The sequence below is a fragment of the Thamnophis sirtalis genome, unplaced genomic scaffold (genome assembly GCF_051295495.1).
Source record: "Thamnophis sirtalis isolate CommonGarterSnake01/CBP01778 unplaced genomic scaffold, rThaSir2_p1.2 scaffold_13, whole genome shotgun sequence".
Classification (NCBI taxonomy): Eukaryota; Metazoa; Chordata; class Lepidosauria; order Squamata; family Natricidae; genus Thamnophis; species Thamnophis sirtalis.
The window spans coordinates 29,491,351-29,545,185 of record NW_028261393.1 but is presented as its reverse complement, the minus strand read 5'-3'; the positions used below and the strand labels follow the sequence as shown (position 1 = coordinate 29,545,185).

The 53,835-nt window shown below is 46.6% G+C and overlaps 1 protein-coding gene across 1 annotated transcript; it reads left to right on the top strand.

Moving 5' to 3' along the window:
* The first annotated feature begins 1,139 nt into the window (after positions 1-1,139).
* DCDC2B (doublecortin domain containing 2B) lies at positions 1,140-38,461 on the top strand. The gene is made up of 11 exons (XM_014057662.2): positions 1,140-2,459; positions 4,654-4,711; positions 5,965-6,041; positions 6,840-6,971; positions 8,568-8,714; positions 22,251-22,290; positions 23,311-23,364; positions 25,034-25,211; positions 27,074-27,177; positions 37,297-37,361; positions 38,277-38,461. Exons 1-11 carry the CDS (start codon positions 2,182-2,184, stop codon positions 38,287-38,289), a joined length of 1,146 nt encoding a protein of 381 aa, XP_013913137.2. The 5' UTR covers positions 1,140-2,181; the 3' UTR covers positions 38,290-38,461.
* The last annotated feature ends 15,374 nt before the right edge of the window (positions 38,462-53,835 follow it).

Here is a 53,835-nt window from a genome sequence, read left to right as displayed (position 1 = left end):
AAAGTAATCCGATCTAGCTAATTTTAAATTTTTTTGTCAGCCTGTGTCCCTCCAGCCACAAGGTTTCCTCCGTCCAGTAGCCATTCGTTGAATAGATTTACCAAATGTTTCCATAAGCAAGTCCAAACAAAAATATTTCGGCACCTTTGGATTCTGAATGTCAGTGATGAAGTAATAAAGTTGTTCTTGGTTTATAAATCTTCCCAATTTAACTTTAATTCTCAAGGGTGGATTCTTCATTCCTTCTGCACACTGTCTCTTTAAATGAGACGTCTTTATGGCTTCCCCCTTCTTCTCTTCCTCTGAGATAGACCAGACACCATTTCTCACATTTTCCGTTTGTGTTTCAGGGACATTTAAGCATTCAACGTTCTCAGTTTTAGCTTCATATTTTAGAATAAATTGATCCAGTTTTCGTTCCAATCTTTGATAAGAATGAAAAAGTTCTCTACACGCAGAGAAAAGAGTCTGAAATGAAGTCTTGGGGGTATCTTGGGACGCCATGATGTGTCGTAGTTAAAATAAAAAATTCTCTTTTTTTCCCCAGAGGCTTCGAAGCACTCTTTTTTTTTTTTATATAGTCTCTTACCGGCTGTCAATCTTATCTGATTGTAAACAGAGCTGGATAGTAAAGTAATAAAAATGTCGAATCGTGACGGGCTAGTTAGTAGGAATTAAGTTTTACGATCCACTTAAGGAGATTCAGAGGGGGGAGGATATCGCGGAGTTTCTTGAAGCATTTAAGAAGTAAAGTAACCACCAGTCATAAAACCATTAGAAAAGCTAATTCGCCGCTGATCTTCTTATTGTTTGGTTTCCAATTAGCTTAATTTTTAACAGGAACAATCTCTCTTGGATAATAAAATCAGCTTACCAGATGGTATCACTTCTTCCATTCTTAGGGGCACCTGCAGTTTCAGTTAGCACACAGCTAATCCAAAAGGAATTGGCACGGGGAGTTAATACCCTCCCCCAGAGATTTGCGATTACCTCTGGGGTCCTGGGTCCCTCCCCACCTCCACTGTCGTCTTCGGGACAGCTGGGGTTCAAGGAACCCGTCCAAAAAGTCCTTTGGTATAGAGGAATTTCAGGAGTAGCCTAAAACTCCATCTTCTCACTGCTAAGCCCCGCCTTCTTCCTGGAGTCCAGATGTCTTAAAGATGCTGAAGTTGAGAAACATTGCTCTAAATTAAACAAGACAGTAGCAATACTGTAGTGTGATTTTAAGCCAAAGATCCTCAGGGTGGATTACATTAGTTCAACAAAAGACAGCCCCATCCCTGCAAGCTTGAACATTAAAAGAGAGAAAGCAAAAGAAGGCATTTAAAGAGAGAAGCTCTCCAAATGGAACTAGCAACAGAGTCAGGAGTAATAACGTCTCTGGTCAGTCTCATAATCTTTAGTTTTTTAAGGGGATTTGGGAAACTGCAGGATCTGCAATGAATATGTTGAACAGTTGGGGCCAAGAACGGAGAAGGGACCCCGACATACTGGGCACTGTTGCTTTGTTATGGTTTTAATGTCCTTCCAAATCCACTTGTGGGTTTTACAGTATCTGCAAAACAGATTTGCATTTTACGTGAGCTGCTCACCACAACCTCAGAGTCATTTAGTAGCGCTTGCATTTCCACCCTAGTGGCAGCCCAAGGCTGCTCATCGTGCCTGGGTGGGATGTGAAATGCCCACTGACTGGAAAGTGCTTCACTCTGCATTGTGGGATTTATTATGATTTATTCCCAAGGAGTCTCCTTTGATTGGGGCAACCCTGGCTTAATTCCCAGCATGTGCCCTGGATCGAGCCAAGGCAGAAGAGTAGAGAGGAGCATGTTATTGTCTTTGTAGTCCCACCTTCATTATGGCACGACCTCTGATCTCATGGACAGCGGAGCTGACATCTCTGCTTCCAGGACTGAGGGGATATCTTTCTAGAAACTGGCTCCTCATACCTCCACAAAAGAGGAGTTTCTGCCACAGACACACCCGAATCTTTCACCAAGTGGAGGGCACTCCCTCTCTCTTTCCTTGTTGAACCGGTACTATGGAAACGGCATAGTTCTCCTCTCAGAAGGCAACTTGGCACACTCAGAAGAGCGCTGCTGTTTGGCTGCAGAAGCCCCCAAGGTGCCCCTCTGTCAGGGAGCTTTCTCAGACAAGCAGCCTGGGGTCTGCAGTCCAGGAGAGATGGTCTCAGGTACGGTGGCAGTGGCACCCCTTGCCAAGAATGTGGTGGTCTTTCGCAATGGGGACCCCTTTTTCCTGGGCCGGAAATTTGTTGTGAGCCAACGCCGGTTCCTGACTTTTGACGCCTTTTTGAATGAGGTGACCAGCACTATCCAAGCCCCCGTGGCCATTAGGAGCATCTACACACCTCGAGAGGGTCATCGCATTGCGGAGCTGAGTGAGCTGCAGAACGGGTGCCGATACGTGGCTGCAGGTTTTGAGCGGTTCAAAAGACTTGAGTAAGTAACCTCATCCAATCCATTTTTATTACAGTCATACAAACTTAAAAGTATATATAAGTCATCAGGGGCAAGATGAAAATCTAAAAAAAAGGCCTAGGAGTTTAACATAGAAATGAAAATGTAAAAGTAAAATAAATGAAAATGTACTAGATTACAGGTACCTAAATGTGGTAAGCTCACTTTGGTTCATAATGATGGTTATGTTAAAGCACAATAATCATTTGACGAAGTTTGACCCTGATAGTGCTGAATGATGTAGCAGGGTGAATATCCCAGAGCAGCAGAGGTGTACAATTGTTCTGGGTGTCCTTGTAGAGAGTAGCTCAAATGCCTCTGCAGGGTGAGCACCAGAGGAACCTACCCTCTTTCTCTGCATCCAGAGCTGCAGAGGCCTTGCCACTTAAAGCCAGAGGTGCCTTCCTCAACGACTCTGCGGTCAGAATGGAGGCCCTTCTATGCTAGCAACTGCCAATGCAGGGGATGTGGGGGTGGGTGGGGAGGCAGAAGACCAATTCACTGGCAGGAAAGTTCAAGGTAAAGTTGTGGATTCCTTAGAGGTTTTTGCAGAATGTGAGCCTGTGGGTGGGGCAGGGAGAGACCCTTCCAAGGCCCAGAGTTCCAGGGGAAGCCGAGCCAAGCCAAGAGCCAATCTGACCCTGGCAGGGGAACCAAAGCACATTCTCAGCAATTTACTTCCCTTTCCCCTTGCAGTCAAAGACCTGAGTCAAAGCAGAAGAGGCAGCCTGAGCATCTCTTGAAGCTCTGGGCCCTTCTCTAGAGCTGGGCCTTCAAGGGAGGACGAGGGCCCTTGAATTATGACAACAGCAACCACCTGATGTCAGTCCTCAAGCAGCCCTTGTCCTTGTGGGAGGAGTATCAGAGGGCTCTTCTCGGCACCCAGCACTCAAGCCAATGTGTAAATTGCGACGATACCTGGTAGCTTCTCCAGCACAAGATTCAAATGGGCTTTGTTTAAAGAAGAAAGTCACAGCTCTGTAGAATGCCTGGAATAGTGCAGAGAAGGACTCCCCGTGGCGGAATCCTTCATAGATCTTGGGACTTCAAGTCTGGAATTTGGAGTTTAGAGAATTCATAGCCCCCATACTGTACGTCTGGAAACCTAGGCTGGGAAAAGCTGCAGTAGAAAGGTTCTATTTTTGTGGGGTTTTCTGGCATTTGACTTGAGGTTTTGAGGACAACACCTCCCATTAAATCTCATTTGGTTCTCCTGTCTCAAGACGACTGCCCTGAGTCTCTTCACTGGTTGCACCAGGAGCCTCTGGCTTTGTTTTAAAAAAAATGAGAAAAGTTTGAACTTCTGCCCCTTGGACATCTTTCTCTAACCAGCCTCCGGAGGGCCATTTTTGGGCTTGCCAGCCGGCACAAACCAACTCCTGCAGCGGGTGCCTAATTGACGAAAGTTAAGGAATATCGGCTTCACAACCATCTCTTAGCTACAGTGTGGGATTAGTTACTGTCTTACTGTGCAGAATTTTGGGGTTGGCTGCCTTTGGCTGGTCAATTGTTTGAACTGTCAGAAACATTATTAAAATTATAAGTTTGGGGATAGCGGGTGGTGGAACTCTGCTTCTTACTTCAAGGATGCATCACATGTACAACTCATCTTATTTCTAGAGAAGGCACTTTTATTGGGGCAGATGAATTAAAGATAAATTCAAACTCTTCTTTGAATTAAAGATGAGTTGAAGGGCCACCACACTTTGTCTTCTCTGGTTGACCCAACTCAGTGTTTCCCAATCTTGGCAGCTTGAAGTATGTGGACTTCAACTCCCAGCATGGCTGGTTGGGAAATTCTGGGAGTTGAAGTCCACACAACTTTCCTCTTTTCTTCTCTAAAAGGCATCTGGAGCATATCTAATGACACGGGAGGTGATGGAAGTTGCACTCTAACCCATATCCATGGCAAAGAATATCTTGGTAGTTTGACTAGGAAACACCTCTTAAGAGGTACTTTGCCACACTCTTTGGCCATTTCCAGAGATGTGAATGTGTCAGCCTGTTGTAACAAACAGGGATTATGGAATTTGAAGTCTGCAGCATTCATGGAAGAAATAGTTGGCTGTAGAAGTGGGGGAGTCTGCTCTGAACTGAGACTTGAACCCAAAACTCCCCAGCACAGTCCCTTGAATCGGCTCAGTGGCTCATTTTCTTCCCAAATCATTTTTGACAGCTATGCAAATCCTGGAATGAAGCAACTGAACAAGCACCAGGAAAAAAATGGAGCCCAGGTGAGTCAGTGGTCATGGGTGGGCCAAAACTGATTTCACAATGGAAGAGTCCAGTTCTGTTTTAGAAAGTTCCTAGGATGAGCGGATTTTATGGAGTACTGGCCATTAGGCAATTAAAAGTTCGCTTTGGCTTACAACCATAATTGGGATTAGAATTTCTGTTGCTAAATAAGATGCTTGTTAAGTGTCCCACCCCCTTTACGACCTTTTTTCCACAGTTGTTATGCAAATCATTGCAATCGCTAAGTGAATCACATGGTCATTAAACAAATCAGCTGCCCCCACTGAGTTTGCTTGTGGGAAGCCATCTGGGAAGATTGTAAATGGCAACCATGTGGCCAGTTGCCAAACACCCAAATGTTGATCACATGACCATGGAGATACTGTGGTGATTGTAAGTTTAAGTACCCTTGTAAGGCATTTTTTTCAGTGCTGTTGTAACTTTCAGCAGACACTAAAGGAATGGTTGTAACTAAAAGTTCTTTGTATAACCATAATGAATGTTTGCTTGCAGAATGTTGTGTGTAATAATTGTCTCACCTCCCTCCAAGGTGCTAAATGCTTTGCTACCCAAACTTAGAACAAAGAGGCAGCCATGTCACATTCTGGGGTGGAATGGGACAACTTGCTGTGGCCGACTCACCGCAGCCATCTCTCTGCGCGCAACTCATCATAGGACAACTTGCCCTGGGACAATTCAACGTGGGATAACTCGAGAGAGGGACCAGTAGAATTGTAGCTCACCCCATCCTCAAGGACTTCTAGCCTGAGGAGGTTCACAGCTAAGGCAAGACAAGGCCCACTGCAATTCACTGGTCCCTCTCTTGAGTCATCCCCCATTGAAATTCCCAGTGGCCTCCCACAGTGATTTGGCCATGGTGAGTTGTCCTAGACCCTTCTGAGGGCACTTCAAAGAAATACTTGCAAATGCAGAGGGCTCAACTACCAGGAGAAGCTTTTGATCCAGAGGCCTTCTGTCTACTGTCAAAACTTTGTATTATGTACCAATGTATTAAAAGCAGCCTAAAAGAGGGTATTCTGCCTAAGGAGACAGGGGCAAGCGAGGCTTTTCTAAGCCTCAAGCAAATTGGGCTTGGACTTTGGAGCTGGCTGGGGAATTCTGGGAGTTGAAGTCCATGCATCTTAAAGGCGCTAAGGTTAAGAAACATAGTGCTAGAACCTACAAAGGACAGATAATGATGTGTTATTGTTGCTGCTATTGCTGATGATTATGATGATGTTTTGGCATTCAGAATTATCCAGGTATTCCTCTGAAGATGATGGCTACTGTAAGATGGAAGCGGCAAACAAACCTTCCTTGTGTTATCTAGTAAGTGACTTTCCTGTCCTTGGAAATCCCTCTCGGATTAGGGAAGGAAGAAATGGGGAAGCTCAGGGAAAGAGCTTTGGTCCAGAGGTTAAGATAGCAGGCTGGAAACCAAAGACAGTGAGTTCTACTCTTGCCTTAACCATGAAAGCTGGCTAGGTGACTTTGGGCTCTCCACTTTCTCTCAGCCTGACCCATAGAGGAGTTGTGGAGAAAAAGAGTAGGAGGAAGTAGTATTAGGTATCTTAGCTGCCTTGAATTACTTTAAAATAATAAAGGTGGGATAAAAATCTAATAAAGAAATAAACAACTAACTAAAGATAGAATTGGCACTGTTCTTTGTCTCTGAAGTTTGTTCAATTTATATCCCCAGGACCTCCATCCTTAGTGTCTCCAACAGCCCTGGAAGGAGGCAGTGCTGAAGGAGGGGAATGTTCTCAGCAGAGGGCCTTCCCAGTCTTAATATGGCCCTTAATGCCAGTAAAGCTTTTCCTGATAAGAAAAAAGATGGGCAAAGTGATTGGAAAATACAGGCAGGGTTGTGAACATGGGGCCAAACCCTTGTCCCCTCCTTCAGTTATCTGGCAGAAATAGAATCTGGCAGAAATAGAGATAAAGACTCACAGACTTGAAATTCTCTCTGCTCTTGAGTCCAGATGTTCATCTGTGCTCCATTTATATAATTTTATGAAGTCCAGATCCTCCCACAGCTGAATGAGAGGGAAAGAGGAATAGTTGGGAGTCTTCCCTTAGGAAGCTCCGCAGGGAAGGAAGCTGGGATTTCTGCTTCTGCCATTCTAGCGTTTTCCGCAACGGAGACCTGCTGACCCCCCCCTTCCGAATGGTCCTGGCCAGGAGCGCCCTGCAGGAATGGGGCATCATCCTCGGCCACTTGTCAGAAAAGGCAAACCTGCGCACTGGAGCAGTGAAGAAGTAAGTGCTGTCCGCAGTTTTTAAATTATCGTTGGCTATTTCTTTTTTTTTGGGGGGGGGGGAATCAAAGGCTCTGCTGCCCCCTTGGTAGCCTAGAACTAGGCTTGTCCAGCCCCCAAGTTCTCTGGCTTAAAGTCTGGAGGGGGCTGCCTCCTGGGGGTCTCTCTGCACAGGGATCCTGGCAATGAGCCAGCTGGGTATGATTTGGGGGAATTGTGAGCTTTCTATGCCAAAAATCAGCTCAGCTTGCTTTATACCTTTTTATCTGGGATTTACTATTTTTACAAATAACTCAAGGCAGTGAACGTATCCAGCACACCTGCCTCCTCCTATTTTCCCCACCACAACAACCCTGTTAGGTGGGCTGGGCTGAGAGAGAGGGACTGGCCCAAAGCCACCCAGCCGGATTTCATTGCTGAGAAAGGACTTGAACCACTAGATCAAACTGCCTCAATTGTCCCAGCTTCAAATTAAATAAGTCCAGGCTTTTGGCAAAAGGACTGACAGTCTGAAAAAGGAATCTCAATTTCAGGGAAGGGAAAATCCTGAAAACGACATTTTTTCTAAGGCAGATGCAATTCTTTTGATCTTTTTTGCCTACATACCATTCATGTATGGGACAGTATAACTTATTGTGAAAGCAGGCAGATCAGCTGAGGTGTCTGGGGCAAATTGTTGGGGACCTCTCCTGCTCCCCACAAAGCCCATTGCCAGAGCAGAAGCTCCTTGGATCAGCTGGGCTTTAGCAACACAACTTCCTCCCATAAAAGCCAGAGCCAAAAGGAAAAAAAAAATAGACGGCTTCATGTTATATCAGAAGTGGCTGAAGAGGAAACAAGCTCATTGGCAGAAACAGCCATCAGGGGTTCGGTTAACTAGGTTTTTGCATAATGGTGGCTGTGGGAGCCAAGTCCACCTGCAAAACACAAAACAGAGGGATCAGTGGGTTTAGTTTACACTTTTTTGGTTTCCTCTTTGGTCTTTAAACAGGAGGAAATTTGTAGAAGATGCCACATCCTTTACAATTCTCTGGCTATGTTTTCGCAGAGGTTTTACTTGGTCAAATAAATCTCCAGCAGGTGCCTTTACCCATGTGATGAACTTGTCTAGTGTCCATCTTGGTTGGTTTGTGATTCAGGTCTTGGGAAACCCAGCGTACAACTTAATATAGTGCTCCATTTCAGTAATGGGCAAATTCAATAACCAGGTTATTCACATATTTGTATTCACATAGAACTGTTTTGTATGTAACATGTATGTATAATTGTGCTGCAAAATTCATCTTGAAGTTTGAATGTCCAATTAAGCTCTACATTTTAGGCAGCACTGTGTAGGGTCTAAAAGCTGGTAAACATTGTGCTTCATATTTAAGTTCAGAATGACAGAAAATAGAGAAATTTATCTGCAAGCTTTTACATATTTTCATGGAAACTCATCCCATGTACTTCAAAGAAGCTTTCTTAAAGGCTGCTTCTCAATCATGACAACTTTAAGATGGGTGGGCTTCAACTCCCAGAATTCCCCAGCCAACCTTGCTCCTTCCTCAGATTCTTCCCACTTTTCATGAACTTGTTTCTGCTGTGCTTTTCCTGTCAGGCTCTGCAAGCTGAACGGCGATCTCATCTCCCGGGGGGAGGAACTGATGAATGGCGAATATTATGTGGCTGTGGGTCTGGAGAAGTACAAAGATTTGCCTTACTTTGAATTACTGGTGCCTCCCAAAATCCCTCATCATCCCTTTCGGTAGGCAATTAAGGTGCTTTTGCTCAGCTCAGCTTTTTTAGTTGGGTGCCAGGTGGTAAAAGATGGATTTAAACAGCAGCCAATCTGGCACACGTCCAGATGACTGAATCGACTTGACTAAAATGCAGCAGCAGGCTCCTTTGTGCAGAATACAATCTCTTAGAACAGAAAAAATTGGAATTGATATAGAGCCAAAAGGAATTAGACAAACTGCTGTTAGGTACAGAATTAATATCGAGGATATACAACTATTTACTAAATTTTGATATGGCAGAGGAAATAGTAAAAGGAACAATGATAGCCTGGGCTAAAAATGTTGGTCATAATATTCAGCTGGAGGATTGGGAAAGAATTTGGATAAAAATTACACAATGACAAAATCCGTTGTGTACAAAGAAAACCAATACAAAATGTTTTATCAGTGGCATTTAGCCCCCATGAGATTGGCAAAAATGTATCCGAATTTAAATCCAAACTGTTGGAAGTGTAGAAAGGCGCAGGGTACCTTCTTCCATGCATGGTGGTTATGCCCGAAAGCTAAAAAATATTGGGGCCAAAATACAGGAATTACAAACACCCAAATAGAGCTGAAAGCAGAATTGTTCCTTCTGGGGATTATTAAGGGAAAGTATACGAAAGGGATAAAATATTTAATCTTGCACATAATTGCAGCAGAAAGAATAGTGCTCGCACAATGTTGAAAAAGTGATACCATGCTGACAGACTGTTTGATAATCCAAAAGATTTTTGATTGCGCAGAGATGGATAAACTCACCTTGGCATTAAGGGACAAGGAAGACTCAGAGTATTGTAGTTTGCGAAAACTGATATCAATGGATAAATAATAGGAACATGAATTCATTTCATTTCATTTAATTTATTATATTTGTATGCTGCCCTATCCCGAGGGACTCAGGGCGGCTAACAAGCGGGGGGGGGGGGGGAGGGGAATACAAACAAGAGACAAACAAGCAAGTTAAAAACAACGCAACAGTCATATCAGATTAAGTGGGGCCGGGAACTCATCAGCCCCAGGCCTGCCGGAACAGCCAGTTCTCCTGTGTGCTGCTTGGGGAATCCAATCATGGGTTAACTTTGTCCATTAGCCTAGAGACTGAGTATGCAAATCTTGACCATGCCTCCTCTGACTGGACCGGATCAGTTTTTTTACTCAGTTCAGCCTAATGAGACGCATTTCAATTTTCTCTTTAGACTAATCGACAAATTTCATCTTTAATTGGATTCTGCAGTCACACATTGCGAATTAATCTCGAATATTTCTTCAGAGGTGGAGGCGGCAGTTCGCTGCAAGCCCAGATCCTCCCTACCAGCGGGTTACTTGCCTGAGATCGGGGGCTGCGAGGTCCATAGGCTCTTCAGCCGGGACATAGCAGCAACGCTTGCAGGGTGGAGTTGGAGCAACCCCCCGCTTGAGTTCTGTGCGCGTCCTGGGCCGGTGCACCGCCCTGTGCTATATTACGCTGGGAGCAACCCTCCGCTGAGGCGCGGTTCAGCCCAGGTGCCTTTTCCTTGCTGCGCTGTGCTGTTTTGATGAGATCTGGGGCTTTTTCGCCACGGGCTTGTGGCTGCCAGGCTTTCCAGCGGCCGTTCATGGCTGTGCGGTTTGAATCTCCGTACTCTCGGAGACGGCCGCCATTTTGGTTTGGGCCTCTGCGCATGCGCAGGAATCGGCCGGAGAGGGCGGAGCGTGTGATTTCGCGCCCTGGCGTCAGCGCCATTCCAACGGACCTCTTTCTCACTTGCGGCTTGCTGAGTCAGTGAGGAGGTCGTCTCAGCCAGTTACTGTTGCATGTGGCGCTTTGTGCGGTGGAGCCTTTATTCATTTTACGAGGTTGAGCCTTTCCAAATCTCTTCCCTCTCGTTACAATGGCAGACCAGTCTGGGTCCAAAGGTATTGGGGAGCCAGTTTGTGAGCCCCGTTCCCCTGGCGAGAGGGGGGAGATAGCCCTAGGCCCGGCAGGGCCGCTACTCGGGCCTCCAGCCATAGGCCTCAGGCCTCATCCGCCATTAAGGACAAATCCCATAAGCGCAGGGATAAGTCTAAGGCCCCATCTAAGGCCTCTGAAGCACCTCATGACTCGCCCCCGGTACTAATCCTGCAGTGTGCCTCTCCTGCACGCCCTACAGAGCAGGGTTGGCCGCCTGATATTCAATTACCCTGGGCTCCCGTTTCTGCAGAAGGGGGTTTGGGGCCCCAATTCCCTCTGTCTCTCTCGGAGCTAGGTGGGACTTCGGCCCATTTGCCTCCATGTGCAGGGCCTTCTGCTACATTTACCCCTACTGCTGCAGGCCTCAGGCCTATGGAAGGCCAGGATTTGGGTCTTCATCCTGATTTATACCAAATGATATCTGCAGCTATTTCTAGGGGGGTGGATGCGGAGCTGCTTCGTAGAGCCCAGCCTCCTAGAGCCACTGTGGCCCACGCTGGGCCTGATCCCCAGCCAGTGCAGGGAGATTCCTCTGTTCTCCAGACTGACCCACCCTTGCCTCTTACCCTCTGTTTATAGCGAGGAGTCAGCATTAGTGGAGGAAGGCAAGGTTATTGACAGGGAATTTTCTGATGATGAGGGCTTGCCCCTGGACCAGCCTACTGCCCCTGGTTTATTTCGACATTCTCTCTTTAAATTATTACTGTATAAGGCCAAAACCACCACCCACATGGGGGAGGCAGCCTCTAAGGACAGCACGGCTGTAGGATTAGATGCTACTGAGCGACTCTTCGCTGAGCAAGTGGCTTTGCAGGATGTTATTCCCTCAAGTTATTTCTTGATCTGATTCAAAAGCAGTGGGATCAATCGACTGCGGTTAACCCACCTAGCAATGGGGATAGGAAAGTCTACACCTCTACTCCTGAGTTGGAAGCTCTTCTCCAGTTTCCCACAGTTGATGCTCCTATTGCTGCCCTCGCCATTCCAGCATTGATTCCATCTGAAATTTCGGAGGGCCTGAAGGCAGAGGACCATAAGGCCAAGACAGTTATTCGCAAGACTCATCAGGCTACAGCCTGAACCTTACAGCAGCGTCCATTTTTAATAGGACTTCCTTGGTCTGGCTTAAACAATTGCAGAGTAGGCTTGCGCTGGAGGAAGTGCGCCTTCACCAGGATATTACCAAATTACAGGCAGCCTTAGAGTTTTCTGCAGATGCCACCCTTAGTGCAGTGAAGTTCGCCTCTCGAGCCGTAGTCTCTAATGTGGCATCCCGGCGCTTGCTGTGGCTCCGCCATTGGCAGGCTGATGTCAAGTCCAAGTGGCGCCTTGCATCCACGCCCTTCAAGGGCGGTGTCTTGTTTGGGTCTGTGCTGGATCCCATCCTCATTGAGACCAGGGATAAGTGTAAGGTTCTTCCTTCCACCGGGGGCCGGGCCCATAGACGACAAGAGCCTTACAATAGGCGACAGCCCTTTCGGGCTGGGGATTCTGGATTTGCCCCTGCTCCCTATGTTCCCCACTACAACAGGGGTTTCTCCCAGTCACAGGATCGCGGCCAGGATCGTGCGGCCGCCAGGGATAGGGGTCGCCAGCAGAATCAGGCGCAGCCCCAGACTAGGAGGCAGTTTCGTGGAGCCGGAAACCGGTCCTTTCGGAGGTACCGGTGACTCGCAGGGGGAGGAAGCCATAGGGGGGCATCTCCTGCCCTTCACCCATCAGTGGGCGGAGATCACGTCCGACGCCTGGGCCCTGCAGGTCGTGAGGCTGGGCCTCACTCTAGAATTTCTCTCCATTCCCCCGAGACGGTTCATCAAGTGCCCCGTACCCAGGTGCCCAACAAAACGGCGACTCATGGATGCCGAAATACATCACCTTCTCACAATCAGGGCAGTGGAACAGGTGCCAAGGGGTCAGGAAGGCCTAGGATTCTATTCCATCTTGTTCCTGGTGCCCAAGAACTCGGGGGGATGGCGGGCCATCCTAGATTTGAAAAGGCTCAATCGGTACATCAAATACCAAAAATTAGATTAGGAATAATGTAAACTGCTTAAAGTTTGTGTAACGGCAAGAAGCTGAGTTCAACGCAGAGATTTTACTGACTTTTTTTTTCCTTTTCTCTTTCTTTTTTTTAATTTCCTTGGTTTTAATATATTTTAGACTGTGTTTGATAAAAAGCTATACCGTGTACGGGCTCTGGGAAGTCGGGAGGGGGGAAGGGAGGTGGGGTCATAGGGGGGAGGGGGGAGGGGGGAAATATAGTATGTGCTAGATTTTAAAGTAACATGATTGCACTTGTATACTGTTGCTTTTTTAATTCTAGTGTAAAAATAGGAAGCTGAATATATTGATAGATAGTAGAAATACACCGAAGGGAGGAGCAGAGGGAAAGAAGAAAGAGGGGTAGAGAGGGTGGGAGAGAGGATCGGAGGGAGGGTGAGATGGAAGGGAGGGAGTGTATTGGGAGAGAGGAGTGATAGAGGGCGAGGGGAAGTAGGGTAGAGGGGAATGTTGGAGGGGAGAAAGGAAACTTGGAGGGGGGGTGAAAGAAAGGGTGTATGGAGGGTTGAAGTGGTATATTGGGTTTGTATTTTGGGAAGTATTCTTGACAAGGATGGCTGTGTTTATTGCTCAATGTTATATGGCCCCGGTTATGCACAGTATATGTGACTATGAAATGAAAATGAAAATAAAACATATTTGAAATGAGAAATACCAAAAATTCAAAATGCAATCTCTCAAAAGCATACTGGCCTCCATCCGCCAGGGCGACATGATAACATCAGTCGATATCAAGGAGGCGTACCTCCACGTGCCCATACATCCGGCACATCGGCGTTTCCTACGCTTCCAGTTCAATGGCCGTCACTTTCAATACCGGGCCTTACCCTTTGGCCTCTCATCGGCCCTGCACACGTTCACGAAACTCCTGGCAGTTGTAGCGGCATCACTGCGCTCGGTCCCAATACGAGTGAATTGTTATTTGGACGACATCTTGGTCCTGTCCTCGTCCTGGAACCAGGCCCTACGAGATCTGCAAATCACGATGGACTCGCTGCGCAGTCACGGGTTCGTTCTCAACCTTCCCAAGAGCCACCTGCAGCCGACCACGTCGCTGCTCCACCTGGGAACCATCATCGACTCAGTGTCTTGCAAGGTCTCTCTCTCTCCAGAGAGGCGACAAAGCATCCAGCACCTGGCCACTCAAGTTATGTCCCAAAGACTCTTGCCGTTGGCGACGCTGTCCAAATTGCTGGGAAAAATGTCTTGCATCAACGTGGTTCCCTGGGCCAGATTTCATGCGCGCCCACTGCAGTGGTTCCTGCTCCCCTTCCAGAGGGCACAGACCAGCCATTCCCAATCCAAGGTTCGGCTCCCACACAAGCCTCTCATGTCCCTTCGTTGGTGGACGTCCTCCAAACTCCTGCAGGGGTGTCCCTTCAAGGAACCGGACCGCATCCAGATTACAACGGATGCCAGCCTGTTTGGATGGGGGGGTCCACGCCCTGGACTGTGTAGCTCAGGGGCGCTGGTCGAATCAGGAACTGTCAAACAGCATAAATTGGCTAGAACTATGTGCCATCCGCCTAGCCCTCCTGGAGTTTCAGGACATTGTCTCACACAACCATGTGTTGGTCTTAACCGACAACGTTGCCTCCAAGGCCCATGTCAACCGCCAAGGGGGCACCCACTCCAAGGCCCTGATGCTGGAGGCGGAGAAGTTACATCGCTGGGCGGAGACCAAGCTCTTGTCAATCCGGCCGGAGCACATCTCAGGTGTGGCCAACACACAGGCAGACTGGCTGAGCAGAGCCACGGTGGATCAAGCGGAGTGGCAACTCCACCCCGACCTCTTCCGGGAACTCTCTTGCCGGTTCGGCTGTCCCGAGGTAGATCTGTTTGCGCAACGGCACAACACACAACTTCCGAGGTTTTACGCCAGGTACCATGTCCCCGGAGCAGAGACGGTGGATGCTCTACGCAGTCCTTGGCCGGCCGGCCTCCTTTATGCTTTTCCCCCTCTCCCGATTCTTCCGTCGGTCATCCAGAAGATTCTGACAGAACAGGCGGAGGTGCTGTTGGTTGCGCCGATGTGGTCCAGACCAATGTTCCCTCTAATTTTTTTTCAGTGTGTGCGGAAAAGTATAGTGTTTGAGCGACACATTTTCATTCCTGAGCACCTGAATTTTTTTCACAGATTTCACCCAAGACAACAACGAAATCAGTGTTATTTGAAACTCAAAGTTATGTTTATTCAAGGTACTCGCTTAATTAAAAGTGTTATATAATATATAACTATATAATATATATAGTAAATTGAGGACTACTTGTATTCAAGTTCAATGGATGACTCTCTATGGGGAAAGGATCAAAACTTCCCTCTATCCACATTTTCCATACTATGAATTACTTTATATGCTTTGTACTTCCCCCACTTACTATCCAATAGTCTGCAGTGATATTAGCAAGTTATGAATAAATTACCCATTGATGTAGATTAGCAATTGGGGTACATAAACCTATTATTTATTGAGTTGCACGTATACAACATTTATATATTGGATGGCTGTAAACTATATTTAACCATTTGTTTTTATATGATGATCCAAGAACTGGAACCATTTGCTGTATCAATGCTATGGATGGTAACACCTAGCTGACCATGGCTGATCCCCCAAAAACTAGTAGACTCTTTACTGCTGCCAAAACAATCTACATGGAGGTTAGGCCAATTTGAACTTGCTAAAGAAATCTGATCAGTCACCTTTGAGAGGATGAACCAACAGAAAATAAAGTTGGCTTTCAATATATTAAATGGCTCATTTAATATACAGCCCTTTCATATGCAAATAGTATAATAATGCATGGAGTTTGTGATGATTTGTAAGTACTAATTTTCAGATGTAAAAATGCAAAGATGCATAAAAGATGCGAGCCAATACCGTAGCTTAGTTTTCTATTTCCTGAAAATTATCCCTTTCTTCTCTTGTGCCATTGGTAAAAAAACAGAAGACTAATTCAAAGCATTTAAAAAGAAAATACATAATGACAGCATGCAAGTGTCAGCAAAAGCCTCCCCCTGACAGATAAGGGAAAGAGGTATATGACCCTACACTTTCAGAATCAACCAGAAAGGAATCCCCTCCCAGACTAAACGTGTGTGTGTGTTGGCCCTGATCCAAGCTCTTTCTCCAGGTCCTTGGCGAGAACAGGGGAGCGTGGCGCTTCCCCTTCCCCAACATTGGCTGTTGCGCTTCCGCTTCCATTAGCAACATGGTTGTTAAGTGAATTGCTGCAGTTTTTAAATTAGTAATGCAGTTGTTAAGTGAATCACTGCCGTTTTTAAATTAGTAACATGGTTGTTAAGTGAATCTCTGCAGTTTTTAAATTAGTAACACGGTTGTTAAGTGTATCGCTGCAGTTTTTAAATTATTAACACGGTTGTTAAGTGAATTACTGCAGTTTTTAAATTAGGATCACGGTTGTTAAATGAATGGCTGCAGTTTTTAAATTAGTAACACGGTTGTTAAGTGAATCACTAGTTCTTAAATTAGTAACATGGTTGTTAACTGAATTGCTGCAGTTTTTAAATTAATGCTGTTGTTAAGTGAATCATTGAAGTTTTAAAATTAGTAACATGGTTGTTAAGTGAATCATTGCAGTTTTTAAATTAATAACACGCTTGTTAAGTGAATCACTAATTTATAAATTAGTAACACGGTTGTTAAGTGAATCACTAGTTTTTAAATTAGTAACAGGGTTGTTAAGTGAATCACTGCAGTTTTTAAATTAATAATGCAGTTGTTAAAGTGAATCATTAATTTATAAATTAACACGGTTCTTAAGTGAATCACTAGTTTTTAAATTAGTAACAGGGTTGTTAAGTGAATCACTAGTTTTTAAATTAGTAACACAGTTAAGTGAATCACTGCAGTTTTTAAATTAGTAATGCAGTTGTTAAGTGAATCACAAGTTTTTAAATTGGTAACAGGGTTGTTAAGTGAATCACCGCAGTTTTTAAATTAGTAACGGTTGTTAAGTGAATTGCTGCAGTTTTCAAATTAGTAATGTGGTTGTTAAGTGAATCGCGGCAGTTTCTAAATTAGTAACACAGTTGTTAAGTGAATCAGAGTTGGAAGAGACATCTAGTCCAACCCCTACCCCCCCCCCCCAAGCCGGAGAGCCTACAGTGTAGGCGGGGCCAGGGCTGCAGGCGGCGGCGAACAGGAAGGGAAGCGAATGGCAGCCAGCATCCCTGCCTTCTTCCTCCGAGAGCCGCTTCTTTGCCAGCCTCTCAGCTGATCGGTGGCAGGCAGCCCCCGTGACAAGCGGACCCTTTGCTGCCGCGCGGGGCGAGCGCTGCCGGGGGGGGGGGAGATCCGGGGGAGAGGAGGGAAAAGGCGTCCCGAGCAGAAGTTTCCCTTCTCCTCCCCCCCCCACTGACCTCCCCAGCAGCGCTCGTCTCCAGCCGCAGCAACCCTGGCGGCCCCCAGGGAGACTGAAAGGGGCGCAGCGCTCTCCCAACTGCCGAGGAAGGCAGAGGAGCCGGCCCTGGGCTGTTGGGAGAAGCGCCCTAACCCTCCCTTCCCTTTGGCAGCCGCCTGGCAGAACGGGGAGATTGCTGACATTTTGCAACTGGAACCAGCCCAGCGCCCTGCGCACATCGGCCGCCCGGGAGCCCCGAGTCTCACCACCACCGTCTCCGGAAGCACCAACGGCCTCCCGGAGAAGCCGGACGTGGCTTCAGGGAAGCCCCCGGGGGCTGCAGAGGGCAAGAAACGCCCCCAAAGGGCCAACTACAAGTTCGGACACGATCTGTCTCTGACTTCCAGGGGGCATCTAGGAGGGCGGGGAGGCCATTTCTGCCCCCCCCCCAGGCTTCAGGAAAGTCTTTGGGGAGAGGAAGTCCATGCGTTTTCTCTCTCTCGCTCTGTGTGTGTGTGTGTGTGTGTGTGTGTGTCGCATGTGCAGTTGGGTAGGGAATGGAGTGGACACGTGGGGGAGGAATTCTCCCTTCTGCAGCATCATCGGTCTCCGGGCAGAGTTTTCCTTGATTTCACCAATCAGAAATCAGAGTTCAGAAAGGAGGGAAGGGGGATATTTCCAGTCACATTTAAAGATATTAAAAAACACTGCGCTGCACTTTGAAACTTGTGCGCGGTGTTTCTTTGTTACCTGCGCGGCCGCTCACGCACGCAGCTTAGAAGGAATGCTGGTCCAGACGTCCCTGGTACGCAGACCTCATGCACCTGTCGGTCTCGCGGCCGTGGAGGATTCCGGACGACCAGATCCAGCTCAACCAGGGGGCTCTCATCCATCCGAACAGCTCCTGCAGTTAGCTGTGTGGCACGTGAGCGGGCTATTCTGACTGGCCTTCACTATTCGAGTCAAGTGATTAATACTATCCAGGCGGCCCGATGTCCATCCACTACTCGTATTTACGAGGCCACCTGGCAGGCCTTCTGTAGGTGGTGCCGTCGTACCGGGGCTGACCCTATCATGGCTTCGGTGCCACAGGTCTTGGACTTCTTACAATCAGGACTTAATAAAGGCCTCGCACCTAACACGCTCCGTCGGTAAGTCACAGCATTATCCATGGTGGTGGGAGGCGGCCAGGGCCGTTCCTTGTCCCAGCATTCACGGGTCAAGGCTTTCCTGAAGGGTGCGACAAACTTGAGACCTCCGACAGTCCACCGTTATCCTACCTGGGACTTGACCTTGGTGCTCAGGGCTCTCACGTCTGCCCCGTTCGAGCCTATCCGATCCATCAGCCTTCGGCTGCTGACACTTAAGACTGTGTTCCTGGTGGCCATTACATCGGCCAGGAGGGTTTCGGAGTTGGCGGCGCTGTCTGTGTGTGCGGATCTCTGCATATTCCATCCTAACAGAGTAGTCCTCCGTTTGGACCCTTCCTTCCTTCCGAAGGTCAATACGTTGTTCCACAGGGCTCAGGAGCTCGTCCTTCCAGACTTTTGCCCGCACCCTTCCCATCCCCAAGAGCGCCAGTGGCATCATTTGGATGTTCGTAGGACCCTCCGATGTTATGTAAAGCGCATGGCTTCGTTCAGAAGATTGGAGGCGCTCTTTGTTTCCTTCCAGCCATCGTCCATGGGACAGAAGGTGTCCTCCCACACTATCGGCCGATGGTTGAAGGCGTGCATCGCTTTGGCGTACGACAGTCAATCCCAACCGGTTCCCAGACGTATTACGCCTCATTCTACCAGAAGTGCGGCTACCACGGTGGCCTGGGCTACGCAAGCCTTGGTGGAGGAGATCTGCAGGGCAGCTACTTGGGCGTCGCCCTCGCCATTTATTAGACACTACAAAGTTGACGTATACGCCTCGGCTGAGGCCTCCTTTGGGCAGAGAGTGTTACAAAGGGTTCTTTCGTCTGCGGAGGATCCTGACCAGCCTAGCTCCCGCCCTGGGACTTAATTGCTTTGGCATGTCCCATGATTGGATTCCCCAAGCAGCACACAGGAGAACGACCATTGACTTACCTGAACGGTCCTTCTATGTGTGCTGCGAGGGGAATCCAAACCCGCCCGCAGTTTCGGCTGGCCAGGGCTTCTCCTTGACTTTGACTTATGACTAACCTTGACTTTCGCCTGACTGGACTTTCTCTGGACGTGACTTAATACCTGCGTGGCTGTGGCCATGAGTGACATTGGCATGCATCTTTCAACGGCTGACTTCGTGCAAAACTGATCCGGTCCAGTCAGAGGAGGCGTGGTCAAGATTTGCATACTCAGTCTCTAGGCTAATGGACAAAGTTAACCCATGATTGGATTCCCCTCGCAGCACACATAGAAGGACTGTTCAGGTAAGTCAACGGTCAGTCTTAGTGGCTTTGCGGAAAGCTGGAAGGGTAGTGAGGGTCCGGATCTCCACGGGGAGATCGTTCCAGAGGGCCGGAGCAGCCACAGAGAAGGCCCTCCCACGAGGGGTCGACAGTCGACATTGGCTAGCAGATGGAATTCAGAGGAGGCCTAATCTGTGGGATCTAATTGGTCGTAGGGACGTGATCGGCAGGAGTCGGTCTCTCAAGTACCCAGGTCCAATGCCATGTAGGACTTTAAAAGTAATGACTAGCACCTTGAAGCGAGTCCGGAGACCAACAGGCAGCCAGTGCAGCTCGTAGAGGATAGGTGTGACGTGGGTGTACCGAGGTGCACCCACAATCGCTTGCGCGGCTGCATGCTGGACAAGCTGAAGTCTCCGAATGCTCTTCAAGGGCAGCCCCATGTAGAGCGTGTTACAGTAGTCCAGTCTTGAGGTCACAAGGGCGTGAATGACTGTTCTAAGAGCCTCCCGGTTCAGGTAGGGTCGCAATTGGTGAACCAGGCGAACCTGGGCAAATGCCCCCCCCTGGTCACAGCCGACAAGTGGTGTTCTAAAATCAGCTGTGGGTTCAGGACTCCCAAATTGCGAACCCTGTCTGAGGGGCGTAAAGTTTGACTCCCCCAGCCTGAGAGATGGAATACAAGGCCAATCTTTGGGAAGGAACAGCAACAGCCACTCGGTCTTGTCAGGATTGAGCGCAAGCTTGTTCAACCCCATCCAGATCCTGACAGCCTCCAGGCACTGACACATCACTTCAACCGCTTCACTGAGTTGACACGGGGCGGACAGATACAACTGTGTATCGTCCACATATTGATGGTATTTTATCCCGTGCCGGCGAATGATCTCACCTAGCGGCTTCATGTAGATATTAAACAGGAGGGGGGACAGGACCGAACCCTGTGGCACCCCGTAATTAAGGGGCCTAGGGGTCGATCTCTGCCCTCCGACCAACACCGACTGCGACCTGTCCGAGAGGTAGGAGGAGAACCACCAAAGAACGGTGCCTCCCACTCCTACCTCCCGTAACTGCTGCAGAAGGATACCATGGTCGATGGTATCGAAGGCCGCTGAGAGGTCAAGGAGCACTAGGATGGAGGCATGGCCCCCATCCCTGGCTCTCCAGAGATCATCGATCAGCGCAGCCAAAGCAGTTTCCGTGCTGTAGCCAGGCCTGAAACCGGACTGAAAGGAATCCAGATAATCAGTTTCATCCAAGGACCGCCGGAGCTGAAAGGCCACCACTTTCTCAACAACCTTCCCAACAAAGGGGAGGTTGGAAACTGGATGATAGTTACCCAAGATGGCTGGATCCAAAGATGGCTTCTTCAGGAGGGGTCTCACCACCGCCGCCTTTAGGAGGGGCAGGAAGCATCCCTCCCAGAGAGAGGTGTTGACTATTGCCTGGATCCAGCCACGTGTCACCTTCCTGCTGTTTGCGACCAGCCAGGAGGGGCAGCTTAGAAACAGATGTATAGATATAGGAATGTATAAAAATGTATTTGAATAACAAATGGGACTGTCAAAAAAGGATTGTAACTTATACAAAACTATTTTAAAGGTATTTGTATTTTAAAGTTTAATTTTCAATAAAGGTTTAAAAATTAAAAAAAAAAAACTTGCATGAGAAAAAAAAAAAACAGAAAAAAAGCAGTGTTGTCCAAACCTCTTCTCCCAATACCTCTGTGCTTCCAGTCTTCTCTTCCTTGTTTGAGGGAAACAAAATGAGATGTTGGGGAAATTTGGGAGAGGTCATAATTTGTGTTCTCTGAAGGGGAAACAGGGTCTACTGTGGAATCCTGAGTGCTCTCTGACCTTGGTGGTTTTCTTGCAGACACTTCGTTACTCAACTAAGTAACATCATCAGTGCTACAAGGGAGTGGTGTCTTTTGCTGTCTTTTATACACCAGTGCCTTGCCCTGTCAGAATCCATCAAAAGAAAAGAAAAGAAAAGAAAAAGGCCCAAACACATCCTTGCCAGCAATCAATATCCAGATAAACAGATTAATACCAAGATTAATACTAGACCAACAATCAAGAAGCAAACAATACCCCAATGAGGAATTGCCAAACAAGCTAACAGTAAGCAACAGTGTCCCAAAGGTGCTTTTCCAAAAAGCAACTGAACTTTCTTGTTTTTTTCCTTGAAAACATTTCGCTTCTTATCAAAGAAGCTTCTCCAGTTTCAGTTCTTCAGTTTCTTGGATGAGAAGCAAAATGTTTTCAAAGAAACAAACCAAGAAGGTCCAGTTATTTTTTTGGAAAAGCATCTTTGGGACAAGCATGCCTTGGATGATTGAGAATCTCCATAGACAAAAAACCGACTATCTAACCAAGAAGAGAGCTGTACTCTCAGAGAAAGCCACTAGGACATAAAAAGAGCCAACCCCAGCTGAGAGGCAGGGTGTGCTGGGCCTACAGACTCTGAATGTCAAGGTAGTCCAGGCTAAGAAACTAACGCCATGGAGCGGTCAACAGTTTTTACTGTAAGAGCCATAGTAACAGGATCTTGCAAGTGTGAATATGCTCCCTTGCCCCTTCCTTTTCTCTTCAGAAGAACTAGAGTGATGGTTGTCTGAGACGCTTTCTCAGCCACGCTCAGATTTTTCTTATCTGTTGTCTGGGGAGCAGCTCTCCTTCCTGTTCCTCAAAGTGATTCCTTCTGCCCATTACCCTGTAAGGTATCTCAGTAAGGTAGGAAAAACATGCTGTGGATAAGAATGTGCTGCTTTTCTGCCCATAGGAACTTTCCTTCTAACAGAAGTAGGAGCTACAATCGGGGGGTAAGTAGCCACGATGGCGGATTTCCTAAGGCAGCCCCTGTCTGAAAAGGAGCAAGGATGCTTTGCCTCTGGAGAAGATGTGTAACCTTTAAATGTTCCTGTTAGATTTTTTTAAAAATAAAATGGCTCCTGCTGTGTTTGGGGTTAACAGATGGGTCAGATATGGCCATGCCTCCTAGTGAGGGGAAATTCTTGTGGCTTGAGCTGAGCAGATCCTGAAAATTGTGGAGGAATTCTGCTCAAGTAGCTTCCCCCCTCTCCTAGGAGACCACAGAGCAGACATTCCACTTCTTGGACAAATCCCAGAAAAGAGGGTCCTTTTTCTCCCCTTATTACTTCCCATGGATGTGGTATTCATTAATAGGGACCAAATTAAAATGCTTTAATTGTTCTCTTAGAAGGCAAAAGCCTATTACTGGTCTAAATGTTTTTATTAAGTCTGGGGAGAAGTAGCATCCTGCAATGCAAAGTGCCATCCTCAGTCAGTGCAAGGGCCCCAAATATAAGCTAGAGTAGCCTCTGGCTCTATGTGCCCTTGCCCAGAAAAAGGGTAAAGTGAGGAGGGGGTGGTAGCATGGAGCCTTCGGCAGAAGGAAGGAGGCAGGACACAGTGAGCATCCGTTACTTTTCCTGTGTAGTGGTAGATAGGTTTTGCATGCATGGTATCCATTTGGCGAGAATGTCCTCAGCCTGTCCCAAAATCCCCCATAGCTGTGCTGAAAGAAGAACATTCACTTACCCGGGTCATTTGTCGGAGGGAGGGAAAAAATAAAGTGGCCAAACATTTACTTTTTATCACTTGGAAGCCTTTCGGAGGTTGTGGGCTGATAATGCTTCTTGATGTGTAGTGATCAGATTTTTTCTTTAAATAAATAAAATGTGCACAACATCACATTTAACTGGTATTTCTCTAATGTCTTACCAGTTTTTGTTCTTGCATTAGTTAAGATCAGAAACAGCAACATCTCACAATGTCATTTACCTGTTTTAGTTATTTCTGTTCAATTCTATTCTCGCCAGATGGTCTGTGAAGACGGAGCCAGTGACTCGGCACTCCTCAAGCCAGCGCAACAGGTAAAGCGAATTGGGAAGGTTTAGCCTACCAAGCTTAAATCAAAAAGTTCAGGATTTTAATGTTTCATGTTGGTTGAAAGTGGGATTCTATATTCTCAAATACCTCTAAATTACATTATACATACATAAAACACTGAAGTTTCTGCATTAAAAACCTCATTCTGAGGAATATTGATTTTTCCTCTACGATAAAAGGCTCGGTGTGCTAATTTCATGAATATTGTGGCCCACTTGTGTGTACCGGAAAGCCCAAGCAAAGTTTGGCAAGATGGCCTGCCTGCATCTTAGACCTCCAGCTGATTGGTAGGAAATAACACTATTTCCTGAGACTTCGGAAGCAGGCTCTCTTATCAACCCAGCCTAAAACCTTACACTCACCCAGGGGTGGGTTGCAGGCAGTACACCCCGGTACAGGAGCCAGCCCGGAGCACCAGATACCGCTCCGGTACGGTGCTCCAGAATGCCCACCTGCCCGCCCGAGCTCCTTACCTGTGTTTTAAAGTTGCTGCACATGCGCATGGCGCATATAGCGCTTGCGCGATGCTCTGCGGAGTAGCTGGAGCGTTGCCAATTGGAATGGGATTGAAACCCACCACTGCACCCACCCTCCTGTGCTGATTTGGGTTCAACTCTTAATCCACAGGGGCATCTGCAGGAATTTGTGGGTGTCCAAAAAGTCAAGATAGCAGCTGCAATGGCCTCATCCAAGTTCCACCCTTTTAAAAAATACAAAGCACATGGAAGGGTTTGGATTCTGTAGCCACAGCTGCCCTTTTGACTTTTCCAAATGTCCTGCCTTTTTCTTCTAATAAGTTTTATGAAAAGAAGATTTTACATTGTTAAGTGGGTCATCATGGGGCCAGCCTGATTTTAGGATTTTTTTGGGCAGTTGTTAAGAGAATCGTGGTTTTTAAGTCAATTTCTGGTTGTTAAGTAGACTCATTGTTCACAATGGCCACTTTTTGCTGGAAACATCAGTTTGTGGCCAAAAAGTCAATTGTGGTTATGAGACTGCAATACAGGATGCTGCAAATGGTTGTAAATGCACTTTGGTTGCTGAGCATTCGAAACACAATTGTGTGACTGTAGGGGGGGGTGTCAGTCATTTTAACTCCAACTCTCGGTCCCAACTACCTGTTTTGCGGCCCATCATAATTTCAAATGGTTGCTAAGTGCTTGGACATAAGTTGACCTGTATTATTATTATACCTGTAATAATAATTTAGCCTTTTGCAAACTCTGGAGTCTTGTGAAAGTCAGACACACTTCTTTGGGCCTTGTGGATTCAGGGCCTTAAAATCCCAAAGTGCCGGGCCAGAGCCTGTCCTGGGAAGTCTCTCTAGAGCAAGTGTGGGGAAGTGGCTTCCCATCAAACAAGGCTTGGATTTCTTGCCGTCCTTCCTGGTCTGGATGGAGCTGGGGCGAGTTGAAATCTTGCAGCGCTGGGGGTGTGCCAGAGACTCCTTGCTTTCCCAATGGCTACAGATCCAAAAGCAGGGGTGCTGTGGCACCTTTTCTGCAGGAAATGATTTTTTTTTTGCATGAAAAGAGATGGAGGGTGGGGGGACTTTGAGAGAATGGAAATAGATGCTGGGGATGTTTGGAGAAGATTTGAACAGGCCAGGACTAACATCTGAAAGACCCTGATGAACATTCCTTGAACTTCCAGCTGAAACTTTGGCGGGTGCATTCCACAGGGATTGTGCCTGCGAGAGACCCTCCAAGTCCCTCTGAGCCCAAGCCAGCCAAGAAATATCCTCACCAAGACAAAGGGACATCTGTCTTCCACGCCAAGCCAAGCCAGGTTGGACAAGTGAACCAGGACCCTGGCAACTATTCTACCCAAGGTAAAGGAATAAAGGGAAAAGGAGAAGCAGGCGTGTCTAGGCCTGAGAGACGGAGGGTGGACTACAACTGGTGAGGGTGCTATGGTGATGTGGGCTTTGGCCATGCTCCTTGTGAATCTAGCTCCTGGAGGGCATCAGGCTGCTCAACTGTGGACCAATGGGAGCATCCAAGGAAATTGGGAAGGATGGGCTGAAGCAACAGACCTCTGATTCTTCAGTCCAGGGTCCCTGGGGAGTTTCAAGGCCCATCATGCTGCGCCAGTCGGTCAGAAACATTTTTCAGAGGAAGCTGCCAAATGAATTTGTTAAGTAGGCAAATTACACATGGGATAATCTTTAATTATTGTTAAACATCTGACCGGCTAAATTTGCACACAATGATATGCTAGGTGCTTGGCTCCTGCATGGCTTGTGAGGAGCAGATGGTGGCCTCAGGTGTTCTTGGAGAAGACAAGGGAAGGTTGGGCTGGGTTTGTTTGAAGAACACAGGGAAATCCAGGGCTTCCCAAATTCAGAAGACCAGAAAATTCTGGGAGAAGCCAGAGGCAAAACCCTTCTGTTTTGCTATCAAAAACCCATCAGTTGTCTGCAGAATCGCTAGGGCTGTGTTTCTCAATCTTTAAGAAACCCATGTGGGGACTTCCAACTCCCAGAATTCCTCAGCCAGCCATGCCCTGGCCACCGCACATGGAGCATGCTTAATAGGAGGAAGACTTTTAAACTCAGGCTGCTTTGTGATGGCCTTGGATGACTTCAGTAAAATGCCAGTCAGGAGGAGTCTGGAGGCCTTTTGCCGATGACCCCATTTTGCTAACAGGCAGCAGCTTTCATGAGCCACATTTGCTTCAGGGAGTGACTGAACTGCTGATCCCATAAATAGGAATTTATATAGAATAATACAGAATAATAGGGTTGGAAGGGACCTTGGAGGTTATCTAGTCCAACACCCTGTTCATGCAGGAGACCCTATACCGTTTTGGACAAATGGCTGTCTAATCTTTTCTTAAATACCTCCAGTGATGAAGCATCCACAACTTCTGGAGGGAAGCCATTCACTGGTTAATTGTTCTCACAGAGAGGATTTTTTCCCTTTAGTTCTAGGTTGGTTCTCTCCTTGACAAGCTTCCATCCATTGCTTCTTGTCCTGCCTTCAGATGCTTTGGAGAATAGGTACACCCCTTCTTTGTGGCAGCCCCTGAGATATTGGAATACTGCTATCATGCCACCCCTAGTTCTTCTTTTCTTTAGACTAACCATACCCAATTCCTGCAACCATTCTTCATATATTTTAGTCTTCAGGTCCTTAATCATCATGAAAACCTCCACATTCAGATCGCTGCAAGGACCCCATACAGGATATGCCCTGCGTCAAAAGGGGAAAGTTCCTCCCACCCTTAAGGAGAAAGGAGAAGTCATGGCAAACTTTGTCAATGGGGACATGACATAATGCCCCATCCGTATCTCTCTGTTCAGAGAGCTTGAGAGGGTGGGCTGCATGGGTTGACTAGTAGATTCTACTTCAGTCTAGTTCAGTGTTTCTCGATCTTGGCCAGTTCAAGGTGAGTGGACTTCAAATCCCAGAACTCCCCAGCCAGCTAGAGAATTCTGGCTGTCGAAGTCCTCCCATCTTGAACTGGCCAAGATCAAGAAACACCGGACCAGAGGCTCCAGGCCTGTGATGATGTCCGGAGCAGCTCATGAAAGCAAATGCTGGAAAAGGGCTAGCATAGACTCCACAGGACTCCTCCTCCAACGTCTTGCAATGCAAACCATGGCTTTGTTGTTCATGGGCTGGTTTGCAAGGGGGGAAGTTCATGTTTTTCACAAGGGATCTCATGTTGCCCTGTTTTTTTTTCTTCCAGAAGATGAAAGTATTTATAAAAGGAGAGGGGCAAGGCAGGAGATGATGGATGCGCAGGAAATTGGAGAAGATGAAGACACACAGGTGGAATTGCCTGTAGATCAGGTAGGAGGGTCTCTCGGTGCATGTATTCTAGTCTCCTGGCATGCACAAACAATCCTTATACAGAATACAGAATAACAGAGTTGGAAGGGACCTGGGAGGTTATCTAGTCCAACTCCCTGCTCAAGCAGCAGACACTCTATAATTTCTGACAAATGGCAGTCCAATCAATCTCTTCTTGAAAACCTCTTTCATGAAGCTCCCTCTTCTTTTTAAAAAATATTTTTACTTTTTTAAATAATAATACACACCATGCATTTTTTGTGGGCTGTATTGGCTGGGTCAAATCTTTTTTAAGCAATGCTAATAGTAATGATGCAAATAAGTATGCATAATCCTGATCTTCCACCTTCAACAGTGCTATTCTGTCTTTATAATTCTTTATCATTTTTCCCATTAATTCATTTAAACATAAATAACATTTCTTTGTGTCATGTGTCTGTTATCCCCTACTAAGTTACTAATATTTAATATTTTGAAAATTACTCATTATTCTACCATAATTTCAATATCCCAAAGGTGTAGGACTACTAATAACACCACATATTAATAAAATTTAATCAATCCCGGGAATATATCTCAAAATCCCCACAATTTCTAATCCTTAGAAGTTTAAGTTCACAATATACTTTAACACACTATTAATATTAATAATGCAATTAGATTACCTAATGATAAACTTCCATCTACTAAGATTGGTTTATTTTAATTATAATAGATTCTTTTATCTGTTAATATGTATGGTACTATTTTCTCTATTTGTATTTTCTTTTTTTTCCTTTTTATTAATACATTTTATCATCATCCATCAGCAACCTTTTTGGAGTTCCATTATTTATTGACTTTTTAATCATCTTTTTATTTTTCTCTCTTAGAGTCTTACAACTCTTTTTTATATTTTTATACCTAATGTTTCAATGCTCTGTCCACGTACCACTCCAGCACAAATCTTATGGTCCCAGCTTGTGATTGCCAAAAATGGCCGTCATCCCTGCTGCCATTCAGGAGAGCTTGCTTTGGACCTAACGAGGAAATTGTGAGTTCCTCGTGGTCCATGAAGCGCCTCTCCTTTCTTTGCCACCCCTAAAAGGTGGCTTTGACCCCATAGGGCCAAATGGTAACGGCTGGATTTTGCAGGGTTCCAGGGGAGCCCACTATTTTCCAAGCTGTTCTCACTGAGATATCAACCGGAAGTCAGTCAGAAGCTCCCATAACTTCTGAAGACAAGCTGTTCCATTGTTTGATTGTTCTCACTGTCGGAACATTTCTGTCAGGTGTGCCTCCCTCAGTAACCAAGAAAGAAACCTCTGAACTCCATTGTTTGTGGAATTAAAAGTACTTTTACTAGTTATGAATAGATAGTAGTGAAGTAAAGCAAGGTCAGAAGAAGTCAGAAAAGAGCGAAATAGGTTAGGTTAGGTTTATTGGTTTTGTAGGCCGCCCACTCCCGAAGGACTCACAATAAACAAGGGAGGGAATAAATAAGACAATACAAACAATTTAAAAATCCACAACAGTCACAATTAAGACAGGGCTGGGTGCTTTAACAGCCCCCAGCCTGCCAGAACAGCCAGGACTTAGTAGCTTTACGGAAGGCTGGGAGGGTAGTAAGGGTCTGGATCTCCATGGGGAGCTCGTTCCAGAGGGCCGGAGCAGCAACAGAGAAGACTCTCCCCCGGGGGGTCGCCAGCCGGCATTGGCTGGCAGATGGAACCCGGAGAAGGCCAAGCCTGTGCAATCGAATTGGTCTTTGGGAGGTAATTGGCAGAAGGCGGTCTCTCAGGTACCCAGGTCCGATGCCATGTAGGGCTTTATAAGTAACAACTAGCACCTTGAAGCGAGTCCGGAGACCAATGGGCAGTCAGTGCAGCTCGCGGAGGATAGGTGTAACGTGGGTGTACCGAGGTGCACCCACAATCGCTTGCGCGGCTGCATTCTGGACTAGCTGAAGTTTTCGAACACTTTTCAAGGGCAGCCCATGTAAAGCTTATTACAGTAGTCCAGTCTTGAGGTCATGAGGGCGTGAGTGACTATCTGAAGTGCCTCACGGTCCAAATAGGGTCGCAATTGGTGCACCAGGCGAATCTGGGCAAAGACCCCCCTGGTCACAGCCGATAATCTAAAGTCAGCTGTAGATCCAGGAGAACTCCCAAACTGCGAACCCTCTCTGAGTGGCGTATAATTTCACCCCCCACACTGAGAGATGGAATAATTAGCCAATTTTTGGAAGGAACATCAATAGCCATTCGGTCTTGTCGGGATTGAGCGCAAGCTTGTTCGTTCCCATCCAGACCCTGACAGCCTCCAGGCACTGGACCATCACTTCTACTGCTTCACTGAGTTGGCACGGGACGGACAGATACAATTGTGTATCGTCCGCGTATTGGTGGTATTTAATCCCGTGCCGCAGTATGATCTCACCCAGCGGCTTCATGTAGATGTTAAATAGGAGGGGGGACAGGACCGAGCCCTGCGGCTCCCCATAATTGATGGGCCTCGGGGTTGACCTCTGTCCTCCGACCAACACCTACTGCGACCTGTCCGAGAGGTAGGAGGAGAACCACTGAAGAACGGTGCCTCCCACTCCACCTCTCGTAACCGCTGCAGAAGGATACCATGGTCGATGGTATCGAAGGACGCTGAGAGGTCAAGGAGCACTAGGATGGAGGCATGGCCCCTATCCCTGGCTCTCCAGAGATCATCGATCAGTGTGACCAAAGCAGTTTCCGTGCTGTAGCCAGGCCTGAAACTGGACTGAAAGGGATCCAGATAATCGGTTTCATCCAAGGACCGTCGGAGTTGAGAGGCCACCACTTTTTCAACAACCTTCCCTACAAAGGGGAGGTTGGAGACCGGACGATAGTTGCTCAAAATGGCTGGGTCCAGAGACGGTTTCTTCAGGAGGGGTCTCACCACCGCATCCTTTAAGAGGAGCGGGAAGGATCCCACCCAGAGAGAGGTGTTAATTATCGTCTGGATCCAGCCACGTGTTACCTCCCTGCTGGTCGAGACCAGCCAGGAAGGGCATGGGTCCAGTATACAAGTGGAGGCGCTCACCGCTCCCATGGCCTTGTCCACTTCCTCAGGCATGATAAGTTGAAACTCAATCCATAAACTCCGCTCAAGACCTTCCCCCGGTACCTCGGCTGGTACCGTGCAATTGGAGTCCAGGTCTGTCCGAATCCGAGTGACTTTATCCGTTAAATACTGAACAAATTCCTCAGCTCTACCTTGCAAAGGTTCATCCGTGTCAGGAGGGAGCGGGTTATCCTAAACAAGGCGGCTGGGCGCGATTCAGTGGACGCAATAAGAGCGGCAAAATGCGAACATTTCGCCGCCCGTATTGCCACGAGATAGGCTCTGATATAGGCTTTCATCAGTGCTCGGTCTGACTCAGACTTACTGGCCCTCCAGCGGCGCTCTAGATGTCTCTTTTGGCGCTTCATCTCCCCGAGTTCCTCAGTAAACCAAGGAGCTCTCCTGGATCCGCTACCTTGGAGAGGCCGCAAAGGCGCAATCTGGTTTAGAGCCCCCGTCGCCGCTTAATTCCAGGCAGTGACTAAGGACTCGACCGGACTGTGGACAAGAGTGTCAGGTATCACTCCGAGCGCCGTCTGAAATCCCATAGGGTCCATCAGGCATCTGGGGCGGAACCACCTAATCAGTTCCTCCTCCCTACAGTGGGGGATTGGTTTCCGAAAGTCAAGCCTCAGTAGGAAGTGATCAGACCATGACAAGGGCAGGATCTTAATACCCCTCAATTCTAGATCACGCCTCCACTGCTCCGAGAGGAATACGAGGTCAAGTGTGTGACCCACTGAATGAGTCGAACCCCGGATTACTTGGGTCAAGTCCATGGCTGTCATGGAAGCCATGAACTCCTGCACCCCATCAGAGCATTCACCAAGCGTAGGCAGGTTGAAGTCCCCCAGCACCATAAGCCTGGGGAACTCTACCGCCAGCTCGGCTACTGACTCGAGGAGCGAGGGGAGGGCTGTTGCAACGCTGTTGGGAGGTAGGTACGTTAATAGCAAGCCCACTTGACCCACAAGGTCCAACTTCAACAACAAGGACTCATACTCAACAAGCTCTGGAGCAGGGATCCTACGAGGAACTAATGACCTTCGGACGATGACGGCCACTCCCCCACCCCTTTCCTGGGGTCGCGGCTGGTGGAGCACCTGAAATCCCTCTGGGCACATTTCAGTGAGGGGGACCCCTCCCTCCGGGCCCAGCCAGGTTTCAGTAATACATGCCAGGTCTGCCCCCTCATCTACTATTAGGTCCCGGACGAGGGGAGCTTTTTACCCAGCCCCCTCCCTCCAACAACCCCCACCCCATTGCCCAATCTGCAACTCCCTTAGGTGTCATGTGGGTTGAATCTCCAAGAAGCATCATCAGGTTGGTATGCAGGACGGTTGGCCTTGACCAGGTTCTAACATCGGCCATCAGCATGCGCAGAAGATGTTGAGAACAAAACTCCCTTTTTGACTATCACTCCTGTACCATTTATTCCCATCCCAAATACCATGCCCCCACGTTGCCATGGCAGCCGAAAGCAAGTAAGCGAAGCAGAGGCTGACATCCGGCCCTCCTTCAGAAAGAGATATCATCCCTGCAGAAAAAGAGAGAGGAAAAAACAATACAAAATAACAATATAGTATATACATCTATCTTAATATCAAGGCTTATCAAGATAATTGGTGTAGAACTTCTGCAAAAGTCTGGGAGCCCTAACATGAGATTCGTTGACCCATTCAGCGTGGGAAGGGGGAAAATGTTTCCAAGAGACCAAATGCTGTATGCGACCCCTATGTTTTCTGGAGTCTAAGATGTCTTTAACTTCAAAATGTTGCTCTCCCTCAATAAGAAGAGGGATCGGAGGTGAAGGTTGAGTCAGACAAAAGGGAGAAGTGTGCTCTGGTTTCAACAGGTTCATATGAAATACAGGATAAATCCTTCTAAGGTTCTTTGGCAGGTCCAACTTCACCGATACAGGATTTATGATTTTTTTTACAATGGGGAATAGACCTACATACTTCGGCCCCAGCTTCTTCGATTTTGGGGTGTTTGCAGAAACTTGGTGGACAAAAACACCCTTGGTACTTTTTTGGCTTAGTCCTTTTCTTATCTGCCTGTTTTTTCTGAGCCTGGTGGGCCGCATCTAATGCTTTGTGGGTCATGGGCCAAAATTGCCGAAGTTAATCACTCCACTCAGACAAGGATAAAATTTGCGGTTTCTCTTGAGGCAATTCAGAAATTGACACAAAGTCCTGACCAAACACAACTTTAAAAGGGGTCATGCCAGTACTGCTGTATATAGAATTATTGTATGCCACCTCTGCATATGATAACCCAATTATCCTGTTCCATAATTGATGAAACATCGGAGGTACTGCTCCAAAACCGAGTTAGTCCGTTCACAAGCCCCATTAGTCTGAGGATAGTGGGTGGAGCTTAGCTCGGTGGAGCCAATCAACTTCAGAAACTCCTTCCAAAAGAGGGAGGTGAACTGGACATCAGTTCACCTCCCTGTCATAATGAGTTCAGGAACTCCATGTAACTTATATACATGTAAAATAAACAATTTAGCCAATGACTTCGCTGATGGAATCTTGGAGCAAGGCACAAAATGAACCTGTTTGGAAAACAGATCGGTGATAACGCAAATAACGGTAACTTGACAATAAAGTCCATTTATATCTCCTTTCATGGGGCCCCAGGACGGGCAACACTTTGGAGGAGACCTTGGAGACAGGACAACTGGCTATGTAGGACTCAATATCTTTTTTCAATGAAGGCCACCAAAATTGCCTCTTAATCAAATGCACAGTCTTCACAAATCCAAAATAGCCTGGCTGTCAGCCTTGGACTTGGATGTAACTATGAACCTAATGAAGAAACTCAAAGACTGCCTTGAATCCGATGACTGGTTCAAGAAACATTCTGATGAATGCACCATGAAAGATGGACTGGCGTGGGTAGGAGTTAAACTGTATGTTCCGGCTGACCTGAAACCTGTTGTACTTCAACAGGCCCACGATTCCAGAATGGCGGGCCATTTTGGATTTGTAAAGACTTTGCATCTGATTAAGAGGCAATTTGGGTGGCCTTCATTGAAAAAACACATTGAGTCCTACATAGCCAGTTGTCCCATCTGTGCGGCTGCAAAAAGACCACAGGGGAAGCCCCAGGGTCTCCTCCAAAGTGTTGCCGTCTCCTAAATCAAAAGGCGAAAAGCAAATTGAAACCCTTAATCCAAGAGAGGAGGCCTGAGGTTGAGTACACACAGGAGTTTCGTGAGCTGTTTGTGCATATGCTGACTCCGGCTGGTGGGGAGGAACCTGGCTGGCAGCTAGGGAGACACTGTGAAACTGCTCTGGAAGGCGTGGGAGATGCTGAATGTCCTTCCTCCAGGCCAGGAGGAGAAGGAATCCTCCTCTTCCACGGAAGAAAGTGAAAATGATTCAGATGATGACCACTCGGTGAGCCCCCGATTGGGGCCCCATGACCATCCCAGTAGAATTAAAAGTGCTATCACCTCGGCTGCTTGGAGTCCAGGGGAAAATGCTGGCCCTTTTAGACTCTGGATGCACCCGATGTGTAATCAGCCAGGAGGTGGTGGAGAAATTGTGTTTAAGACTGAGGACTTTGAAAGTTCCCATTGTCTTTTGTCAGCTGGATGGGTCAATCGCTGGGGGTGCCCCTGCCCATTTTGTAACTGAACTAATAGAAGAAATGTGGATGGGGGATCACCAAGAAAACTTGAGTTTCATCATGGCACCTGGGATGGATTGGCCCCTCATACTGGGATTACCGTGGCTGCGGAAATGGAACCCTTACGTGAACTGGAGGAAAGGGTGGTTGCGCATTTGTTCCGCAAAACCCCCTGAGGGGAAGGAAAGGACATCCCACATAGTCAATGCCAAAACGAACCTAGCTGCCACAGTGCAGGAGAAGATTAAAGGAGAAGAGAAAATCCCCAAAGAATATTGGGACCTCAAGGAGGTTTTCAGTGAAAAGGCTTCTGACACATTGCCCACCACCACCACCATGCCACTGATTGCAGCATTGAAATCATCCCAGGGGAGAAACTCCCTAAGCCCCAGATATACTCAATGACTCCACATGAAATGGAGGAATTATGAAATTTCATTGACAAAAACTTAAAAAGGGGTTTCATACAACCAACTAGGCCACGAGTGGCCACACCTGTATTGTTCAGAGAAAAGAAAGATGGCTCCTTTCGTTTATGTGTGAATTACAAAAACCTGAATAGAATTTGTGTGGAAAATGTATACCCCCTGCCACTCATGAAGGATATGTTAGCCCACTTGGAGAAGGGGAAGATTTTTACCAAGTTGGACCTAAGGGAGGCCTACTACAGAGTCAGAATCAAAGAAGGGGATGAGTGGAAAACTGCTTTCAACTGCACTTTGGGATCTTCCAGTTCAGGGTACTCCCATTTGGTCTGCAGGGGACACCAGCAGTTTTCATGCAATTAATAAATGAAATTTTGCATGAGCACCTGTACAAGGGTATGTTAGTCTATCTTGACAACATCCTTATCTACACGGAAACACATGCGGAACACGTGACTTTGGTCCGCTCAATCCTCAAGAAACTCCAAGCTACTGAACTTTATGCGAAATTGTCTAAATGTAAATTTCATCAGGAGAAGATTGATTACCTGGGATACTGTATCTCCCACAAAGGCATCGAGATGGACCCAGCAAAAGTCCAGGCTGTTACTGATTGAGCGCCTCCTCGCACCCACAAGCAATTGCAAAGTTTTCTGGGATTTGCAAATTTTTATTGTCAATTTATTCCCTTGTTCACTAACATCGCTCTGCCCATTACAAATCTTCTAAAATATAAAGGAGAAGCAAAACCTAGGCTGGGGAAGCCTTTGAACTGGACTATGGAGTGTCAAGCCGCTTTCGAGAAATTACAGTGACTCTTTGCAGCACAGCCAGTTTTGAAACACCCTGATATGAATGTGCCATTCGTGGTACAGGCTGATGCCAGTGACGTGGCGGTGGGGGCGGTATTACTTCAAACAAACCCTGACAGTAAATTGCAACCATGGGCTTACACCTCACTTAAGCTTACAGAGACAGAAAGAAGATGGGCCATATGGGAGAAGGAAGCTTTTGCTGTTAGATGGGCTTTGATGACATGGCGACATTTCCTGGAGGGGGCGAAACACCCTTTTGAAGTATGGACTGATCATAAAAATTTAGAAGCATTAAAGACCCTGCAAAAACTAACAAGTGTGTTGGGCACAACACTTCAACCGGTTCAATTTTACCCTGAAATACATCCCGGGGGGAAGAACTTTATGGCTGATGCCTTGTCCAGGCTTCCCCAGTAAAACAGGGGAGCTGGGGTTCATCCGGTCATCCCAGTTGAAATATTGCTGTCCCAATGATTACTAGGAGCCAAGGCCCAGTAGACTTCGATGTAACTACGGACCTAATGAACAAACTCAAAGACGGCCTTGAATCGGATGACTGGTTCAAGGAACATTCTGATGAATGCACCCTGAAAGATGGACTGGCGTGGGTAGGAGCTAAACTGTATGTTCCAGCTAACCTGAAACCTGTCGTACTTCAATGGGCCCACGATTCGAGAATGGCGGGCCATTTTGGATTTGTAAAGAATTTGCATCTGATTAAGAGGCAATTTTGGTGGCCTTCATTGAAAAAAGACATTGAGTCCTACATAGCCAGTTGTCCCATCTGTGCGGCTGCAAAAAGACCACTGGGGAAGCCCCAGGGTCTCCTCCAAAGTGTTGCCCCTGTGGCCCCATGGAAAGAGATATCGATGGACTTTATTGTTGAGTTACCAGAAAGTCTGGGGAATACCGTTATTTGGGTTATCACCGATCTGTTTTCCAAACAGGTTCATTTTGTGCCGTTTTCCAAGATCCCATTAGCTAAACTGTTTATTTCACATGTATATAGATTGCATGGAGTGCCTGAACGCATTATTTTGGACGGGGGGGGGGGGTGTTCCAATTCACCTCCCTCTTTTGGAAGTGATAAACTTCGGCAGTTTTGGCCTATGACCCGCAAAGCGTTAGATACGGCGCACCAGGCTCACAAACTACAAGCGGATAAGCGAAGGGGTAAGCCCAAATGAAAAAAGTGACTTATGACCAGTCCCTGCACTTACGACCATGTCAGCATCCCCACAGTCACGTAATCAGGCACTTAGGATGGTTGCAGGATCCTCGGCTCATGTGATTGACCTTTGGGACCTTCCCAGCTGGCTTCTCACAAGCAAAGTCAATGGGGGAAGCCAGATTCACTTAGTGACCATGTGATTCATTTAACAAATGAAGTGATTTGCTTAACAACTATGGCAAAAAGGCTATAAAATTGGATGTGACTCAACGACCATCTTGCCTAGCGACAGAAATTCTGGTCCCAATTGTCCCTATCTCCCTAGTTTGAGATCAATCAAAACATCTTCAAGGAAAAACAAAAGCACTTTTGGGACACATTAAAAGCTTATTTTTCCCTTCTAAAAGATTTCAGTTTTCCAATTGAATTGTACAGCGTATAAGTTATATTAAAGGTGGGGAAAAATTCTGAAGTGAGTTACTGTGGTCTGATTTTTTTACATCTCAAAAATTTTAATGGGTGTGAATAGAATTTTTATGTCCACTGTAGAATACAATCACAGACTAACCATACGATCTGGATTGTCATAGTTTAAACTACAACTACAAATTTAAGATTAACTTTATCAAAGGCACTTGAACTGACCTGCTTCGGTATACAAATGCAGCACCCAGAACATGGTCTGGGGATCAAGTATTAATGGGATAGGAGAGCTTAGTAACTTTGGAAAAAAACTCTTTGCTTTCATCAAAGAGGGCTTTTCTCCCTGTGAAACTGTTTTCCCCAGACCTTTGTCACCTTTGTAGCTGTAGGTCAGATGCTCCCTTCCTCTACTCAGAAGACACACTAGTTTCTTGACTTCCAGCCCTGCAAGAGTGGAGGATTCCCCTCTACACCTTCTTTTGTTCTGCTGGCTGACCACAGGGGCAGCCTTCTCTCATTGCCTTGAATGGACATGGCCTGAGTGCTTGTACCTTTCCCCCCTTTTCCCTAGAAAGCTGCAGAGATTGTTGAAGAGGAAGTTATATATCAAAGACCAAAAGAAGGCCATCCAAGAAGGTAATTAACTTGTACTAATAAATACTTTAATCAAAGCACTGGAGAGGACAAAGAAAAATGGGATTTACACAACAACAGATTCATTTTAGTTTATTGCAGGGAACGAATCTGCTTTTATGTAAAACAAGCCAACAATGGCAGTCTCTGGAGTCTTTGGTACTCTCTGAGCTCGGTTATTTCTTGCAGATATTTCAGTGCCTGGCAAGGTAATGTCTTCACAATGTCAGGGTTCCAAATAGCATCCAAAAGTAAATCAGTGTCCAAGGCAATGCATTGCTCAAAGTTTCAATTTATTAAGAGAGCCATGTTGGCACATCTGGGAAAACCTGAATCTAAAGGCTTCCAGGTTTTCCCCACCCGGTTGAAAGTTTGAGCTCTTGATCCCACACCCACAAATCCATCACATGGTCCAATCTCCCACTGCCATGCTGGCAGTTCCACCCTTCCAGTTGCGGTCAGGTGCAGAGACAAAGGATGACCTTGGTTTTCTAGAAAGAATTTTGTTATGGCTACACAGTAAGTAATTCCGTACAATCCCCCCTCCCATTTCCCCACAATAGAAAAAGGTATAGTAGAATAATAGAAAGTGTGGCAGGACAAAGATCCAAAAGAAAACTGCAGGCCTGATATACAGTATAGAAGGGAGCAGGTTTGTTTCTTGGTTATGTGCAATTTAACCCAGTCTAAGGATTTTATCTCTGAGCTACTGAAGTGCAATATATTCAGGAGAAAACAAACCAGATATGGTGCACATGCCAGCACAAGGTCTTCTCTGAGATTGAGCAACAGCCTCCTCCCATCCGGGACCTTCTTCCCAGAGTCCTCTAAATATACATATTCATCTACCTTTGAAGTCAACAGACGTTCTGACTTTTTCATTCCTTTTACAATGACAAGACTTTCTCTTCTTTGTAGCCCTTGTAAGTGAGATAGAAGCTTCGTTTGCAGCCACTGATGGGAAGCTCTCCTGGATCAAAGAAGTCACTAATGAAACAGGCCCAGCAAGGTTTGCCAGAGGGAATGTCTTTAACTAAATGTGTGGTAGTTTTGTGCAATTTTTGTCTACGGAATTTGTTCTTACAATAAATGTAGAAACTGCAGCTCTGTCTCTCTGATTTGAAATGCTTATCTGAGACAAGATTTCAGTAAGGGGCCGGTGGGGGTGGGGGTAGGGTCGGGGAGGCATGGTGACCAAGGGCTGACAGCTGTTCCAAGTTTAAAACAGCTACCAATATGGCATCAGGTAAAGAAGGTGCTAACAAATTGTAAATCTTAGAGTGGGAAAGGGTTTGTTATGCAAGCAAACCGACACTGTTCATACACCAAAGGAAGGGAGCAGAAGGAAATCCACATATGACTTTTTGCCTCCACCACATGCTTGCGCCCCATTCACTCCTGCCCTCTAGGCACAGCCAATTCACAGAGAGCATTCAGACTTAATTCAATCCCTTGCTGGTGTTTCTCTGATGTTGATGGACCCTGGGCCTCCATGTCCTTCGTCCCTCCATCACAGGTGCTTTGTTGAGGGATCATTGTAGCGGGATGCTCGGCCGAAGGTTGGGCTGTCAGAGTAATGATGATTTAATAGCTGACCAGTTGCTCTAATGTAATAATGTAATGCTGTTAATGATTGATACAATGAGTCAGCAGAGTTATTTGGCTGCTACTATTTTAAGAAGCTGTAATATAAGAGAGGCCCTGTAAGGGTGTATCTCTCTCTGTGTGCTTCCATACTGTAGTTGATGATTGATTGCCTGACTTTGCCTAGTACATATATGTATATATTCCTTGTATATAAACCATGATTTAAAAGACAAACCTCTGTTTACTGCATTTTGCTCCTGGGTTGTCTCAAAATAGTCAGACTGTGTGCAGTTTCTAAAGAGAAGGTGTGGGAGGATCTTTTGAGGCCACACCTACGGTCCTCCTCTGACTTCCCCAGATTAACCTTAGTCTCCGGCCTGAAAGGAGCATTACTCTGACTCTCCCTTCTCTTCGTAGACTCAGAAGTTTTTTTCCAGCAGAATTCTTTCAGCAACAAAGGATTTATCTTTGGAGATCTTCTATTCATCTCACCACTCCTCTGCTGTGCTTTGCGCCGCTGATTCAAGCCCCGCGCTTGCCAGCGTGTGTGCGCGCCCCCCGAGCAACCGGCCGGTCGCGTAAGAGGGGTGGAAGCCTCCGACCCGCAGGGGCGATAGGAGCGTCCGTGCGGCCTCTGGAAGAGCAGAAGAGGACCTGCGAGGCTCGAGGATCCATCGTAGATCGTACCGACGCTCCCCAGCTGCAAGAGGAAGCTCGGGCCGCAGATCGGCGGTCGCCATCTTGCCGTCACCATTTTGGAGCACATGGGTGAGCGCGTGATCAGCGTTCTCCTACGGACGCCAAAAGCGTTCACAAGGCACCAGTGAAGCCGGAAGAGGCTTCCTTAAGATCTACCCCGTCGGTGAACCGGGGGGTATTCCAAGGCAGTGCCTGCTGGCAGCTCAGGCCACAGAACAGCAGCAAAAGAACAAAGAGGCAGATTCAAGCCCCAGGAGTTCGAATCCGAGTCTACTGCCGGCTGCAGAGATGAGGAGGTTGGTGACCACCATAACAGTAAGTAATGGCGGAGGCGACCAGGAGCAGGGATGCCAGGCCCAGAGCCCCAGGGGGTGTGGACCCGGAGGAAGGGACCTCCAGGGGCGGTTCCCCGGTTCCCAGGGGGAGATCCCCAGTGAGAAGGGACAAGACCAGGGCCCCCAAGAAGGTAGCCCCCAGGAGGGAGGCCAGGATGACGACGGCCTCGGCCAGAGATTTCAGGGCGACCATCAGCCCTTCCCCCTGCAGGTCCCGATCCCCCCACAGGCCTCCAGCCCGGGTTGAGGCCCGGGCAGCATCCCCAGCCTCACCAAGGGGCTCCCATAGAGGGCACAGCTCCCTATCGCCCCCCCCTTTCGCCTGCTCCCCCAGCGGAGTCGAGAGCGGATCCCTTTGGACGCAGGGCCACCAGTCCTGCCAGGCCTTGCTTGGCTCCTCTATCCCCTGAACTCCAGCCTGCCCTGCCTGACCTTACCAACAGGTTTCAGGACTTGTTAGCTAGGGTTTTGGCCCAGGTAATGACTTCTAGTTTAAACCAGCAGCCTCAGATCTCCAGGAGCAGGGGCCCACCAGGAACGCCCCAGCACCTCGGCTGCCAGTGAAGCCAGTTCTCCCTCCCCCTCCATGGCTAGCGAGGCTTCCGACCTGGAAGAGGGAGAATTGAAGGAGGTGGGGTTCTCTGAAGATGATGAGCAGAGGAGGATTCCACCGTCGCAGGCCTCTTTTCCCCTTCGTTATTCAGTTCCTTGCTTCGCAAGGCATCCGCCATAACAGATCTGGGCCCCTTACCAGATCCTAAGCCTGTGGCCGAGGTGTCTGGCACTGGTAAGAGTAAGAAGAAGAAGGGGCCTTTCCATAGACACCCCCCCCCCCCCGTGGCTAAGGAGGAGATCCCCACGCCAGAAATGTTCATGGAGGTACTCAAGTCCCAGTGGGTAAAGCCAGGGTCGTTCCCCACTCCAGGGGGAAATGAGAGAAAATTTTATAATCTTAATCAGACCTTTGCCCAAGCTCTCCAGGTACCTGAGGTGGACAATCCGGTGGCCACCCTAGCCTCAGCTTCAGCGGTTATCGCAGGAGACACCGCCAGCTGCCTCAAGGCAGAGGACAAGAAGGCAGACATCGTTCTCTGCAAGACGTTCCAGGCAATCACCTGGGCCATCAGGGCGGCCGCCTTGGCTTCTTTCTTCAACAGGTCCACGGTTCTGTGGTTGGAGCAGCTGAGGGACAGGACTCCGGCCTCAGAGGTTCACCTGTTGCAGGACATCTCCAAAATTCTAGCAGCCACACAGTTCTCAGTGAACGCCACTCTGGACGCAGTTAAGTATGCGTCCTGGGCAATGTCTTCCTCAGTGGCATCTAGGCGCCTGCTGTGGTTACGCCACTGGCAGGCAGAGTCCTGGATGAAGTGGCACCTAACAGGGGCAGACTACACCGGTGAGAAGCTGTTTGGAATGGCGCTGGATCCTATCCTGGTGGAGGATAAGAACAAGTGGAAGGTCTTTCCAACGACGACCAGACGCTCAGACTTCCATCATGCGCCATATCCCAGGAGAACCTCGTACAGGCCGCCTGACGTGGAGAACCAGAACCAGAGGTACCAGAACCCCAGGTTCCACAGGCAGGGGGATAGGCAATTCCATAGAGACAGGTTCAGAGGCCAGCAGCAGGGCAAGCGGCCCTTTTGAGGAGGAGGCGGTCGCCCCTTCCGCAGGTTCAAGTGATCCGGCCCCGGATTACCCCATTGGCAGTCGCCTCTCCCTGTTCGCGGATGCTTGGGAACGTGTCACCTCGGATGAGTGGGTACTCCAGACTGTAAGGCTCGGGCTGCACCTGGAGTTTCGCTCTCTCCCCCCCAGTAGGTTCCACACCTTCGCCTCCTCCACAGACCCAACCAAACGGGCCCTTAAGACCAAGGCCATCAAGCATCTACTAGACATCAGGGCCATTGAAAGAGTCCCAGAGGAGGAGAAGGGCTCCGGCTTCTACTCGAACCTCTTCCTAGTCCCCAAGAGTTCAGGGGGATGGAGAGCCATCCTGGATATTAAACTTCTTAATTCCAGGGTGGTATACCGCAAGTTTAAAATGGCCTCCCTAAAATCCATCTTGGAGGGTATCCGTCCGGGCGATTTCCTAGCCTCTATTGATCTCACAGAGGCATACCTGCACATCAGAATCGCCCCGGAACACCGCAAATTCCTTAGGTTTTCCCACGAGGGCAACCACTTCCAATACAGGGCTCTCCCCTTTGGGCTGGCCTCAGCCCCCAGGACATTCACCAAGGTGCTAGCGGCAGCCGCAGGCCACCTACGCTCAAAAGAGTACTAGCTAGGTCTCCAGACTCGGCTAAACAGGACTTGGGGACCAGCATCAACACACTCAGGGCCCTGGGTTTCTCCATCAACCTGGAGAAGAGCCACCTGGTGCCATCCACCAGGCTCCTGCACCTAGGGTCCATCATAGATTCAGTGGCTGGGGAGGTCTTCCTGTCCCAAGATCGCAAGGACAGCATTGTTAAAATGATCCATGAGGTTTGCAAGTTACGCTCTGTCCCTGTAGTTCTTCTTTCCAGGCTCCTGGGGAAATTCATCTCGTGCATAGGGATTGTGCCGTGGGCTCGACTACACGCCAGGGAGCTCCAGTAGTTCCTACTCCCTTACCAGAGAGCCGGGACGAGCGACGCCAGCTTCAGGATCCGGGTGTCACCCCAGGTGCTGCTATCCTTTTGTTGGTGGCTGTCCCCAGCCTTGAACAGGGGATGCCTCTTCAGAGAACTGGCAAGAAGGATCCTCACCACAGACGCAAGTCTCTTCGGCTGGGGGGCCCACCTGGAGAAGGATCCTCACCACAGACGCAAGTCTCTTCGGCTGGGGGGCCCACCTGGAGAACCAGATCGCCCAGGGCCGCTGGACTCCAACAGACCTGCGCAACAGCATCAACTGGTTGGAGCTCAGGGCCATCCATCTGGCCCTCCGCCACTTCAGGAACACGATGACCGGACATCACATCCTAGTCCTGATGGACAACGTGGCGGCCAAGGCTCATGTGAACAGACAGAGCAGCACCCACTCCAAGGCCCTTCGCGACGAGGCCCTGCGGCTGGGGAACTGGGCAGAGAGACACCTACAATCCATCAGAGCGGAACACATCTCCGGAACAGAAAACCAACAGGCAGACTGGCTCAGCAGGGAGTGAACGCTCCCCTCTTGTCCCAACATCCAATACTAAAGCGCTTCCTCAAAGTGGCGGCGAATCTGAAACCCTCAGTGGTCCATCAATTCCCCACCTGGGACCTTCCCACGGTCCTCCAAGCCCTTACGGAAGCACTGTTTGAACCTTTGAGGGAGGTTTCCCTTCAGCTTCTGACCCTTAAGGTTGTTTTCCTGGTCGCCATCACCTCAGCCAGGAGAGTGTCTGAGATCAATGCTCTTTCCAGCAGGGCGGATCTCTGCACCTTTTTAGACAACCGGGTTATCCTTAGGCTGGATCCCGCGTTCATGCCCAAGGTCAACTCCCCATTTCACAGGGCTCTAGAGATAGTTCTACCGGATTTCTGTCCCCATCCCTCCGGGGAGAGGGAGAGATCCTGGCACAAGCTGGACGTCAGAAGACCCTTGCACATATACCTGAAGCGCACGGCCCCCTTTAGGCGTTCAGAGGCCCTCTTCGTGTCCTACCAGCCTTCCTCCCGGGGAGCTAAGGTCTCTCCGGCCACCATCAGCAGATGGATTAGAGTGGCCATCTCTCAGGCCTACGGGGCACGGGGACTCCAAGTCCCAGAGGGCATCACAGCGCACTCCACCGGAAGTGCGGCCACCTCAGCAGCCTGGTCCACCCAGGCACCCATAGAGGAGATCTGCCGAGCTGCCGCCTGGGCCTCTCCTTCACCCTTTATTAACTTTAACTTTTCAAAAGTTTTATTTCTTTCAAGGCAAACATTTCATCATTCCTCAATCAGTAAGACATCAAAGTACAATTTCTTGTATATAAAAATAATTCTAGTTTACCACCAAATTCTTGTCTAGCCTAATATATACCCCTCCCCCCCTCCCCCCTCTCCCCCAACCCCCCTCCACCTTCCCCCCCCCGACTTCCAAGAACCCGTACACGATATGGATTTCTAACAAACACAGTCTAAAATCTATTGAGAAAAAAAAAGAAATAAAAAATATTAATAACATTCTACATTGACCTTAGCTGCTTCTTGCTGAACCAACTTTACACAATTTAAATCATTTCTGATCTTAAGCATAGACTAACTGGAATTTCTTGGTCCCGTATTTATTTTGTATATAGTCAATCCATTTTTTCCAGTCTCATTTATATCTCTCATTTGAGTGATCTTTAAGATATGCCGATATTTTAGCCATCTCCGCTAAGTTTGTAACTTTCATTGTCCATTCTTGAGTTGTAGGCAAATCTTCCTTCTTCCAGTATTGCGCCACCAACAATCTTGCTGCCGTTATTAGATGCAAAATCAAGTTAGTCTCTACCATTGTAAAGTCAGTACATATACCTCGTAAGAATAGCTGAGGAGTAAACTTTATCCTTCTTTTAAAAATATTTTGCATAATCCACCATATTTTTATCCAAAATGCCTTAACCTTTTGACAGGTCCACCATATATGAAAATATGTAGCATCGAGAGAACCACATCTCCAACATTTAGGCTGTAAGTTCGGATACATAGAAGCCAGCTTTTTAGAATCTAAGTGCCATCTATAGAACATCTTATAAAAATTTTCTCTCAGATTTTGAGCTTGTGTAAATTTCACATTTCTTACCCAGATTCTTTCCCATGTATCCAACATTATTGGTTCTTCAATGTTTTGAGCCCACTTTATCATACAATCTTTAACTAATTCTGTTTCCGAATCCATCTGTATTAATACATTATATATCCTCTTTATATGCATTAAGCTTTGATCTCTTATTTGTTTAAACAAATTATCCTCAACTTGGATAAAACCAATTTTTTGATCTATTTTCCACCTAGCCTGTAATTGCCCATACTGGAACCATGTTTGAACTACCTTCTCCTCTTTTAATACCTCTAAAGATTTTAATTGTAGTACCCCCCTTTCCGAGGTAAGAAGCTGTCTGTAAGTAATTCTGTCCTGTTTTTGTGCTATATTCATATTTTCAATTGCGTGTCTAGGAATTGCCCACATGGGTATCTTGTCATTTAATTTATATTGGTATTTTTTCCAGACCCGCAGTAAAGTATTTCTTAAAATATGACTTTTAAAATTCTTATCCAATTTTTTGTTGAATAACAGGTAAGCATGCCAACCATATACCAGATCGTGTCCCTCAATATTCAATATTCTATCATTAGTTAAATGAGTCCAATCACTAATTACAGATAATGCCACTGCATCATAATATAGTTTTAAATTAGGTAGTTTCAAGCCTCCTCTCTCACGTACATCTTGCATTATTTTCATCTTTACCCTCGGCTTCTTTCCTGCCCATACAAATTTGTTGATACCCTTCTGCCATTCTAAAAGATTCGCATCTTTTTTAAGTATAGGTAACATTTGGAAAAGAAATAAAATTTTTGGTAAGATGTTCATTTTCACTGCCGCTATCCTACCCAACAAAGATAAGTGCAATTTCTCCCATTTTTTCATCTCTGTCTGTATACTATGCCAAAGTGGTTCATAATTATGCTTATATAATTTCCCATTTGAAGTTAAGATGTTAACTCCAAGATATTTGCCTTTTTTAACTACCTCACATCCTAGCATCACTCCTAATTCTTCCTTTTGTTTAGTATTCATATTTATAGCTAATATTTTTGTTTTTCCTAAATTTATTTTAAAACCAGACACTTGACCATATTGATTAATCGTATTCATTAAGACCATACTGGATTCCTGCGGTTGTTCCAATATTATGACCAAATCATCCGCAAAAGCGCACACTCTGTATTCTTGCTGCCTAATCTTGATCCCTTTTAAACCATCCAAGCCCCGTATTTTATTCAACAATACTTCCAAAGTTATAATAAACAATAATGGGGACAAAGGACAGCCCTGTCTTGTACCTTTTCCAATTTGAAAAGAGTCTGTTAAACTTCTATTGACTATGATTTGTGCTGTTTGCTGTTGATATATTGCTTTAATTGACTGTAAAAAATTATCTCCTATCTGCATTTTTTGCAATATCTTCAACAGAAATTGCCAGTTAACTCGATCAAAGGCCTTCTCAGCATCCAAGAATATAAACGCAGCAGGGATCTGGTTGTTCTTTCCCAAATATTCTAATGCATTAATAATTAATCTGACATTACTTTTCACCTGTCTCCCCTGTATAAAACCTGTTTGGTCAGTGTGTATCAATTGTTGAATAACCAACATTAACCTATTTGCTAATATTTTAGTAAAAATTTTATAATCTACATTCAGTAATGAAATAGGTCTATAATTTTTGGGTTGGGTAGTATCTTGATCTTCTTTGGGTATCAAAGATATAAACGCTGTCTTCCAAGATGGAGGCACTTTACCTTCCATTTGAATCATATTAAATAATTCTCTAAGAGGTTCTACCATTTCTAACTGTAAATTTTTATAGTAAACCGCTGTCAAACCATCTGTACCTGGTGCTTTCCCTAACTTTAATTGCTTAATTACCTGCAAGATTTCCCCCGAGGTTATTGGTTGATTCAATTTTTGCCTGTGCTCTTCTCTAACTGAAGGTATTTTCTCTTTATCTAAATATTTGTCTATATCTAAACCATTAATTTTATCCCCTTTATACAGTTCTGTAAAAAATTCCCGAAATGCCTTTTGAATCTCTTCCTGTTGAAACGCCTCCTTCCCTCTGTAAATCAGTTTAGATATATTTTGAATTTTCCTTTTTTTCCTAATCTGATAAGCTAACCATCTGCCAGGTTTGTTTGCATTACTAAAAGTATTGTGTTTTGCATATAATAAATTAGTGGCTACCTGGTCAGAGATCAACATGTCAAATTGAGATTTTAATATGTTAATAGCTTCCTTAACCTTTGTATCGCCTGGGTTCATTGTTAACTCCAACTCTTTTCTCTTAATTTCCTCTTTCAGTTCTGTTCATTTTAACCCTTGTTTATTTCTATGTGTTTTATTTATATTCATCAGCACTCCTCTCATATACGCTTTGCTTGCATCCCATACGAATTCCATAGATGTACCCTTATTCATATTCAAAACAAAATATTCAGATAGCAATTTTTTACAATCATTAATATACTTTTCATATCTAAATAAGTTTTCATTCAATCTCCAAGACCTTCTTGCCTGTACTACCCTTCCCAACTCCATCCAAACTGGGTTATGGTCCGAAAGGACCCTAGCCGCAATCTTTGTCTTCTTGACCCTAGAAAGCAAATCATTAGTGGTTAGTATAAAATCAATCCTTGAAAGGGATTGATGCCTGTCAGAGAAGAAAGTGAAGTCATATTCCTCTGCATTTCTTTCTCGCCAAATATCTCTCAATTCAAAGTCATCCATGATGTCAAAGAAAGGTTTGGGTAACTTTGCTCGCATCTTAGTATTTGGGCGAGAAGTCTTCTTATCTCTCTTAGTGTCTATCACTCCATTCCAATCACCCAATAGTATGCAGGAACTATAATCCCACTGTACTAATTTAGCATGAAGATTTCTATAGAATCTATCTTGCTGTTGATTGGGGGCATAAATTCCCAAAAGTAATGTCTTTTTCCCTTCTAGGATTAGGTAAAGCAATATATCTTCCGAAGGGATCTGCTTCAATTAATTCAGCTTTCATATCTTTTCTTAAGTATACAACTATACCATTCTTCTTTTCCATAGCGGAAGCTACAAAATGTTGACCAAGTTTTGAGTTAATCAAATATTTTTGATCAGTTGATTTGATATGAGTTTCTTGCAAACAAATTACGTCATTCTTAAACTGTTTGAGATAGTGAAATATTTTCTTTCTCTTCTGTGGAGAATTCAGTCCATTGACATTCCATGTTAAAATCTTAGTTGTCATCTTTGGTTGGCTGAAGCATTTTTAGAGCTTCCTGCATGGCCTGTTTAACCTTAGGCCTAGCTCCTCCCACTGCTTCCAGACTTGTTCATGTTCAAACATTTTATTTCATTTTCATTTTCCTTTATACAATCACTTAAATACTGTGCACTTAAAAAAAAAACAATAAACACAACTCATAACACTTCTATCCTTCATACACCCTTTCTTCTACCCCTCCAACTTTCATTTCTCCCCTCCGACAATCCCCTCTTCTACTTCCCCTCCCTCTCAACCATTCCTTTCTCCCCTTCCCACCATCTCACCCTCCTTACATTCCCTTCTCACTCCCTCTTAATTCCTCCCTCTTCTTTCCCTCTACTCCTCACTTCGGTGTATTTTTACTATTCATTGGTCTATTCGTTTTGTAATTTACACTAAAATTATAAGAAAAAAAAATTTTTGGGAAAGAAAAAAAAAGGAAAGAAAAAAAAAAGCAACAGTATCCAGGTGCATTCATTGTTTTAAAAATTGAATCTATATTTCCACCCTCCCCCCCTCCCCCCCTTGAACCCCCCTCCCAGACCCCGTTCCGACTTCCCAGATCCCATTCCCGACATCGTTCCTTATCAAGCAAAGTCTGGAGTATATTGAAACCAGATAGATTAAAAGTTAAAAAATAATAAAAAATAAAAAGTAAAAAATAAAGGAAAAAAAAGAAAAGAATAATTAAAAAATAAAAGGGGGAACCCCCCCCCCAAAAAAAGAAAAATCAATAAACTCTCTACCTTAAACTCAGCTTCCCATCAATATTAACACTTAAACAATATACATCATTCCTAGTCTCAATCAATTTATTACTTGCAGGATTTCAAACTATGTTGAAACCAAGTGAGTTAATCAAATAAAATTCTACTCTAGCTAGGGACCTTATCTCTTTATCTAAATATGTATCCATTTCCAAACCTTTAATATATCCCTTTTACCTCTTTCTCTATAAAGCAACTTAAACACCTCAAATATTTCTCTCGGTTTCTGTTCCAACTCCACTCATCCTGCCTCTACCCGTGTCCATATATATATTTTATTATCATCCGTACACCTCCCCTATTTATTCCGCCTTCCTTCAAGCTCCCTGAATATATTCTTCCAAACTTATGTTCAAATAAAAATTACTATAAAAGTCAGCTTACTTTCTGGCTCAAAATAATCTCTAATTAAATCTTCACTACCCTCCCATCTGCGCCACCCTTCCCAACTCGATTCAACCTAAACCCCAATCCGAAAGCGTCACAATCTCCGCCTTCCTCACCCCAGAGAACAAAACATAAGCAGTTTATGTAAAAGTTCCAAGTTGTCCATCAAGTCCTTTTTTTTAAAGTCCCATACAATATAATTTCCAAGGTGATCAGCATCATTTCTTACAGCCCCAATGTCTCTTGATCGGTATAGCGCTATGCCATTTTCTACAAGACATAGTCACAGAGTGTTATTCAAGTTAAGATTAAGCAAATGTTTTGAAAGCATAACCAAATCCCCGTTCTCCGCTCCGCTGCCCCTCCGAAGGGGAAAAACGACAGCTCCCGCCCTGTAGTTGTGTAATTGGTTATTTCTCTTGTACTTCTCCTTGTATTTGTCCGAGTCCGGGTAATTCAGGAAGTCCCGCCTTTAAAATCTTGTGATAAAAATCTCGGGCTTCACAAGCTGAGTTGAGGCGATGTTTCTGATCGTCAAGTGTGACTGTAATACCAAATGGCGCTTCCCATCTGTACTGTATCTGATTATCTCTAAGTTCTTTAGTTAAAAAGGCATAGTCTCTCCTGGCTTTTAACATCTGGGGAGGCACATCTTTAAAAACAATCAAATCCTATCCATCAATTCGCAGCCTGTTGTTGTAAAGCTCTTGTAGTATCGCGTTTCTGGATTCTTTTGTAGCAAAATATATAACCACATCTCTCGGAAGCTGTCTCTGTTTTGCTGTCCACGAATTATGGCGATAAATTTTTTGGATCTGCCAATCAAAGTTGAGTCCCGGACCTCCCACCACACGACTGAAAGCCTCAAAAAAGGTCTGCTTCAAATTCTCCTGTTCGTTTTCACGCAATCCCCTAACTCTTATTGCAAACGCAGTCTTTTTATAATTTGTCATAACAAGTTGTCTCTCTGCCTTTTCAATTTCCTGTTGCAACTTTTCAATTTTAGATGTCAGATTAAAATTGTCTTGTTCCAAAAGTTCCAATTTATCCTCCATTCCTGCAATGTAATCTGTCATCACGGTTATAACTCCGATGGTATCCTTCCTTGTTTGGGCAATCTTAGCATCAAGTTTATCACATAGTTCCGAAATAAATTGCATTATTTCCTCTCTAAATTCTCTGAGAGTTTCAAAAAGAAATTCTTTCGTTAACAGATCTCCAGTAGGGGGCGTAGAAGGCAAAGACTGTGGCTTTATAGCGATTACTTGGGATGTATTGTTAAGAAAACGCATAGAATTTTTTGACTTGGGAGCCATTATAAAAGAACAAAAGCGAACAAGCAAAGTCTCTGCACACCTTGATTTGCAATAAAATACTTTGAGTAAACTTTGGCAATTAGTAAAGAGAAGTCTTCAGAAAAACAGGGCTGAAATATATCAACTGCGAAGGCTATAAAATCGCCATTTTGAAAAACAGTAAAACAAAGGAGTTTTTTGTAAGATTGAAGCTGGTATTTTAAATAGTAATAAACAAAAAAGATTTTCAGGAATGGTCACTGCCCGGACCGATTTTAAATAGCTTAAATTTGTTCTGGGGGGGGGAGGGCGACCTGCCTTGGGCTGAAAAAAAAACAGCTGAGAAGATCTGGCTGGAGTAAAAAAAAAAAAAGCTCAGCTTTGTGTTGAACCTCTTCTCCATTCACAGCGAAAAACAAAAGGCTGTGAATTTCAAAGAGATTCTAACGACTGAGCTCCTCCCTGCCCCTTTCTGCCTAAAAGGGGAGATATCTATAGATCTTTTAGATATACAGACCAGAACTCTGAGGGGTGCTCCGTTGAGCCCCCGACGATGACAGGCTCCTCCCCCGGAAGTCCTGCTTCCAGACTTGTTATTGTAGTTCCTTGATCGATGGCCGGTGATTGTTGATGTTGTTGCTTTTTAGCTTGTTTCCTTCACCCTTTATTAAGCATTACAGGCTAGACGCCTACCCCTCCGCGGAGGCTGCCTTCGGCAGGAGGGTATTGCAGGGAGTCCAGGACTCTCCAGGGGGCTCAGGCCCATCTAATCCCTCCCAGGACATCTAGCTTTGGTATGTCCCATTGGTTACTCCTCCCACACCTTCTCTTCAGAAACTGGCAGTTGGACTTACCTGAACTGCATGTTCAGAAGAAAGGTGTGGGAGGAGTCACTCCCCCCCCCCCCGTGCAGGGCGCCCAGCGCCTAGGGGGCCTGAGTGAGTCCAGGGTCAGCTATAGCAGTTAGGAAGGATATATGTTGGCTGTTCTTGTTGGTCCTTCCTTTCAGGTGTTCTGCTACGATCCATCGGTTAATCTGGGGAAGTCAGAAGAGGACCGTAGGTGTGGCCTCAAAAGATTACCTCAGTCTCCTAGGCAAGAGGGCTGGGTTAATACCCATTGGTTACTCCTCCCACACCTTTCTTCTAAACATGCAGTTCAGGTAAATCCAACTGCCACTCTGACAGGTTATGGGCCCAGTCCAGAGAGAAGGCCAGAGTGACTAGAGAAACCAGAGAGAAGAGAAACCCAGTGAGAGCTCGCACCAGAGTCAGAGGAGTTGCGCATCGTGGTTTGTTAGTGGTTGGTGATTGTAAAGAAAGCAGGCAACACTCTGATCCGGGCCCTCCGTGAAGGCACTAGTGTGTTTGTGGAATTCATATGTCAGGGAAGAAATATTCTGAAAGGAAACCAAATACACACAAAATTCTTCTATGGTAAAGGTTCTCCTTGCACATATGTGCTAGTTGTTCCCGACTCTAGGGGGCAGTGCTCAGCTCCGTTTCAAAGCCGAAGAGCCAGCGCTGTCCGAAGACGAGGATTAAATAAAATAAATAAAAGTAAACTAAATTCCAATTGGAATTTTTGCAGGATGAAGCTTCTCTCCTGGGCAGCAGAGTTAAAAAATATAAACCACCTTCACACATATATTGGCACATTGGGAATGGATTTATTTATTTATATTTCTTAATCACCCATCTCCTATGGATAGTTGCTAGGTGTTGGTAAATGCTGTGGTATCACCCAAAACATTCTGTTGTGTCCCCTTTGACATAGTTTCCGGTTAAAAAATAACACCCAGAGGGACCAGAAAATAGTAGCTGCCACCTGGGGCACCAAATCTTGCCCCCCCTTAAAGTGGAGCCTTGGTCTGCTGAGTCTTCGGGCAAGCTTTAAAGATCTGATTCTGCTCTCCAGGGTGGGAGGGGAGCCTGCAGGGCACTTTTAATTCATTGGATCCAGGCAGTTGTTGCCGCCTCCTTACAGGAGGGGGTCTTTCCCCCCGCATTAAAGGCGGCGGTGGTGAGACCCCTCCTGAAGAAACCATTCTTGGATCCAGCCGTACTAAACAACTATCGTCCAGTCTCCAACCTCCCCTTTGTGGGGAAGGTTGTTGAGAAGGTGGTGGCCTTTCAGCTCCAGCGGTCCTTGGAGGAAGCCAGTTATCTTGATCCATTCCAGTCAGGCTTCAGGCCTGGCTACAGCACAGAAACCGCTTTGGTCGCATTGACCGATGATCTCTGGAGAGCCAGGGATGGAGGCCATGCCTCCATCCTGGTACTCCTTGACCTCTCGGCGGCTTTCGATACCATCGACCATGGTATCCTTCTGCGACGACTGCGGGAGGTGGGGGTGGGAGGCACTGTCTTACGGTGGTTCTCCTCTTACCTCTCGGACAGGTCGCAGTCGGTGTTAGTCGGAGGGCAGAGATCGACCCCTAGGCCCCTAGCATATGGGGTGCCGCAGGGTTCGGTCCTGTCCCCCCTTTTTAATATCTACATGAAACTGCTGGGCGAGATCATTCGACGGCACGGGATAAAATACCACCAATATGCGGACGATACTCAGTTGTATCTGTCCGCCCCGTGCCAACTCAATGAAGCGATGGACGTGATGAGCCAGGCCCTTGAAGCTGTTAGAGACTGGATGGGGGTTAACAAGCTTGTACTCAATCCAGATAAGACCGAGTGGCTGTTGTGCTTCCCTCCCACTAATTGGCCAAGTGTTCCATCTCTCAGGCTGGGGGATCAAATTGTACGCCCCTCAGACAGGGTCCGCAACTTGGGAGTCCTCCTGGACCCACAGCTGACTTTTGAACACCATTTGTCAGCTGTGACCAGGGGGGATTTGCCCAGGTCCGCCTGGTGCACCAGTTGCACCCCTACCTGAACCGGGAGGCTCTCACAACAGTCACTCGTGCCCTTGTGACCTCTAAGCTGGAGTACTGCAACGTGCTCTACATGGGGCTGCCCTTGAAGAGCATTCGGCGACTTCAGCTGGTCCAGAATGCGGCTGCGCGAGCGATCGTGGGTGCACCTCGTTTCACCCACGTAACACCTATCCTCCGCGAGCTGCACTGGCTGCCTGTTGATATCCGGGTGCGCTTCAAGGTGCTGGTTGTCACCTACAAAGCCCTTCATGGTATTGGATCTGGGTACTTGAGAGACCGCCTACTGCCAATTACCTCCACTAGACCAATAAGATCGCATAGATTAGGCCTCCTCCGAATTCCATCAGCTAGCCAATGTCGACTGGCAACTACCCGGAGGAGAGCCTTCTCGGTGGCTGCTCCGACCCTCTGGAACGAACTCCCCGTGGAGATCCGGACCCTCACCACCCTCCAGACCTTCCGCGCTGCCCTCAAAATCTGGCTGTCCCAGCAGGCCTGGGGCTAATGACTTTAACCCCACCCGAATGGTATGACTGTTG

Excerpts from the sequence above, each read along its gene's own strand:
- DCDC2B (XM_014057662.2), top strand. The coding sequence starts at position 2,182 with ATGGTCTCAGGTACGGTGGCAGTGGCACCCCTTGCCAAGAATGTGGTG. Across the intron at positions 23,365-25,033 it reads TCCTCAAGCCAGCGCAACAG|CTGAAACTTTGGCGGGTGCA; the intron begins GTAAAGCGAATT and ends TTGAACTTCCAG. Across the intron at positions 27,178-37,296 it reads TGGAATTGCCTGTAGATCAG|AAAGCTGCAGAGATTGTTGA; the intron begins GTAGGAGGGTCT and ends CCTTTTCCCTAG.